This window comes from Salvia hispanica, chromosome 4 (genome assembly GCF_023119035.1).
Source record: "Salvia hispanica cultivar TCC Black 2014 chromosome 4, UniMelb_Shisp_WGS_1.0, whole genome shotgun sequence".
Taxonomy (NCBI): Eukaryota; Viridiplantae; Streptophyta; class Magnoliopsida; order Lamiales; family Lamiaceae; genus Salvia; species Salvia hispanica.
This window is the reverse complement of record NC_062968.1, coordinates 7,101,968-7,171,755: the sequence shown is the minus strand read 5'-3', so window position 1 is coordinate 7,171,755 and position 69,788 is coordinate 7,101,968. Positions and strand designations below refer to the sequence as shown.

Genomic DNA, 69,788 nt, shown 5'->3' with positions numbered 1-69,788 from the left:
GACTGGCGGTGAATAGGGCGTACACCTCCTTCGCTTTCTCTATGCTTCCCACCTTCTGTGTTAATTCGGCCAACAAAGTGGGGTCATACTCAGTTCCCTTGGTCGAATCCATCGGTATAGATCTGAAAGAAAACGAAAAGAACTGGGCGATTTTGTTGTTAGGGTTTCGTCTGTCTTTTAGAGAGAGAGTGAATGAAGAGAGAAGGAAGAGCAAACACAATTTTTTTGTCTAATGAGGAATGATGGAGAGAGAAGGACGACGGTTGCCTTTTCTGGTGAAAAGATGGTGCGGTTGCAGGCGTGATGTAAGCAACCGTACGTCTCCCATAATTATCGGCCAGAATTTGAAATTCAAAATATCCTTCCCCTCCTTGACTCCTTCCTTCAGGCTCTCTCCTGGCGAATCCCCTCGACCATGCCCTACAAAATAAAATTTGAAGATTCCAGACCCCTGGGTCAAGGTTAGGGCATAAAATACGGGTTCCCCTAGGAGTCTGGTGCTTCGAAATTATATACACATAAGGCGCATTATTTTTATTATTATTTTTTTTTTTTTTTTTTTATTAATTTTTTCATTTATTATTTTTTTTTTTTTTTAGAAAAAAATTAAACTATTTACATGTTGTATTTCCGAGATTCCCTGGTTTAGTTGTGAATTTTCAAAATTATCAGCTTACCCCTTGACCCAGGAATTCATCGGAAATTACCCTCGTCCTTTTAGGCAATAATAGGGAGTGTGTGCAGTGGAATCTCGTCCACAACACACAACTCGGAATTATCCCTATAGACTTTCACTCTATGACCGTTTACAAGGAAAGGAACAGAGTTTGGAGCACTTCCCTGGATCTCTACTGCTCCATTTGCTCGGATGCCAACGATGGTGTATGGGCCAATCCATTTAGACTTCAGTTTCCCTGGCATGAGCTTAAGCCGAGACTGAAAAAGGAGCACTTTCTGTCCCACATGAAGTTCCTTGACCCGGAGGTTTTTATCGTGCCATAACTTCGTTCTTTCTTTGTACCACATGGCAGATTCAAACGACTCCAGCCGAAGTTCCTCCAACTCTTGCAATTGCAACTTCCTCTCTTCTTCGCATGCTATCGGCTTCATGTTCATTTCCTTCACTGCCCAGTATGCCTTGTATTCAATTCCTACAGGCAAGTGACACATCTTACCAAACACAAGTCTGTAGGGTGACATTCCAATAGGTGTTTTAAAAGCAGTTCTGTAGGCCCACAATGCGTCCCCGAGTCTTTTGCTCCAGTCTTTCCTTGACGGATTAACTGTTTTCTCCAATATCGCCTTGATCTCGCGATTAGAAATCTCTGCCTGGCCATTAGACTGAGGATGGTAAGGAGTTGACACTCGATGGTGTACATCATATTTCTTCATCAAAGCCTCGATGGTGCGATTACAGAAATGTGTTCCTTGGTCTGAGATGATGGCTCTAGGAACTCCGTATCTGTTGAAAATGTTATCCTTGAGAAATTTCGCCACCTCCTTTGATTCGCAAGTTGTGGTGGCCTTGGCTTCTATCCACTTAGATACATAATCCACTGCAACCAATATGTAGGTATTCCCACAGGATGACGGAAACGGTCCCATAAAGTCCATTCCCCACACATCAAAAATTTCGCACACGATCACTGGGATCAGAGGCATCTCATCTCTCCTTGAAATTCCCCCTGTCTGTTGGCATCTCTCACAACACTGGCAGAATTCGAAAGCATCCTTATTCAATGTTGGCCAATAAAATCCGCTGTCTAGAACCTTCCTCGCTGTTTTCCTTGGCCCAAAGTGGCCTCCACATGCTAACGCGTGGCAATGATTTAACACATCTCTTTGTTCCCATTCGGGAATGCAGCGCCTAATCACTTGATCTGAGCACATTTTCCACAGGTAAGGATCATCCCAAAAATAAAATTTGGATTCGCTTCTAATCTTCATCCTCTGGGCCCGGGAAACTTCTTCTGAAACCGGCATCTCTCCTGTGACCAAGTAGTTGGCTAGATCAGCAAACCATGGTTCTGCATTCAGCGTGCGCTTCCCTTTATCCGATTCCCCTAGACCGGTCAGAGCCAAAACTGCTTCCCAGTCAGGTGGTCTAGGAAATTTCTCCAAAAGGTACAAATGTTCCTCGGGAAAGGCATCGAGTATAGCCTCTTCTGTTTCTCCTTGGAAGATTCTGCTCAAATGATCTGCTACCCTATTCTCCGTTCCTCTTTTATCTCGTACTTCCCAATCAAATTCTTGTAAAAGTAACACCCAACGGATTAACCTTGGCTTCGACTCCTTCTTAGCCAGTAAGTACTTTATTGCTGCGTGATCCGTGAAGACTATAACCCTTGACCCAAGAAGGTAGGGTCGGAATTTTTCAAAGGCATACACGATGGCTAACATTTCCTTCTCCGTGGTGTCATAATTCTTCTGAGCTTGATTTAGTGTTTTGGAAGCATAGAAGATCACATAGCTTTTTCCATCAATTTTTTGTCCTAAGACAGCTCCCACAGCGAAATCGCTCGCATCACACATTATCTCGAAAGGATGGTTCCAGTCTGGTGCCCTGATTATTGGTGCTGATACTAACCTGTCCTTAAGCAGCTGGAACGCCCTCTCACATCCTTCGTCAAAGACGAATTCAACATCATTTTGTAACAACCGAGTGAGTGGTTGCGCGATTTTTGCAAAATCCCTTATGAACCTCCTATAGAACCCTGCATGGCCTAGGAAACCTCTCACCTCTTTTTGATTCGTAGGGTATGGTAATTTTGATATCACATCCACCTTTGCCTTGTCTACCTGGATACCCCTCTCAGAAACCACGTGACCTAGGACAATGCCTTCAGTCACCATGAAGTGGCACTTCTCGAAGTTCAACACTAAATGCTTTTCCTGACATCTCTGCAACACTAGATCCAGGCTGGCTAAACAAGCATCAAATGAGTTCCCATAGACGGTGAAATCGTCCATGAATATCTCAATGCATACTTCCAACAGATCCGAAAAAATGCTCATCATACATCGTTGAAAAGTCCCCGGTGCATTACACAATCCAAACGGCATTCTTCGGTATGCATATGTACCAAAAGGGCACGTGAAAGTGGTCTTCTCTTGATCCTCCGGATTAACGTAGATTTGGAAATATCCGCTGTATCCGTCAAGGAAACAAAAATACTGGTGCATGCAAAGATCTGGACTTATTCCCACCAAATCTGAGAGAGTCCATCCTATTGCCTTCTTGTTCCTTTTGATGACCTCTAACAACTCCTTCTCCTGTTCCTTGGTCAAGTTGCTGTTGACTATTACTGGAAATGTCTCGTCCTTCTCCAAGTAAGCGTACTTAAGGCCTGGTGGGAGTGTTTTCAGCTCTTTTTTCGTTCCATTCGTCTCCTGGGGCAAGGGATTTTTTTCTGAATTTTCTGGTGAAGTCTCTTTCCCTAACCCAGGAGATTTTTCCAAACTGGCCACATAAGCCGATCCCTTGGACCTAGCTGATTCCGGGTTCCTGCAGAATTCCATAATGGCCTCCATGAGCTCTTCATCTGTCAATTCCTCTGTGTTCACTGCTGCACACCATCCCACAACTTCTTTGTCAATCGAATGGCTCAACTCCGAGTTATCAATCTGTTCCTGTATCAATTCTGTCTCAAGATATTCTTGGACTAAAGGGTTAATAACATCAATAGCATAGAGATTCTCAACATCTAAAGGTCTTTTCATCCCCTCATCTATGCTAAAGGTATATTTTTCCCCATTATAGTCCAAGCAAATTGTTCCATCAAACACATCGATAATGGTCTTAGCCGTACGCAAAAATGGCCTCCCCAAAAGTACCCCACTGGACTCAGCAGACTCATTATCATTCATCTTGATCACGTAAAAATCAGCAGGATATAGAAACTCATGCACCTTGACTATAATATTTTCCAACACTCCTTCAGGGCAAATGCAAGTTCTATCTGCTAACTGGATTACTACTTTGGTATCAACCATTCTTACCCCAGTTAACCTTTTATAGATTGAAAGAGGCAAAACATTTATTGACGCCCCTAGATCACACATGGCATGCTCAACCTTGATATCCCCTAAAGAAATGGGTAATGTAAACATACCTGGGTCCGTGCATTTTGAGGGCATCCTTCTTTTTTGTATCACAGCAGACACAGTTTCTCCAATCACAATCTTCCCATCTAGTTTGGTTTTCCCTGCAATAAACTCCTTGATGAACTTACTGAAGGTGGGCATTTTCAAGGCTTGCAAGAATGGCAAGTTGATTTCCAACTTGCTGAAAATCTCCATGAGATCCTCTGTGTCATCCTTTATCTTCTTCGCCTCCCCTCGATATGGAAATGGTTTTGTTCGCTTTACTGCATTTGTGGAAGTACCAGCCTGGGTTTCATCAACTGCTTTGTTTCCTTCCCTGCTTACTTCCTCAGGTTCGGGGTCTAGGAAGAACGGGTCCCTTGGTCGAGGTAGAGATCCCCCTAAATCTTCCTTCTGGGGGTCTCTCTGAACAATGATCTCCCTTGGTTCAGCGCCTCCTTCTTGCTGTTTCTGACTCTGTTTCCCTTCTTTGGCTTGCATAGGCGCTTCCTCATCAGCTCCCAACGTTGGCCCTTCGTAACCCCGCCCAGATCTCAAAGTGATTTGACTAATATTTGCCCGGTCTGGCGGTTTGACGGTAGCAGGAAGTTTACCTTCATTCCCTCGCATCTCGTTCAAAGATACTGCGATCTGGGAAAGTTGTTTTGCCATCATGTCCATGGCGGCTTTTTGCTCTGACTGAGCATCTTGTAACTTGTGCACCATGTCATTGTTGGAATGTAGGTTACCTTGCATGAACTGCTGTGAATTTACCAAATCATGGACCATGTCATCCAAACTCCGTTGTGGTCTGAAGTTGAATTGACCAAAATTTTGTCCTTGACCTTGGTTCTGTCGAAAATTTCCTTGATGATTGTTGTATTGGTTACTCGACCCTTGATTGTTGTACTGGCCACCAGACCCTTGATTCCCTTGATGGTTCTGTTGGGAATTCTGAAAATTGCCTTGGTTATTCCTTTGGTGAGGTGGCACATAAGAGTTTCCTGGGTTGTTTTGATTTTTGTTTCCCCAATTAGCTTGATCCTGATTCCTGTATCCCAGCTGCAATTGTCCTTCTTGTCCCTTCCCTGGCCAATTGGACTGCCTCTCCGGAGGGTGTGCAAAATTCGTGAGCTGCAAGGGAGGTGGCTGGCTTTGATCATGGTCAGTCCATCTGAAGTTTGGGTGAGTCCTCCATGGAGCGTCCCTCTGTCTCCCTTGATTCCAACTTCCATCGGGATTCCAACTTCCCATCGAACTTGCTTGAGCGTGGCACTCTCCTTCGTAGGGTTGACTGTAGTATGGTTGCAGTTGCCTTTCCTCTTGACCAAGGGATTTCTCATTTTCCACTGGAGCATGCGGATTGCATTTCTCGATCGCACTTAGCAAGGCCTTTTCCAGTTTATCGATCCTATCTTCCACCTTCTTGTCTTCTTGATCCATCACTGCATTAGCTGATCCTCTCCTCAATATGCTTCGCGGGTTATCATAGGCCTTCTTTGCCTCAATCAATCTCCCCAGCGTTTCCCTGGCTTCACTTGCTTTGTTCTTAGTAAAATTTCCCCCGCTCGAGGAGTTCATCAAGTCCTTTGATTCAGGGTTTGCACCTTCATAGAACAAATAGTAAGTCTCCGCTTCTATCATCCTGTGGTTTGGACAAGCATCCAGCAGCCCCTTGAAGCGGGACCAATAAGAACTTAGGGACTCATCGTATTCTTGTTTGCACTCCTGAATCTCCTTCTTCAAGGCATTCGTCTTATTAGATGGAAAAAAGTAATCCAAAAATTCCAGTTTAAAATCCTTCCACGTGTTGATCGAGTCCGGTGGAAGCCTCAGCAGCCAAGTGTTCGCCTCCCCTTTGAGAGCAAACGGAATTGCTCGAAGACGGTAGTCCTCTTCTGTTGCCTCGTTGGGTCGCTTCTGAATGCTGCATAGTTTACTGAACTCGTTCAGAAATTCATAAGGGCATTCATTCCTACGCCCAGAGAAAGTAGGTAGAACTCCAAGCACATTTGTCTTGATGTCGATCGACCTCCGTCGTGGATTCGAGACTATAGCATGAGCGGGTTCACCGTCAAGATGTGCGGTGAGCGACCCTATTTCCGGATCGGGGTCTAGTAGATGAGCCATATCTGGGTCCTTCTCCTCCTCGGTCTCGGAATGCTCTGGTTCGGTTGATGTCCCTGGATTCTCCTCTGTCGATGAATTCCACTCCTTTTCACTTTCTGACTCGAACGGGAATGGATCTTCCGTTCTCAATCCTGATCTAGTAGTGATGGTAGATGTAGATTGCTTGATTCGCCACTCGTACTGGCCACTCCCTGATCCAGATGAACTTGCCCAACTTCCAGATTGGAAGCCCGCTTTCATAAACTGTCAGGGAGAAAGAAAATAACAAAAATTAGAATATTTACACCAAATCCTTAATACAGCAAACGCCATCCATCCCCGGCAACGGCGCCACTTGAAGCTACTCGGGATGTGATAGTACAAGTGTAGTGTGTGTGCAGTGTTGCGATATTCAAATAAGGCAGGTTCCCCAGATCCAGCAAGTCCACTAGATCACTTGGTCTAGGAACTCGTAGGTTGTGCGGAATCCCGGTCGTCGGACACACAAGTACTTCCCCGCTTCAAAAACCCTCAACCACTTTACTAAACCTAGTATAGGGAAGTAGGGATCGATCCCACAGAGAAGGATGCGTAAGACTCGTAATCAAGGATTTGGGAGTATTTTTGGTGTTGGCTGCTGCCACGCATTTTCTTGGGTTGAGGAAAATTAAAATTAACTTGACTTGGGAATATTAGAAAGAAACTTAACCTAACAGCTAGACCTAGGAGATAATTCTACGGTGGGACCACATCTAAGAAAAAGCAGAGTACGACTGGAAAGTGGCAGAATAACTAACTCTCGTACTAACTGACAGTGACATCGTCTTCTACAACCAAATTCGCATAAAACTTCTTGAGAAAACACATAAGCAAATCAAAAACAGGGCTACTAACTTGAAATCAAATCTATGCATAAATAACGAAGAACTTAACAGATCTGCATACCTAGACGAAGTGAAATAGAAAACAAAGGAAATTAAACAAGTCTATCAACTACTGTTTCTTTCACACGCCAAAACCAACTTCAGACGCTAAATCCACTCCGGATCCAAGCGTCCGACACGGACTCCAAACAGAAGAAATTCTCCATCACGTCAGATTTACAAATTTAAGCTCCGAACACTCAATCAACCACAGATCTGTCACCAAATTCCACATCAAACACCTCAATAACGAAATAAGCAGAGATCGACATAGCAATTTAAGAATTACGCTAACAGCAGAGAGATCTAAGCAAAATAACTTGAAATTAAACAGCTAAACTCAGATCCATGAGCGATAAGCAGTTAAACATCATCAACATCAAAGTCGACTCCCAAAAGTGAAGTTCGACGGTGGAAACTAGCAAAAACAGCTGAAATTAAAACAATTGTATCTTCGCCCTCACTAGGACGGTGTTACCAAACTCGAGATCTTTAGAAAGTACCCCCCCTATCACGATTATCCCCAGAATTTTTCCCAAGTGTGTGTGTAAATGTATGAGCTAAGAAGAGTAAAAACTATCTCTTCTGCGTTGCATGCTCTTCTCTATATATAGGCGTTTTAGGTGGGCCCAGCGAGGTATTGATAATGACTTTGTTGCCCTCAGCTGTAGACTCCTCTGTCACGCCACTTTTCTTTGTAAATTCTGCTCATTTTCACTCCTTTCTCTCGCTAGACCATCTCCTTCCTTACTTCCTTGATCTAGCGCTTTTCTTCACACACCTGGCTTAGGAAACGTGTTAGACCCAACAAATTATAACATTTTTTTGCGCATACCGATGCATGAAATTAGCCTTATCATTCAGTTCAATGCCGGGTTTTTTGAAATTACCCAGTTCGTGTTTTGTATGAGACATTCTGGTATTCAATAGTTTTGTGTCATGACTCGAATAGTGGATTATTATTACCCAATTGACCCCTTAGTTTCCATGACTCAAATATTCGTTTATTATGACCCAAAAGGGCTGACAATGTTTTGGGTTGTTGTTTGTTTATTCTGTGTTTGTAATACTTTTGTGTTTATTTTGATATGATAAAGACATTACAAGAATTGTGTATTTCGCTTCAATTTGTTTGAAATGAACATTTCGATCAAAATGGTATAATACATTCTGGTACTCATTAATGTTATGACATGACATAACATTATGTGTTCAAAATTATATTCCAAAGTGCCAAATCTTCTCACTAAATTATGTGTTCAAAATTATATTCCAAAGTGTCAAACAAATAAATTCATATTTACGACATTTTTCAGCAATGTTTACGCTTGCTGCCGGTTCCATCGCTTTGGTATTTGCCTCCAAATTCGCTGCAAAAAAACGAGGTTAATTGTGCGGCCTACTCGTCAATAAACAACAATGGTGTAGTTGAGATATTAAGTTATGATTTGTGTTTACTCATCTTTTTCAAAAGCTGCAGAATTCATAACATCTTTTTCATTTCCTATCCATTTTTCAAAAGCTGCAGAGGTTTTTTTTTGTGGTGATGTATATGAAGAATCAATAATTTAGTGTTTAACATTTATACAAACAAAGCATAATAGTATAGCCTTTTTCCATCAAATATATCTCATGTCTGTCCTATTATAATAGTAAATCACATCTGTCTTCATTCATTCTTCAGAAAACAGAGGTGCATAATATACATACATATATGTTTAACCTGGATACCAAATCCAAGTGATTAGTGACGAACTTTTAAAAATCAGATTATGAAAAAACCCATGAACAAAAATCAGAGTGTACAAAATGAATTCAAAAACTTCATTCCATCAAATAATAACCCAAAAAAATGTATTCGACATACCTTTCTAGTCCTTAGGTTTTGGGCGGTGCCTTCGTCTTCACAGTATTTCGTTGATAGACTAGGTTACAGCCGAACAAAGGATTTGAATTTTGGGTCAGATTAGAGTTGAGTTTCGGTCAGACTGTAAAAAAAACTTACAAACCTTTTCCGTCATGAGGCGCGGTCCGAGAAGATCTTGTGTCCACCATGGTTGGAGAAGACGCTCCACAATCGTGCTTGACAAGTTGCGTTTTGAAGTCGATTTTGATGCCCAGACGAGACCCTCTTCGCCGATAATGTGCTTAGAGTTTTGTAGGGTTTTGGTGAATTTGATTCTCAGACGATTTGAGTTCTATTTAGTGGAAATTGTAGGGTTTCTGGAATTTGTGATGAATTTTTGGTGAGAGAGAAGGAAATGAATGGTGCGGGAACCAAAAAATCAACTTAATAGCATTTGGAGTAATTATCCCAATAAATCAGCTCTTAAAAAACGGAAGGATGGTTCATTATATTTGCAATTCCTATTTCACCCTTTCATGACACAGAACGCTCCTATTATGACCCAAAGAAATGGTTGACCAATCCATATCGTAGCCATTCATCTCCAGATCTAACGGACCATATATGGTCTGTATTTCTATACTTAAGGGCTTCTTTTGGTAGATGAAAACCCTATATATATATATATATATATATATATATATATAGGGATGTATTCAGATTAATGTGTAAAAACCTGTTAAAAAGGAAAACTAATCTCATCCATTGATTAGTGCAATCTGATGGTTAATATGTAAGCCACTTGTAATTAAAATAATTAATAAAAAAATCGAAAAGGTTAGTATTGGAAGTCAATATTTCATCAGTTTTTTCATTACCTAAAATCACGCCACTTTATCAAGCCACATTGAATAGTCAATCTTTAATTTACTTAGACTAATCTATAAAGATTACAATATCTTAGTTTGATTTCTCGTAAAAAAATTTACCATAAATTTCGCTCACTTGTTAATTTATTATTATAAAAATATAATATTTTTACTCTTTGATTTTGATGTACGAAAATGACTTTGTAATGTATATGCGTCTGAGTAATGTACGAAAAAACTAGTTTAATGTTTGGGTCTATTTGAATTCATGCCCCTTGGGTTTAGCAATTCATCGGGCTAGGTTGTAGTACCGACTATCAAACGAAAACATCACCAAGGCCAGAGAGATGAATCCTTTTCCCAAGGGTTTAGCAATCCATTTGGCTAGGGCATATTACCAATACTTTCCTATAATTTGTGTTTTAATTGGTGGGGTTTGGTTTCATACAAATGTTATTGTATGAAAATGGTATTTGATTGTCTGACTCACATCCATTAATGTACAGAGCCAGAGAGATGAATCATTTCCCCAAGGGTTTAGTAATCCATTTGGTTATGGCATATTACCATCATTTTCCTAGAATTATGTTTTTACTCTTTATTTTTGGTTTCATATAATCCTTGATGTACGAAGATAGTTTTGTAATGTAAATGTGCTCTCTGAGTAATGTACGAAGACGGTTTTGTAATGTATATGCATTCTCTGAGTAATGTACGAAAGAAGTAGGTTAATGTTTGAGTCTATTTGAATCCATTCCCTTCGGGTTTATCAATCCATCGAGCTAGGTTGTAGTACCGACTGTCAAACGAAAACTTCACCAAGGCCAGATAGATGAATCCTTTCCCCAAGGGTTTATCAATCCATTAGGCTAGGGCATATTACCAACACTTTCATATAATTTGTATTTTTATTGTTGGGTTTTTGTTTCATATGAATGTTAATGTATGAAAATGATATTTAAATGTATGAATCTCACACATTAATGTACATGGAATATGACAGAATAATGTAATACAACATTATGTACAGTAAAGAAAGTTTGAAGTCATGTACAAGTATGCATATATAATGTAACATATTTATGGTTTTAATGTACAATACATCAGTAGCAAATAATGTAACAATTAACATGTATAATGTAACCTAATAAGTTTAAGAATACAACAATGACTACTACACCAAACAATAAATAATTGAACCCTACGAGAACAACTCTAACTCTTTGCCCTTAGTGAACGTTGTGCTAGTGGGTTGGTACTACACCCTAGCCCCATGGACTACTAAACCCTTGGGGATTGGATATAACTTCTGCCCTTCATCAAACAAATTATAATCTACATTACTTAGTAGGTGACATATACATTAAATTACAATTTTTCGTACATTATAATCTACAACAAAATAATAATGTAGCACATCTTTAAACATCTTTAAAGCCAGTCATTGCGCTAAAGCAATGGGCATGTCACCGTCAAAGTCATCCTCGAAATTGATTCTTGCACTCGTTGAACCTATTATAAACACATACAATAAAATATCAGTTAATGTACATCTACAGCTAAACAATGTAATAGAACATGATGTACAGATCTAGGTACATGATGTAACAGAACATTATACATAAAATCAGCATCGATTGATGTACTTATCTATCTCAATGTTGTAACAGTAAATTATGTGTAAGTCATGTACCACTATGCATGTATAATGTAGCATTGTTTCCTATTGAAATAATGTACAAATACAACCACGAAATGAAGCTTTATAATCAAAATACTGCATAGAATAATGTACAGTGAGAGCAGGAATAAATTAACAGTTTGGTTTACAATAATGTACATTTATCAAAGAATAATGTATTAACTAATGATGCATTCGTAAACCACCATGATGTAGCACAAAAAGATACTCCATATAATAGAAGCTATTCATGTACTAAACTGCCTACATGATGTAACATGTTGAATATGATACTGTATCAATGCAATATACGAAAACAAGAGGGGAAAAAACAGAGCATAGAATGAAGGAATTTTCAATGACGAATCCCAACTATAAAATCAAATCCACGCCAAATTAAAAATACTCGTATCCCAAAAAAATGCAAAAAGGAACGAAATCAAAATGGGAATTGTACTACAACATCAATTAAGAAAAGCTTCAAATTGCAGAAAAAACATTAATTAACAGAAGCCCAATCGTGAGTAGTGAAATCTCGATTTAAGGAACAAGTGGAGTAGATTGAAAATCAAAAAATTGATAGAGTGATTAGAGTGAAAATTACCTACTTTCGCCGTCTACAGAAAAGACTGGACGATTGTGCCGCCTACTGTGTATTTCACTTCATCTTGACGGCGACAAATGGAGGAGAAAACTGTTTTTCTTCGTCAATTTAGGGCGGCTAGGGTTTTGGTGGAGAGTAGAATTGAGGGAGACGTGAGAGATGAAATGAGAGAGAGAGAGAATGGTGTCAATCCATATTAAGAATCAGAATCATAATGTCTCGCTGAAATCATGGAGTTGCAGTTTAAAAACTGAATTATATAATTGTTTGTATCCAATTTTGCCCTTTAATGTACGAAAACCCTATTATAATGTACCGACTGATATTTAATCAAAGCCATCAGATTTATAGATCCAAGGGATTACATTAGTCCTATGTTTTATACTAAGGGGTGATAAGGAGTATAATGCAACCCTATATATATATATATATATATATATATATATATATATATATATATATATATAGGGTGCGTTAAAACGACAACACTCTTAAAATGACACCGTGACACCACGCTAGACTGCAATATTATATATGCTAGACTGCAATAGTATAAACGCTACATAGCAATCTACAGCAATCTATAGATTGCAGTCTAGTGTATTGGATATTGCAGGCCGCGTCACCTTGCAGTCTAACGTATTGGATATTGCAGTCCGCGTAAATTCACCCTTGCGAATTTTTTATGATTGCCACATGGCAACTGATTATTCGTCCACGTGTACAAATGATTGGTTAGGAATGGTGATATGGTGTTATTTTAAGAGGGGTTGTCATTTTAACATATCCCTATATAATATAATTGAAAAGAATAAAATTAGGAAATGAGGCAAAGAGAATTAGGCATAAATTATGGTGTAAGAATTAGTCATTATATAAACTTAAAATTATAGCGTAGTCAAATGAAAAGAAATCAGTGAAATAGACTTCAAAATTTTCAACTATGGTATAAATTCAAAAGAAATAATAATAAGTGAAATTGACTTGATATAAGCTTAACTTCAAATAATATAAAAATAAGTGATTAGTACATAGTAAATAAAGTTATAAATTCAAAAAAATAAGAATTAAGTGTAAATTGTACGCAGATTCAAAAAAACCAATGAAATTACTTAATATATGGTGTAAGAAATAGTGAATAAATTTAAATTAAGTGTAAATTCAAAAGAAATAAAAATAAGAGAAATAGACATAATAAATGGTAACATAAATTCAAATAATATAATAATAATTGATACAGAATAAAATAAAGGTACAAATTAAAAAAAAAAAAAAAAAAAAAAAAAAAGAAAAAGAGAGAATAAGTAAAACAGACTTAATGTAGGTGTATGATTTAAGATTAAAAAAAAAAATAGTATGTCAGGTTATAACCTATAAGCTTTCGCTCCTTTTCCATTAATTTGTTGTTCCAAACTCATCATAGAAATTTTTACCACAAAATGCAAGCCTATTCGTAACTCAGTAACTGGTAAGATCATTGACCTATGTTGATTGTCGACCCAGTTACAAATTTTAATGGGACTAAAAAACTAAGACCTAAATTGGTAGGAAATTCCTACCACATCGGAAACAAGGAGAAGTGTAAAGGTTGTTCATAAATGAAGAAGCATAGTTTGAAAGTTGCCGGGCTCAGTTGCGAGAGTCTATAACCTATGCAGGGGCATTAAGGCGGGATAGATAGAAGATTGATGCTACAAATGTGGTGGGTCTGCTCTGGCCCGAACCCGATTCGGTATCCTCATTGCTCGATTAGATTGGGTAGGCCTAAAATGTTGGTAGGCGTGGCGTAGTGTTGCATGGCCCCCGGAATGGGCTATGTGTTTAGTACACAATACATGATTTGTAACTTGCTGGCTTGATAGAGCAGCATGCCTCACTTGAGGATCCAAAGTCAGAGTGTCCCCTTCATTATATAGCCCAACTTCAATCGACCCTCTACCTTTTAAAATTCAATAGTTAATTACTTTTTTATCACTAGGATGCAAATAATTCTATGTTGGATAAATCAAGAATAACGTCTCAATAAGTATTTATTTCTAAATTTATACATATAACTTTGAGATTGCAGTAAATATCGATCATAGCTTTAGCTTATAAGATGAATAAGGATGAAAATAAAAAGTTAAATGTCACAAGGTGAAGACTCTCATCTAATAAATCAAGAAAGACATCTGTATTTATTTCTAAATCTATAAAAATAATATTGAGATTGCAGAATTAGATATACATTACTCTAACTACTAGGGGTTGGATCATGAAGCCTTGTGGCATCAACACCATAGCCCGACCTATGCCAATTTATAGTCCCTCGCGTTAGCATTTTATAGTCCTATCCGTTCACTTGCACAATGAGGCAGACTATGCCCCCACTCTATCTTTTTAACAACTATTTTGTACTCTCTTCATCCCAACTAAGTTGAGTCGTATTTCTTTTTGAAGCGTTCCATCAAAGTTGAGTTGACATTTTTAACAAAAAAAACAAAACATCCAATCACTCTTACTCCCTCCATCCCACCGAAGATGACTCACTTTCCTTTTTCGTCCGTCCTAATCAAGATGACCACTTTCTTATTTAGGAAATATTTAAAATACTCAATTATCTTTTTCCTTTCTTACTTTATTCATCTCTCTACTTTAAACACCCAACAACTTTTTCTCACTCTTACTTTTTGCATCTCCTACTTTTAAACATCAACAACCTTTTATCGCTCTTACTTTATTCATCTCCTCTATTTTTAAACACGCAACAACTTTCTCTCTCCATTATTAAATATTTTAAGATTAGCATGCATAAAATCTTGTGCCGTCCCAAAAAAGGGTCAACTTCCTTGGGACGGAGGGAGTACTTTATTTCATCATCTACTTTATTCTCTCTTTATTCTCCTACTTTTTTCTCTTTCCTATTTTATTATACTTTCATTTAATCTATTCAACACAATTTCTTAATCTCTGTGCCCAAAAGTTTTGTACCAACTTAGTTGGGACAGATGGAGTATCTTTTTTTATATTTTTGAATATAATAAAATAGCAAAATATAATACATCTTTCCCAAGGTAGTTGGGGCATTTCTTATTAGGCACGTGATTTAAGAAATTATTATGCTAAATGTTAAAATGTGAAAGTAAAGTAAGAGAGAGAATAAGGTAAGAGAGATGAAGAGAGAGTAAAGTTGTTAGAAGATTAAGTTTTTGCCAAAAAAGAAAATGATTCAACTACCTTGGGACAACCCAAAAAGGAATACAACTCAACTACCTTGGGACGAAAGGAGTACATTAATTGAGGTTTGAGAAACCACCGGGATTCATCTTCGAATTACTAATGAGAGAGAAAATGAGATGATGGAAGAGATTGGAGTGAAGGTTGTGAGAATGAATGCAAAAAAAAATATAGGCGTATATATAGGTAATAAAAAATCTGAATTCATCATCCGACCAATCGTCTGGACGCCTGCAATGGGGCAGACGATAGATCAGACGATGATCGTCCGCGGACTAAGTGTCGGGCGTGGCGATGGCCCGAGTTACCGTCTGCCCACCTACAGTGGCAAAGTGGGAGGACGATGCATGAGGCGGGCGATCGTCCGGCCCATTGCGAATGCTCTTATACTCTTTTTGTTTCGGTCATATCTTATAAGATGAATAAGGATGAAAATTAAAAGTTGAATGTCAGAAGTTGAAGACTCTCATCTAATAAAGTAAGAAAGTGTAGTACAAAGGATAGAAATATCCTTGAATTAGGATTCTATATTTTGTTCTATCTTTTTATGTGTATGGGACCCCGGTCATTTTTAGCGTAATGTTTGTGTTTAATGTAATTTTATTCTCGTTGTTTTACAAGAACAAGACTTGGGCTAATTTTTTGTGTGATTTACATATTTACATTATCGTTCGTTAATTTGAAAGTCATTACTATAAACTCATAATGACCATATTGCGAAAGGTCATCTTGGCCTTGGGGGTGTTGTCAGCCAAGATCTTAATTAAACAAGAGAAAATTTTTCAAGGTAATGATATTTGAGATTGAACTTTATGGTGTTGTGAGTACTTAGTAAGGAAAAAAATATCTACTCCTGTATAATTATAGATAAGAATTTTAAAATTAATAGTTGAAGTTTCTAACAAAAAATAATTGTTATAGATTGAATCTTTAGTTTAAAATTTGAAATATTGTTTATCTAAGAGGCGGAGACTTTTAAGAAATTTCGCATAAGTATTTGTGAAAAGTGTTCCTGATCTCTATAAGATAATATAATAAAGTTTTAAATATTTAAGTGTTTTTTATCATTAGAAGGTAATGATAATCCCCCGTCTAAGTTTAAGAGACATATTTCATTTTTGTATGCGTTTTGAAAAAATGATACTTCCTCCGAAGCGAATAAGATGACATCTTTTTTAATTGACACGAGATTTTAGATGGTGTTAGTTAATGTGTTTAATTGGAGAGAAAAAATGTGAGTATAAATACTAAATGGAGAGAAAAAGAGAGTTGAATATTTAATTGAGAAAGAAAAAGTGGTTAGGTGTATTAATTGAAGAGAGAAACTTTCCAAAAATAAAAATGTGTCAACTTAATTGAGACAAACTAGAAACAAAATAAATAGTTAAAGTAAGAGATAATAATGTAGAGAAGACTCTTTCTATATTATTCTCACTTTTACTTTATTTTATCTCCACTTCAACAATTTATTAGTATCATTTTTCTAAAATACGTGCGAAAATGAAACGTTAGCGTACGGAATTCTTAAAGCCTTGAAAAAATTAATATAATCATTTTAGCATGAGATCTTCTATATAGCAAAAACATAGGAGAAATATTCCATAAATTCCTATGATAGGAAGAAGCAGTCGTCATTTTATTCATGAAAGAACTTGAGCTGTTTTCATATACTAAGAAATGTATTCCTATATGATGTTTTTCATGATAGGAAGAAGCTGTTGTCATTTTAGTATGATGAAACATCATACTAAACATCAAACAAAAAATTTGGTAGAATCAACATATTCACTGGCGGATACGCACATTCCATTGGAGTATTATATATTCCATGAGGGGGTGCATTAGGGTGACATCACTTTTAAAGTGACAATGTGACATTAACATATTGCAATGTGAACGTATTGCAGTATAGACTGTTTAATTTTGTAGTGTAGACATTTTGCATTGTAGCATTCATAATATTGCAATATAGCTTGTTTAGTTTTGCAGTGTAGACATTTTGCACTGTAGCGTTCACAATATTGCAGTATAGCGTAATACTACCTCTGTCCTACAATAGGAGTCCACATTTGACTCGGCACGAGTTTTAAGAAATGTAAAAAAAAAGTGAGTTGAAGTTAGTGAAGTAAGAGTCCTACTTTTATATACTACTCCCTTTGTCTCATTAGAAATGAAACGTTTTCCTTTTTGGTCTGTCCCATTAAAAATGAAACGTTTCTAAAAATGGAAACAATACTCTCTCTACTTTTTCTTCTCTCTTACTTTACTCTCTCTTCATTAACTCACAAAACAACACTACATAAAATCCCGTACCGAAAAGCAAATGTTGCATATTTAATGGGACGGAGGGAGTATTAGTTTTAAAATAAAATGTGAGTTGAATGAATTAGGGGAATGTAAGGCCTGCTTACTATTTATAGTAAAAGTGAAAGTGGACTCTTATTGTGGGACGAACTAAAATGACAAAGGTGAACTCTTTTTGTGGGACAGAGATAGTAATATGTATTGCAATGTAACGTTTATAATTTTGCAGTGTAGTGTTTATACTATTGTCATTTTAAGAAGAGTTGTCATATTAATATAGTTTATAATACAAAATTGAAGGTTATTGTATTTATATTATAAAAATAATCCAGAAGTGTCAATTATGAGTCAAACAAACAGAACAGTAGAAATTTTATCGGATTTCAGGCCAGCCCATCGATTTTTTGATTAGCCTTATTCCGGTTGCGGGCTAATTGAATTATAATTTTATCAAACTAGAAGTTTCAATCCTAACTATTAAATTTAATGTGTTATTCGGGGTAGCCCACGGGTTGAAAACGTTGAATATAAATCCGAGATGGTAAGACATGAATGACAGTCTATCAAGTGAGTCATGGACAATCGACAAAGCAGACAAATTAATTCCCGAGTTAAAATCACAATATTACCAAATACTTCCAAATTCAGAAACACACAGTAAAAAATGCAAAATTAAGTGATCTGCCAAATTAATTCCGTTGGCAGATCTCGATTGGTTTTCGCGGTTGTCATTTAAATTTTCCCGCCAAACAAGAAACTGATGGCGCTTGTGAATAAATAAAAGATTTCTATAAATAGCCTATTCTTGTTTGTGATTGCAGCTTTGCTTTCTTTTACAATCAACTTCTAGGGTTCCGTATCAGTGTTTCTTCCCCAAACTCGCAAGGATTGAAGCTCAACTTGCCGTCGATAAACCATGAGCGCCGTCAACTTGAAAGACGTCACCGTATTGAGCAATCCCGCTCCATTCGTCGATCCTTTCCAATTCGAGATTTCATACGAATGCTCCACTCCCCTCGAAGACGGTACACCAATTTTTCCAATTTCACCACTTTTATCTCTTTATTTTTTTGCTGGTGAAAGTTTTTCCTCTGAAAATACTTCATTCACAAAATTAGGTCGTCGATGAATTCTTAAATATGTTGCGACATTGCATTTGGAATCTGAATAAAGTGAAGAAAAGCCAAACATTTTAGTTGAATCTAAAAGCATTTACATATCCTTTGATGATTCTGTAAAATCTAATCAATGCTATTTACATCAATAATCCCTGTTTATGACTGAGAATTGCTCCAATTGTTTCATTAGATGATTAATGTCATTGATAAAGACTAGAAGATTTGCTATGGATCAATTTGTTTGTTTTATAATTAAGTCAAATTTCTTCTCAGATCTAGAGTGGAAGCTCATCTATGTTGGATCAGCTGAGGATGAAACATACGACCAAGTCCTGGAAAGCGTGCTTGTCGGGCCTGTTAACGTTGGTAATTACCGTTTCGTGTTCCAAGCTGACCCACCGGACCCATCCAAAATTCAAGAGGAAGATATTATTGGAGTCACTGTGCTGCTCTTGACTTGCTCCTATCAGGGCCAAGAATTTATCCGAGTAGGATACTATGTGAACAATGACTATGAGGCCGAGCAGCTAAAAGCAGAGCCGCCTCAAAAGGTTCTACTCGATAAGGTCCAACGAAACATCTTGGCTGATAAACCTAGAGTTACGAAATTCCCACTCAATTTCTGTCCAGAAAAGAATGAAGATGAAGAACAGCAGCCGGAGTTTGTTGCAGAAGCTAGCAAGAAGGGAGATGAGCTTCTTCCCAACCAGTCTTCCGTCGAGTGTTCCTAAAGCATGACGCTGTTTGCAAGGAACGCGTATATGTATGAGCATTCGTGTTTTTCCATAGGAGCGCCTTGTTTATTAGCCTGTTGCAAGAACATGCTTTACTTTTTACAAGTGAATTGATTTAATTTGTTTCAACTTTCAACAACTTATCCATAGTGATAGATCTTGCAGTTTTTAGTACTCTTTCTTCCTCCATAAATTTTATAGTACTAGAAATTTTACAATTTGCAGCTGTAATTAACCAGAATAAAACGTTATAAAAATAGTACTCAATACTTTTAAAAAGTGGCTCCAAAGGGGGCAAATTATTTAGAATACAAACCAACTTCTTGAACAACAACTGTAATTCTAAACTCATAATAACACGAAAACAAACTATGATTCCACAAGAAAAGTAGAGGTATAGATAACTCTGGGATATCTTGCTAAGGTGAAGTTATGTGAGCTGAAAAATCATCGGCCAAGAAGCTTAACAGTCCACGCATCACCTAAATAAAGACCCATGAGGGGCCCAGCCAAGAGCATTTGAGTAAGAGGATCTGTCGATGGTGTGAGTACAGCTGCTCCAATCACTGAACCCACAACCACGTATCTCCATATCGAAGACATTTGTTCGGACGAAACCAACCCAACTGTCCAAGAAGCAGCTGTATAACCGGAAACTGAATATGGGAAATCAGGTTTTCAGCTTTTTATGAATCAAACTGTGAAATATGCTCGATTCAAGGACTTAGACGAGGACATAATAGAATGGGGTAGATGTCAGAATGTGGCAAGCACATAGATGATAAAGAAACACCGTCAAGCTTATAATCTCTTCTTTGTCTCTACTGCCAAGGAAAAGGGATGCACAAAAAAAGGTATTACCAGGAAAGACAATCCAGTACTAAACATGAGCACGTGGACAAATTCGAAGTATTGGTCAATGGACCTTCCTCGTAACTAACAAAGAACGTCAGGGCTGGGGTGAGTACGTAGTAAGAGAAAGTGATGCCTATATAAAGCGGTGCGCTCACTGGCTTTCAAGAAACATAATAAGTTCTTTAGAAAATGCAAAACAACCAACCATAGCACCTCCAACAGCCAAAACTGACACGAAGAGTCTCGTTCTCGACTCCTCTGGATGGTCATATATACTCATTTCTTTATCATCTGGTAGAAGATCTTTACTAGGCTAAAGAAAATTGTAAATTAAATTTCCTCCATCATCAAACTCACTGTTCACCATGTCTATGCCAATAAAAGGTATAGACTTATAAATATTGGTACTAGAAAATTGTCTAATTAATAATAACCCCTAATAACATTGATGGAAAAAAGCAACAGAATAAGTTTGTTAACCAAACATTCTATTCTTTACATCAGAACGTAAATCCTTTAAAGACATTCTGCAGACACAAGAACTCAATGCAAAAAAGTAAATGCCATAAACTCTAGATGATGCTTAAAATAGAGTGTGATTGCAACACCAAATTATTATTTTGGAATATCAATGTGCATTGATGCGTCATTTCTAACAATTTGATTCTATTGAAGTTCTTGATTTAATGAGCCATATTTTATGTAAAATTGTTGAACTTTTAGTCACAAATCAAAGCCTCGTAAGTCGTAACTAAGTTGGTAAAAGTTAGGGATTCATTAAATTTACAGATTTAGGCGATCCAAATAGGTTATATACATGTCGATGTATATTTTAATTAATATTGTATTACGAACGCACCACCATCGACGACGGAGGACACGGCTGAGGAGACGGTAGAGTGGACGGCTGCTAAGGGTGGAGAACACGTCAGTCGAGGAGGACTCGACGAGTGAGATGGAGAGAGAGGAACCAGAAGTGTCGATGAAAGAACCAAGGAAAGTACCATCGACGGATCGCGTAAGGCCGAGAGACCAGCTCAAGCCGCCTAACCAGCTGCAGAGTTAGCGTCGCCCAGGGGTGACGGATTTAGTATTTTAGTACTCCCTTCGTCCCCGATTAGGAGTCACACTTTGACCGGGCACGGGTTTTAAGAAATGTAAAGAAAAGATGGTTGAAAAAGTTAGTGGAATATGAGACCCATTTTTTATATTGGTTTTATAATAAAATGTGAGTGAATTGAGTTAGTGGAATGTGAGACCTACTTACTATTTATGATAAAAATGAAGTGTGACTCTTAATTGAGGACAGACCAAAATGGAAAAGTGTGACTCTTAATCGGGGACGGAGGGAGTATTTTGTTTTATTATTTTTGAATAGAATATTGTTTTTTATTTTAATTTAAACTTATGTTGAGTGGAACGGTTATAAGCTCCCTCGGGTTTTCTTTGTTGGTTTCTTCCCGATGCTTCCGTAGATTATAAAAAGGACTATTCATTACTCCCTCCGTCCCAGATAATTCGTCTCAGTTTTCCATTTCGGTCCGTCCCACATAATTTGTCCAATTTCACTTTTACCATTTTTCGTAGTGTCCTACTCACATTTTATTATAAAACTAATATATAAAGGTAGGACCCACATTCCACTAACTTTTTCAACCCACTTTTCATTACAATTCTTAAAACCCGTGCCCAGTCAAAGTGACCCGAATTATTTGGGACGGAGGGAGTATTTTTATCTTTCAATCAATGAAGAATTATTTGCCCAAATTACTTGCCCCTAACCACTGCCGACGGAGGAGACCTCCGCGCCAGTTTTATCTTTTCAACCGCCGACCCTAACATTGAGGGCACCGGATTTGTGGTATTTTGCGTATGTTTTGCAGATTGATCTTCGTTAAGAGACGGAGACTCTTAACATATTGTCATTTCTAAATATTTTACCAAAACCAACAACTACGAAACACTTAATTACATCTCAACTTGTACAAAATGAAACTACTCACCTATATTTATAGGAATTCCTTAGTTATTATGTAATTAGTGGTGCCTTCGGGGTTGGGGTTTCTACCTATAACAAGATTACTTGACATCACAAAGTATCACTATCAAGCCTACATTCGCTCAAATTAATTGACATCACCAATTATCACAGTTAATAAAAAGAACATATTCTCCCTAAATAAGTTGACAACAACAAGTATCATCCTTCACAACAAAGTTTTTGAAAGTGGCAAGTACGCACAAATTAATCAAAATGCATAAAATGACCAAAACAGGACCTATGGTTGGCCGCTGCTGCCATCTTCTTCAACATCTCGGGGGTCATTGTCCTGCTCTGTTCCCCCCCCCCCCCCCCCCCGGTTATTGTTTGTGGGTCGGCCTCTTGGTTTGCTGCGGTGCTTGTTCCAGCTCCCTCCAGGAATTTATTCATGAAGCTTTCCATCAAGTTTGCCAACCTCGTCACTTGGTTTCTTGTCTCTTTGTTTTCCTCCACCATTACAGCTACAGCCCTCTCCAGCTCGGACTGTTTGTTCTCCTGTGTCGGATCTCCCTGGCCTGAATTCACCCTCCGATCGAGCTAGAAATGGGGTAGAATTGGGGAACTCCTTCTCTTATATAGAGATGATATTCGTGCGGGTGAATAGGCTTATGTCAAATAAGCCTGGAGGATCAGCCATGAACATCGGGGAGAGATGATCCGTTTCAATCATTGCAATATTGTGGCGCACAAATTCTCCCGGAATGTTACACAGGGATAGGTTCCTGTCTGGGTGAGTGGCGATGAGATGGCATTGATATGCCGTCCAAAATCCTAGGTGTATATTTCAGTAATAGATGTTCCGACAGCAGAGTTTGTCTGACCTAGGAGGTTGTGATTCAGGTAAAGTTGAACGAGGCAGAGAATGGGGTCATTGAAATGGCTGGATCGAGATAGCATAGAAGCAAACTGGCCAGCATCAGGGTGACCTTGAACCTGAATGTGGTGAAGAATTCCTTTGCTAATTGGACAGGAATGTTAGGGTTCCCATTCCCCAGTAACCACTCAAACCCAATAGCATGCATATTTGATAAAAAAGGGTTCACGAACTGCTAGTTCATCGAGGGAAGGGAAGTGAAGAACTTTACCGCACTTTACTTGTTTGCTTCTGTCGTCCTTGTCCATTTTTGGTTGTTGAAATACTTCATCCTTTCCAGCAGGTCATAGTCTAGCTCCACCTGCCATGAATACTCGACCCTCTCGACTGGTGGTGACTAGCCTCCAGCTCTCCTCCTCCACCAGAGACATGTCCTCCTCCGAGGTCAGATCTTCTTCGGAGATATAGTCCTCGTCACTAGTCTCCTCCTTTTGCTGCTGGTCGGGCCCCTCAGGCTCTCTGCTCACAATTCCTATTCGCTTTAAAATAAAGTACTATACACAATTCATTTACACGATATGATAATACACTGAAACTAAATTTGCTAAAGATATTATTAACTATCAACTCTTCGTTTTACTGTCTTTTTTGTTTATTGACAATGACATTATGACAGGTAAGGTAGTGGTAGACATGACATGACTTTAGAAGAAAAGAGTGAGTAAAGGAGGTTTGAGTATTTATTTAGCATGTAAAGACCACTATAAATTACGGTGCATTGATTTAGTGTACAAACCAAGTTTTGAACATCTATAAATACCACAATTAAAAAATCGTGTGAACAAATTTACTATACTGTAATACTTTTCTCTCAAAAAGTAATATACTCCATAGTTATTATGTTCTTTAGCATGTTATATTGCTTCAATTTTTATCAAAGTTGTTTTTCGTTTGGATATTGTATTCATGATCCAGATTATTAACATTATATTGACATTGCAATATATTTTACAACATCTTCTTGACTTTTTGCAGTGATCTAGGTGAGAAGCAATGAAGTGAAGCAGATGCCAATAGATCATCCTAAGAAAATGGTATGACTAATTAATCTTCTATCAATAAAATCTAAATATAAGAATCATATAATTCTTGGAGGTCCATGCAGGTCTGATTTTCAAGTTGGCAAAAAGAGAATGAGAGGAGTAAAAGAATGGAAGAGTAGAAGAATAGAGAAAGGAGAGAAGAACAGTAAGCAATACCTTGACATACAAAAAGTGTTATCTTTTTTTACTTTCTGAAATATTTTTGTGGATAAAAAAATTTGAAATTTAATTTTTTGCACAAAATAATTTCGAGTGAATCCGCACTCATAAAAATGGCAATAAAGCAAAGGATGAGGAAGTCGATAAAAGAGAATGAAAAATTCAAAGAAAAAATGAATTCAATTATGTCATCATACCTTCTCCGTAAAATACTTACAAACTTATTAGATTTGACGGATAATAAGGAAGCAGAAATAAGTTTTACATGAAGATAATAGCCTAATATTACGAAGAAGGAAAATTGGATAACCTTGAATCAATTAAAGTTGCATGAGTTGGTGAGGGGTTGGAATGGTTGGTGATCACGTGTGAATGTGCGTGAGTCTACATTATTTAGTGGGTAGAACTAGGCCTGCTTATTCGGCCGGTTCTGGTTCTAACCGGACCGGTTGATCGGTTAATCGGTTTTAAATTTTCATAAATTCAAGAACTGGAATCGGAACCGGAACCGATCGGTTCCGGTTTGGAACCGGCCGGTTAAGAACCGGTCGATTCCGGTTCCGAATCGGAACCGGTCGATTCCGGTTTCGAACCGGAACCGATCTATAATTTTAATCCGAATTTATTTATAATTTTAAATAGTTCAATACTAAAAAAATAATAATCCAACATCTAGAATTATAACAAATAATACCTAAAAATTAAAATAAATACACAAAATACAAACCAACAATACAATAATATTCATATATGGATAAGAACGATGTCAAGTGTAGTAGGTCGGGTCGGACTAGTTTATGTTAGCAATTTTTTACTAATACAAAAATAGGAGTTCTAAACTTTAGCAATTTTTTTATAAAAAAATGAGTTTTAAAATTGAATTTCATTTTTCCTTTTTTGGCTAAACATAGTATATTCATTCGAATTTCCAATACAAATTGATATTGTTGTGACTATTTGGTTTATACCGGAACACTTAATAAATTATTCACAAATATGTTAAAATCGTATGTTAAATGAATTGTTACATAAATTTGTAATAAATATATCATATGAAATGATATTGTATTTGTATAAGTTCTTTTGAAAACTAAAAACAAACTTATGATGTTCTACTCATTGTAGTTAGTTCATAAAAAATGGATTAGGAAAATAATTGCAGATTCAAAGTATCACAGATTAAACATTTAAATCTAAAAATCACTCAATGTTTCAAACTATTTTACTTTAATTCAAAATTAATTCAATAAATTAGATTTTTTAGTATATTAAATTATAATAAAATTGAATTATAATCCGGTTCCCGGTTAAGAACCGGTCGGTTCCGGTTCCGAACCGGAACCGGTGTTATTTAAAAAGTTGGAACCGGTACCGGAACCAGAACCGGATTTTTCGGTTCCGGTTCCTCAATTAACCGATCGGTTCTGGTTCCGATTCCGGTTAACCGAGAACCGGAGAACCGTTTAAGCACCCTAAGGTAGAACAAAGAAGAGGCACTGCTATGAAGAATTAGTAGAACCCTGTATGAGTTATTATAATGTTGGGCCTAACATTGGGTGTAACATGTTTAATAAGTAAAAGAATGATTAGATTATACATTTATCTTTTACATAAGGCCCGCAGTGTTAGAGTTTGATACTAGAAATCACCTTTCGAGTGATTGAATACTGTTAAAACTCTCATTTTATTTTCCAAATGAATAAACAGATTATTTTTGTCATAATGTTATGTTTTACATTTAATGGATGTTTATTGCATATTTAAATGTATAAGTAACTTAACAAAGTCTAAGATCTTTGTTATAGTAGACCGGTTGTGGGCGTCGTTCACTTTAAGGTAACACGGTCAGTTCTAAACAAAGAAAAAGAATATTTTCACAACCTAGATAGGCTTAGACTACCTATCGTGAAAGGTTGCAATGTCAGTCCGATTATTTCTAAGCCTTACCTGAAATAAGATGACGTTGGTGTGGTATAGCACTGAATGGATCTAACAATGGCGAGACAGTCTTTATGCTATCTACTGAAAGACGAGGTCTCGTAAATTATTTCTCAATCAATGTACGTTAGCATTGAGCATACGGTATTAACTATGCACTACTTTGACTTACCAAATGGTGCGGGTTTTTCGCAACCCAATAAGCCTGGTATATTGGGTAGTGGTGATTAATATCTAGCGGTGCTAGGATTGCTATTATGTTGAATCGTGCGCGAGGTGAGTCTCGTTTGATAACATCCTCAAGAGAAGCTTGAAATAAAATTTTATTATTCGGAACCTAGCTAGTTGGAGTTTAACTACTCTATGAATAATAAATAAGATTTTCTTGTTGGGTCCTCTCTTGGAATAAATAAGATATTAATTAATTAAGTCCATAGCAGACAATAATTAATTAATGGATGTTTTTATCTTAAGCGCGGGAAATAAATATAAAGTATTGGAAACCCGAAGTACTTGTAATTTCGGATTTGGATGGGGAGTGCAATATTACTTCTGTAGTGGCTGCTCGTAATATTCCAATTTTAAGCTTATATTAAATTGGGTTTAATTTAATTAGTAAAAAGCTAATTGGAGGAGCCCATATCCAAAGCCTTCCATAGATCCATGTCTGGGCCCAATATGTGACTAATTATAAATAGGAGAATAAAGGAGACAGAAAATACACTAATATTTTTCTCAAAATTTTCGGCCCCTACTCCTAGTAGTAGTCGAAATTTTCTCTCCTCCGAGGGAAAGGATTTCTGTCTTCTCTATTTAAGTCCTAGTGCGCTGGTGAGATCAGTTCACCACGATATCGAGTTCACATCCAGGAACCAGTCCGAAGATCCATGGTTTTGTACTCAAGATCTTCACGAGGAGAAGACGCTAGCTATCTTCGATTCTTTGGAGAATCATCAAGGTATGATGGCTAAACCTTAGAACAACATGTTTTAGGTTTCTATTAATTTAAAGCATGTTATTATTTGAGTTATCAACATGATACGTGAGATAATTACGCGAATAGAATTTGTCTAAATAATCCGCTAAATAGATCTAATAAAGGTGCATCGTTATATATCTTTCATGTATAAAAAAAGTATATTTATAGTTTAGTGTTTGAATTTAAATGTAAAATTTAAAATTTTGATATTTTTATAAATATGAGAGTAAAGTTATTAAGAATTACATTCTCAAGATTTATTCAGTGTGATAGTGCAATATTTTCAAAAAATGGATTACGTATATAAGATGTGTAAACCAATTTATAAAAAAATATGTGCAAAGTGTGTATCGGAAGATTTTAAAATAGTAAATCTATAAACCAAGGCTTAATGCAACCATACAATCTATTGAAGAGCGGTAAAAAGATAACAACCTATTCAAAAGGTACAACGTATGTAGGCGGTAGGCATGTAGATCGGCAAGATCTACAATGTATGGCCTCCATTAAATTCATTGAACACAAGAGAGATGAGAAGTATCTACAATAAGATTGTGACAAAATAATTCTTTATGTAGAATAACAAAAGTATAATATTTAAAAATATTACTACTACATAGTACTATTATATTACACGTTAAGTAGTATGGGAGGTAATACTAGTTCTCTTAATGTTATGTATAAGCAAATTTTAAAAACAAATTAAACCTTCATATGACTCGTGCATAGTAATGGAGGTAATACTAGTTCTCTTAAAAGTTAAAGATATAATCCTTTTATATAACATACTCCCTCTTTACTAAGTTACTTAAGTCGTATTCTATTTTGGGATGTCCTAAGTTACTTGAGTCATTTCTCTTTTTTGGCTAAAATCAAAACATCTACTTTATTTTTATTTATTTAACTTACAAAACACAATTTTCTTAAATTTCGTGCCAAAAATACGCATCAAGTAATATGGGACGGAGGGCGTATGACATTTGTCATTCAATCATACGTGATTCCTATCAATATGTGCGGTATTTCGTACTCCCTCTGTCCACAAAAAATAGTCCTTGTGGATGACACGAGATTTAATGAAAACTTGGTCTAGTAAAAGAGAAGAAAGAAAAAGTAGATAAAATAAAAGAGAAGAGAGAAAAAGTTCGTAAAGTAAGAAAAAAAAATTCCATTTTGAAATAGGACTATTTTTAACGGACAAAGAGAGTAATATTTTGGGTTGCAATAATTGATGACTAGTGTATGCCAGTATGTTATTGCATTGAATCATGTGCTTGTGTGGTATATTAATATTCCAAAAAAATGTTTAAAAAAAGAATTTATTATTCAATAAAACTGATCAATTAAAATTTTTATTCTATAAATAATAAATGAAGTTCTAAACTAAACAACTCTTTGAAAAATATATTATATTTAATTTATGGTTATATAGCATATAAAAAGATTAATTTAATGAATATTGACAACTTAAACATAAGAATTTCAGAAAAAAACTGGCCTATATGATAATCAAATTACATTTCTCAAGCATTAACAAATAACATTAATGTCAAAATAATCATTTAATAACTAACCATTTAAATAAATTCAATAATCTAAATAGTGCGGTATCAAAAATTAATCCAAAAACATCAATAATAAGTTCAACACATCAAAAGAACAAATAAAGAAACTCCCACTGCAATAATAACTAACGTGGTATAGCTTAAGATTTTGGGATACTTTTAAATCTGCCACTAAAGTGACTCGACTCATATTCCTCTTCTTCTATAGTTTGATGCAGAGTTTTGGTATGGACAACGGTTCCGTTGAAAGCAACAGTCTTTTGATCCTATAGTGTTTGAGGATCTGAAGACGGAGAGAGTTTCAAATTTTTCTATATTGTGTGGGATGAATTTATGCGTAATAGTTACCCCTATAATTATCATCGATTTCAATTTTTAATTAATCATTATTGATTACTTTCATAATTATACATAAATTTTAGGGTATTAAGGTAAAAAAAAACATGAAGTTTGGATAAATTTTGGTTGATTCGGTGCAACTTTACAAATTGTCAATTACTATATCATAATTTCGAAATTTTTCTCGGTTGTCTCATAGTCCATGATTTGGAAGAAATTATGTATTCTTTTGGCAAACGAATGGTTTCTTATGACAAAACATTCAGCTATTTAAATGACGTTATTTAATACATTTAGTCAATCATGTCTTTAATTTTTACATAAATACGTATTACATCAATAAATTAGAAACGTAACATGATGAAATTATTGTTATGGGGCAATTGTAAAAAATGTCAAAGTTATGATATAATTGGTCAGTTTTTAAAGTTGCGGGAAAATTTGACCAAATTTTATAGTAATTTTTTTGCCATTTGTTCTAAAATTTAATATTATAAAGTTGTTACAAAATAATATTCCCTCCATCCCATAATAAGAGTTACATTTTGCCATTTTGGTCCGCCACACTTCATTTTTACTATGGTAAGTAGGTCACACATTCCACTAACTCTCTTCGCTCATATTTTATTACTCCCTATAAAACTAATATACATATTCCACTAACTTTTTCAACATGCTATTCTTTACATTTCTTAAAATATGTGCCCACAATAAAAATGACTCTTATTGTGGGATGAAGGGAGTAATTTAGATCAATAAATTTGAATTATTTTTAGTTCTAACCCAAATTTGGTTCCATGAAAAAATTGGGAATGTTTTAATTTTGTAATTTGTCATTCAAATTTGTAAGGAAAAATTTAACTAAACTTCATGATTTTTTTTACTTTTATTATAAATAATAAATAGGTATTAGTTTATTTCGTTTACACACTTTTTTTATCAGAACGAACTATGTACGGAAAAGTAATAGAAGTATGTAACATATGGAATGGGCCAACAAATTTATGGGCCCAAAAACAACAGTTGAAGTACGCTTATATATTACGCGACACCAATTATTTGTGCATAAATAGCTGATCATCGCTGCATTCTTCCCCAATTCTCTTCCGACAAGCGTCTTCTCTCTCAGCTCTTCTTCTCCACACGCACATACACACAGGCGTGCGCAGTTAAATTGAATAGGTATTAGTTTATTTCGTTTACACACTTTTTTTATCAGAACGAACTATGTACGGAAAAGTAATAGAAGTATGTAACATATGGAATGGGCCAACAAATTTATGGGCCCAAAAACAACAGTTGAAGTACGCTTATATATTACGCGACACCAATTATTTGTGCATAAATAGCTGATCATCGCTGCATTCTTCCCCAATTCTCTTCCGACAAGCGTCTTCTCTCTCAGCTCTTCTTCTCCACACGCACATACACACAGGCGTGCGCAGTTAAATTGTTGGTGCGAATCGTTTCCAGCTCCAGAGTTTTCAATCGAATTTACAGATCTATACTGTTTCCAGAAGACCGAAGGCCTCATCTAGATATAAAATCGATTACGGGGGTTTCGCTCGTTTTCAATTTCAGCTACAGCATATTTGTATTGTAGAAACAGAAAAATAGAGGGAGAAGTTTATCTATTACTCCAATTCTGCTTGTATTTTTCTTACCCCTTGTAGCAAATCTGGAATTCAATAAAAAAAATTGAGGAATACTGCTTTTATTTTTATTTACTTTTTCCAGTTGATTGATCGTTCGATGACCTAATTGCTGTTTATGTGTTTTTATTAGAGTTGATTGTTAACTGTTATTGAAAATAAGAAAAGAAACAAAAGAAACAAATATAAAAGGAACAGGTTAACGGGTAGCCCAGGATCAAGTGCTATGGCTACTGCAACTCGTGTTGGATTATCGGAGCCCATCTCGACTGGTGGCCCTTCAGAGTCTGATGTTTCTAAGACTCGTGACTTAGAAAAGGTTGGTTATTTACACTGCTCAGAGTATTTTGTAGAGAGAATTTGTAGTTTCAAACCTTACATTAGTAATCAAATTCCTAAAAACTGTAATAGATGGTTTTAGTTAGCAATTAGAGAAGGTAGGAAGGACACTATGAACGTTTGCTATTTGGTTGAAAATGAAAAATTGCATTTCTGACCTTTTTCCTACAATGATATGAATTGTGTTAAAGAGATAAAACTCTCTATAGTTGAGCCTAGTTTGTTGGTGCAAGTGCAACTATATAACTCTACAACTGTAGTATTATACTACTTACCAGCCCAACTCTGCACAAGCGCTTCTTGTGCTGAGGCCAATGTTCTTTTGAGGGTAGAAAGAAAGAAGCTATAGCTGGTTTTGTTCATGGCTGCTTTTTTTTTTTCTGTAGTCTAGATTCTAGAACTTGTAATCATTCTTTGAACATTCATGTACTTGTTTTTTCCTTTTCTGTTTTACCTTTTTCTTTTATTGGTTTAGCCTAATGGCTCTCTCTTGTGTATGAATTGCCAGTTTCTTGTAGATGCGGGATTGTATGAAAGTCGCGACGAAGCTATCAAAAGAGAGGAAGTTCTTGGCAGATTAGACCAGGTCACCTTTTATAAACTTCAAATGGTTTACTTGTTTGACCTCCGGTTATCAAGTACGAATTTTGATGTTGGATTAATTCACAGATTGTGAAGACATGGGTGAAGAATGTTAGCCTAGTTAGAGGTTATAATGGATCAGTAATCCAAGAGGCGAATGCAAAGATTTTCACATTTGGTTCTTACCGGCTTGGCGTATGAATTCCATCCCTTTACGTGCTTTTTTAATTCTCTTTCAAATTCAACAATTGCCTTAGCGTTATGCACTATTCTAAATGGAAAACAGTTTGACCTGATTAATCTGAGATGACTTTTTTCGGGTAAAAGAATCCAAATTTAAAGTGCCTGTTAAATCCTTGGGCAAGATGAAAACTTTATAATTAAATGAAAGTTAGTAAGCGTAATCTTCACCCAGATGTTGTTCTACTTACCAAGAATCTTAAGAACATGATCATCTTGAACTGTAAAAGTTCTATGTAGAAGCATTAACAAACTTTATATTTAATCTTTTTGTGGCTAAATGATGATTTCAATGGATTTTTTATAATTTGGTAAGCTTTTAAACATAACTGTGGAGAAGCCAATAACATTACACTCTCTGAAGGATATATGATTGTATGAATTTTTATCTGATTTTATCGTTGAGATTGTTGTTACAATTTTTAAGAGATTACCAGACAGGCCTTTGAGGATTAAATTTGGCATCTTTCTTCTACTTATAGGTACATGGCCCTGGTGCTGATATTGATACGTTGTGTGTCGGACCAAAATATGCCACTCGAAATGTAAGATTCTTGGTTGACATCTTGTTAATGTATGCTTTCTGAAAGGAACATGATACCTTTGTTATATGCAGGAAGACTTCTTTGGTGAACTTCACAGAATGCTATCAGAGATGCCTGAAGTACAAGAGCTGCATTCTGTACCAGATGCCCATGTACCGGTGATGAGGTTCAAGTTCAATGGTGTCTCTATAGATCTACTTTATGCAAATGTGTCCCTGTGGATTATCCCTGAAGTATGAATCTTCTCTTCTCATGAAAGATGTATCAATGGGTTTACTGCTTATTATTTTATGTTTCTTTGCTTAACATTTTATTGTTAGCGCCCATTGAAGTCCTATATGACTACGTAGTTAGAAATGGATTCTGGAATGTGCTATTGGCAGTTGATATTTCCATGGTAGCAGCTAATAGTTTGGGTCCTGTATGGGGATCCTTGAACCCAAACCGTTGTTAATTGGCCAATGTTGATTTGAGGCCTTCTAGCATGTCATATGGTTCCTTTTATTGGTATATTTGCTGACCTGATGCACAAAAACAAACTAAAACAACTCTGGTTTAATCAGTATGCACTAAGTTTTTGCTTTCTCATAGACAGTTTCTATTTTATTTTAATTCTCTCCCCATAGCATCTGTTCTTGCAATCAAGTTTTTCTATGTCTTGTGTTTGTTCTGGTGATATGATGTCTCTGAACAGTCTTAATACCTAAAATATTTGATATTGATATCTTTTGTGAAAGGCTATTGAAGTGCCTTTCTGAATTAATCTGATCCTTTTCTATCTCATGCTAATGCTTTCAGGATTTGGATATTTCTCAAGAATCTATTCTCCAAAATGTGGATGACCAGACTGTTCGAAGTCTCAATGGTTGTAGAGTAACAGATCAAATCTTGCGTCTGGTCCCAAATATTCAGGTGGTTATTTGTACAGTTTTGGATTATTTGTTGAAATGATTTCCTTGAGAATAATTTATAAATTGTCGTGTCATCCTTAGAATTTCCGTACTACACTACGATGTATGAGGCTGTGGGCGAAGCAGCGTGGAGTTTATTCAAATGTGAGGAAATTAATTATGCTTGCTTTTTTCCCCTTCTTATCTCTTGTGTTTATATAGTGTATGCAAGCATTTGGGTTACTGTGTACTCTTTCTCTTAAACTGCTTTTCTGCTAGCCAGGTTACTGGTTTCCTTGGTGGTATCAATTGGGCATTGCTTGTTGCCCGTATCTGCCAGCTATACCCAAATGCTCTGCCGAGCATGTTGGTATCCCGCTTTTTTAGGGTATACAATTTGTGGCGGTGGCCAAATCCTGTAATGTTGTGTCCAATTCAAGAAGGATCTTTAGGACTTTCATTCTGGGATCCTAGAAGAAATTACAAGGACAGATCACATGTGATGCCCATAATAACTCCTGCATATCCCTGCATGAACTCCAGCTACAATGTCTCAACAAGTACATTGCAAGTCATGATGGAAGAATTTCATAGGGGAAATGAGATATGTGAGGTACTATAATTCATTTTTTCCCTAGTTATGTTTCGATGTTTGCTATTCAAGCTTAGCTTGGTTTCCTATTGCTTTTCATCATTCCTCTCATCTTTGTGCCTCTGCTTTGTGATTTCAGGATGCATTCTTCTGTTTAATATGTCACTAAGTTTTTTCAAACTGTGTATGGCAGGAAATAGAATCAAACAAGCTTAGCTGGGAGACTCTCTTTGATTCTTTCTTGTTCTTTGAAGCGTACACAAATTATCTGCAGATAGACATATCAGCAGAGACTGATGAAGACTTGATGAGTTGGAAAGGTTGGGTTGAGTCCAGGAAACGTTTGCTTACATTGAAGGTGCTGTTGTAATTTGTATACCTTTTTTGTTCTCATAGTTGTTTGATGTTAAATCAGTACTTTTGAGTAACCAGTGCTTTCCATCTGTTGACTAATTTTGCTGAGAATCATTCACAGATTGAAAGGGACACTAATGGGGTCCTTCAGTGCCATCCACACCCTGGTGAAATTTCTGATAAATCAAAGCCATTTCACCATAGTTATTTCATGGGGTTGCGGAGGAAGCAAGGTGCTAATCCTCAAGAAGCTCAGCCATTTGATATAAGGATGACAGTCGAGGAGTTTAAGTGCGATGTATATGCATACTCATTCTGGAAGCCGGCAATGTTAATCCATGTGTGCCATGTTAAACGGAAGGACCTACCTATCTTTGTCTTCCCCAGTGGAGTCCGGCCTTCTCCCCTTAAAAAAAGATCCGAGAGTCGGACAATTCTGAAATTACTTGCATCTTGCCCTGTCCAAACTGATGCTGCTGTCAGCAGGAAGAGGAGGAAACTAGATGAACCCCCCAAGAGAGGAACTAGCTTAACAGAGTCTTCAAGCAACGGTGCATGTACCAGTGATGCAACTTCATTTGATCAAATGATTTTAAAGAAACAAATCGAAACCGATTTTAGTACCCCAAAAAGTGAACAGGGAGTTGCTGGGAACATCTCTCCACTTGCCCAGGGAATTCCTGGACTTGATCAAAGCGAGCGCACTGCTGAACCTTCAGCTTCTGCTGGTGCTTTCCCTACTCCAATGGCAATGGAGAAACATGTTGTTATTGAGCAGTCTTCTGCACAGATTCCTCCCATTCACCAGAATTCTTCTGAAGCATTTGATGGGCTCGAAGGTTTGTTGAAGAGTGAAACCGAGAACAATGCGGAGGCAGAACGAGTTACACAACCAGAGTTGTTCCCAGACAAGCAATGTGTAAAAGTAGCAATGGCAGGGAATGGCACCACCTCCATTATTCAATTTCAAGCCAAGGCCGACTTAGAGGAGCTAGAGGTCTTGCTGACTGACCTTTTTTATACTCTTATGCATTTCATGTTTCTTCCTTTTTTATGTTCGGACTGACATTTTCGTGTTGTATGTAGCCGCTGGAACTGGATGTATCAACTGCAATTGCGTCTGCAGCAGCAAAAGTGCCAGCTCAGAAGCCGCTTATCAGGTATCCATCTATGGAAATTTAATAATTCTATCTCAAATCACGAGGATCTATTGTGCAGCTTGTACTATGTCACTGTTTGTGTTGCAGGTTCTGTTTCACCTCGTTGCCTAAGGCAACTGGTAACAGTGCATGAGTCTGTGCAATCATGAAACGACCTCTTGAGGGCGAGGAAGGGAATGGTACGACGGAGGTCTTGTAAAATATTGAAAACTCGTCCTTTTTTTTCGAGCTCACGAATAGCGGAATGTTGTAAATTATACAGTTTCAGCAGTGTTGCGGATTATGTCACCTTTATAAATAAAGAGATGTACAATTTGAAAATCGACTACTCTTTAATTGATTGCTCTTTTAATTCCTTGTACTCATCTCTCGACAGAATTCAGGTTCAGTTTCAAAATTTATGTTTTTCTCTTTTTGAGTAGATTTATAGCAAGTTAAAGTGAAGAATAAGCTTGACAAATAGTTCCTGAACATATATGGAAAATGATGAATTAACTTAACTTTGAGAATTTTGGAAACCAAACGAAGAGAAACAACAAAAGCTTGATCAAGCATTATATGTAAACGAAACATCAATCTATTGAATGCTAAACATATACATGAAACAATCTTACACAATGATCAGCTAGCTCCACGCTGCACGCTTGTGGAATCTTCACCCTTTGTCGGGTTCCGCCACCTCAGCCGGGGAACTGCAGAAACATGACATACGGACAGGTCAAAACGAAGTGCAAGAGCAGCATTTGGTTTTGCAACACCGCCATCTTGGTTTCTGGTGTTGGAGAGAGTCCATAGTTCCACGAGACCGTTCTCCATTCCCACTGCTCTTCTGGCTGTCGAAACCCAGCCAAGATAGTGCGGTAATGCTGCTCTGGAACGTTGGCAGAGTCATGAGCACCTTAACTGACGAACCATTTACCAGTTGCAATATCTTCACTGTCTTATCTCTCGAACCAGTGGCAAATTCAGGGCCAAACGGGACAAGAAGCTCGTGACTTACTTCGTCTTCACCTGTTGTGAAATGTAACTGAAAGACATTAGGATCCAACTAGACAAATTTTAGATGGAATGGAAAGAAAATGGAGAAAAGAAAGCTGTTGTCGTGAGACAACTTCAACTGTGTGACGGTTAGACTGTGAGAATGCAAGCTCCAAGAGCCTACTTGCCATAACCATATCCCCCCAGAACAGAAGCCAACTGTGCCTGTGAGGTTTGAAACTTGATAATGCCAATAAATAACAGAATGGTAGAGCTAACTGTCAAAACGGTATATAACTATTCAAGAAATAAGATCCCATGCCTCCACTATGAATATACTGAGAGATCTTCCATACCTCAAGTGAACAAGATCCTATGCAGTTATGAGATTTCTAAAAAGGGTAGTAGTGTCAACATCTTAATCTTGTCTGGAACTGGAGAAATAAGCACAATGGGACAACAAGCTAAGAGAAAATTAGAATTTACGAAAAAACTCAACACTTATATCATGAATATGAAACAAATAAATACCTTGCATGAAAATGACAATAAGCACAATGTTCCTCAATGGGTGGTTCTGTCAACACAGTTGGAACTGCTTCGGGAACAGTTTCCATGGTATCAACCACTTCATCACGAGTTAGACTTCTCATGCACAATATTAAAAGCAAGAGCATTTTAAGACTTTTGAAGTGGAGAAGCCAAAGTCTCACCATAAAGATATATCCTAAGGCAGAAATATTTGCACCAAGAATTTGCACATTTGATGGAAGATCGTCAGCAAAGCTAGACTAAAAGTGGTGTGATTCTATGTCTTCAGAAAGGAGAGAGGAGCTTCAAATACTCTAGCTACTTTCTCGTTTTCCTCTGATCATTATCACACAATTCATGAACTTGAGGTCGTGAATCTTAAAATTTGCAAATATGTGGAATTGAGATAGCTTTTGGCTTTTACTGGTAATATAAGTACTGAAATAGAAGAGATTATCAGTCTTAGAAAGTTAGAATGGAATTTAAGTTCAAGTTAATTTTATTTGGAAGCAGGCTCATCATCCACTTCTGCTGTTATCTGGTGTTGGAACGAATGCCATTGGATATGATCTTTCTCCTGGGGTTAGTTTACTCCTCTTTTGCTCATCGACGTGACATATCATTGTGGTTATAGGTATTGCCGACTGTTGGTAAGATATGGATGTATGCAGATTTTGGAAAATATGTCCTTGAAGGTTTAACGTTTGAATTATGACACAATGACATGTACGGTTTCAGTTGAATGGAGAAAGGTTGCATCAGTAACCTTCTTTCAAATTTTGTATATGAATGGAGCAATCTTCAAGGGGGGATGCTTATAAGATTGAAATATAGACAATTCTGATTCCTCATTGAAACTATAAGATCTTAATGTAATAATTTTTACATATAAGTAGGCAGGAATCAAGATTCATTACCGTCTCCTCTAGTTATTATCTAACATACTTTACCGTAGCCATTTATTGTTAAGAAGGGGATATGATATATGTATTTTGGAAATGAGAGAAGAAGAGTAAGACAAATGAAAACTAATGCCTATACTTAACATATGCAGTCTTCATTTGCCCGTTATATGTGTGACCAAGGATTTGAAGTTCGAGGGGCAGGAAGGGTCGGATTTTGAGGATGTTGAGAAGTCAGCTCATGCATTATCTGAACAAATGGAAGCTGCTGACAGTGCAGAGTAAGACTTCTCATGCAATATCTGAACAAATGGAAACTGCTGCAGAGAATACTAATGGTGCTCTCCCTGCCAGCCAGAAATCAACCTCAGTGCAGAGTTGCTCAGAAAAATCTGAAAATTCTGTGGTCAATGAAGAACTAAATGGGCTCGCAACAGCATGGGATGAATGTAGACTGGTGACGGAATTGACACAAACTTTTACACGCTTGTCACAAACACTTTCTGGCTTTCTTAGTGAGAGTCAATCAAAGATCATGTCAGCAAAATTCTTTGACCGAATATCAGATGATCTCTTGGAGGGTTCCTTTATATATGACCGTTTTAGTGAAGTAAGGAAAAACATTATGAGTTTACTGGAAAGGAGGCAATCCTCTGGTGTTGCTAGCCAGATTAGGGATCTAAGTCAAAAATTAGTTGATATCATTGATGAAGCTCAGCGTTCTGTTTCGCCTCAACTTTTTGATCTTTCAGAGCGTCTAACAAAAACTTTACAAGATCTCGAGAAGCAGTTGGACTTAATTGTCAAATATGACTGGGACTTTGATCATCACCTGGAAGAGGATGTTCCTGCTGCGCTGAGGTGCCATATTTTATATTGTTTATTTAGTTCCTATATCTTGCTTATTTTTAAAAAATGTTTCTATGTTCTCTCTTGTTACGTATTTCCGCAGATGGAATACATAAGGGCACAAAGCAAACGAAAGGATGGCCGGATACTTGCTATTGGCCATTCCATGGGCGGAATTTTACTATATGCCATGCTAGCACGATACAGTAAGTTAGATTGATGCATTGAATAAAGATGATGTATGGTGTATATTCCGATATTTAATAACAGACGCAAGCTCAATTCCTAGCAATATAATCCGGTTTGTCAATCAATTTCAATTGTAAAAGTATCATGGCTCTATCCATCTTCAGGTGTACATGATACATGCCCCTTTTAGCCTGTCGTTCAGTCGCTTTCATACTAATATAACTTCGGGTTTCATTTTATTCATGAATTACTTGGGTGATAATCCCCTCATTGGACTGGCTATAGTCATGGGTAGTTTTTGTGATGCTATATTTGTTAGTCTTTTAACTTTTTGTTGATTTTTGAAATGTTTGACAGTTTGACGTTTCATCACCTATATGTAATCTATAACAATATTATGACATTTTTGTTGTTGATGATGAGATGAACAAATTTATTAGTTACTGATTTTCAAAGGCTCAGAAGGAAGAGATCCCGGATTAGCTGCCGTTGTTACATTGGCCTCGTCACTTGACTACACATCTTCTAAATCATCTCTCAAACTGCTTATTCCTCTGTAAGTAGCATTTTTGTTGATTGGACGTGAGTCTCTACCCCATCCTCTATTTGTATATGTGACACTGTGCTGCAGGCTGATCCTGCTCAGGTTCTCAATGTGCCTGTTGTTCCTCTAGGAGCATTGCTATCTGCGGCTTATCCTCTTACTTCTAGTCCGCCTTATGCGTTATCATGGATGAATGACCTGATATCAGCCCGGGACATGATGCACCCTGAGCTGTTAAAGAAGCTCATTCTCACAACTTTTGTGAGTCACCGTAACTCTTTCGAAGTTCTTGTTTTCATTATAAGTAATTAAAATGGCCTTCTGAACTAGTCTTTGTGCCCATAGTTAGATGCTTCTAGTGTAGCTAGCTAGGCTCATATTGAATTAATATGTTAGATGCTTCTAGTTTAGCTAGACTTTTATTGAATATCTTGTTATTCCTTACACTACAAGAGAGCTTACTTGTAAAACAAAAAGCCCAAACGCATCACCTATGCCTTGGTAGTTGGTATCACAGCTAATTTTCTATTGAACATGTGGAAGCTCTCTGTGTAATCACTTCAATAAAAATTGTAATACCAAGCAGTAATTTCAACATTCTCAATAGAATTTCATCGCTGCTGGCATGTCCACAGAAGCTGTATATGGTTAGTTTCTTATCTTGTCAGACATAGCATACTTGCCATATGCATTAACTTATACCTGTCAATATAATGCAGAGACCGTAAAGACCATTCCTGAGCACATAGTCACCTATAAAGTATTTGGAGAACCTAATGGTCCACATTATGCTCATTATGATCTAGTGGGAGGACGACTGGTTTGTACACTAATCTGTCTTCTTCACTTAATCGTTAGGTGTCTTATCTCATAAGTCCATGACTCGGGTTTAATTGCTTAAACTTTTACCTAATACCTGCAGGCCGTTGAACAAATATACCCCTGTATAATCCAATTTCTAAGCCGTTACGACGTAGTGGCTTGTGGTATGCTGTTTCTTCCTAGAGGATTCTGAACGTTTGAGACCCGACATGAAACAAATTACCTGCAGCTTTTGTTGTGGTTTACTTTCTAGTGTGCAGCCATGCTTTCAACTCTGTCCTTCAAAATCACTACTTGATTTCTGTTTCCCCTTTTAGCCGGCCAGTGTAAACTAGAATGGCCTGTAAATGATGTAGTACTACATCTCTTATATTTATGATGGATGTTTTTATCTAATGAAATTTAACATGTGCCGTTGAGATTATTTGCTGCAAAATATTGAATTATGATATAGGGAGCAAAATCTGCTTAATTATGCATTACAATAGGCAATCTCTGCCAGAAGCACACAAGTAAAAAGTCATGGAAAAAAGGTGAGAAATCTTTCGGGCACACAAAGGTCGAAAAACAGCCTTTGCTCAATTAGACTTGTCACGCAGGGCAGCAGATTTGCAGACAGGGCATGCATTCTTGTGTAGAAGCCACTGCTTTATGCATTCAACATGATGATGATGACCACATTCAAGCATTCCTATTTCATCATCCACCTTGCATTTCTCCTGCACAATTCGAACATCAATACAGGAGGGAGAGAAGGATGAGAGAGAAAGCAAGAGTTAGTGCGTTCACCTGGCAAATGCTGCATTCCCAGTCTTTGTTGATATGTTTGAATTTCTTCAGACAGTTGGATATCTCTGCTTCCTGCAACCCAGTGCCTACGTACCCGATCTTGTCGCCTAAATTAAGCAGCTCCTCATACGACATATCATCCACGTCGAGCCTCCACTCCTGATACCGGTCACGTTGCCGGAGTATTCTTCCGGGCAGCAGAGCTTGTCGGGCCATCAGCATCTGCAGTGCTCATTACAGTGTCAATGGATAAACTATGTCAATCAGAATCATAATACTATACCTCAATGATTTCTTCAGCAGAACGGTGAGAAGTTCTTGACCCGATCCCGACTGATAAAACCCCCGGAAATTCAGCAGCTGCATCATCATCGTTTCTTCGTGCTTCTCGCAAATGCTAAAACAACAATCACACATACTTTTTAGCTTGATGATCACAATAACAAAATCACTATCCACCATACCTTTCTCTGTGGTGCATGGTTCCTAGCTCGAGGTGCAACGTCCGAAGCAATGCCGATTCCGGGAGGCGTACAACACACATCAGGAACATCAACGACAACATTATCCAGGTTCCGTCGATTATGCAAAGGTTTCCTCTTCTTCTGATTTCTTGCACCCTTAGCTTCCCACTCAGCCGCCGACCTTATGATCGCCGGTGCTGTCATCGGCGCCCCTTTACAACCCAGCCCTTTAAGCTTCACAAACATGAACCTCTTCTTCTTGGAAGGGGTTCTTGATTCAGCTCCATTGGCTACTTGCTGTTGCCTTTCTTGTTTTCTGCCTCTCTTGTGCTCTCTATTCACTTGAGGCATCATTCACATTAATTAGCCTCTTCAGTGTTTTCAATTCTGAGGCTCCACTAGAGTGTAAATGAGGAGAGATGAAATGTTTTATGAAAATTTTGAATTAAAAGTGGTTTTTGAAAGGAAGCAAACACTGTTGATTCTTGGAGGTGTTAGGGAGAAAAAGTGTTTTCTTTTAAATACAGTTGTCTATCTCCTGTAATGTTTTTGTTGTTATGTTCAATATTCAAGCTTTTGTAATGACATCCCAACACACTTTTGTCCTTCACTTTTTAAACATATTATCTGTTCTGTCCTTCTCTGTCCTACACATTGTCCCACACACATTATTTATTCTTTCAAGATTATATGATTTTCAGAGCATGAGGAAATTATTTTCAGAAAAAATGAAAAAGGGGGCCCCAAGAATAACAAGCTAGCTTACATGTTGTCAATTCTTGGTATTTGTGATGAGAATCAATTAGAGAAGAACATTGCACACCATGTGCTAGAGAATGTGTTAAGATGGCTGTTGTATTCAAACGATATAGGAAAAACTAATTATTGCATATTAAAATTTTAATGAATGACTTCTTACCTTTTTTTTATTTTTCATATTTGCGATTAATCTTTCCATGCGACATACTCATTCAGATATTCCATTTGTGGCTACCCCACATCTTCTTTCCTAAAAGTTGATCTAAGAAAACAGCTCCAAAACAATTTTAATTTGTTTTACACTTATATACATCTTTTTTTAGGGAGATTTCAGTGTACTAGCAGATAATAGAAAGGGTCTCTCTCATCGTTTTTGGGTGTATGTGGTTGAAGAGTGACAATGCAATGACATACAGATATTAATAAATTTGAATATAATTAAAATTGAAAAAATATTATGGGTGGTTGATGGGGTGATGATGGATTATTGGGCCGGACACTGTTATTGGGCTTTAACACAACAAAAGGTTGTGAATGGCCCACATATTGTTGCTACTAGGCCCATTAAGCGCCAAATTAAAACCATTTAACAAAAGGTTGTGGAAGGCCCACATAACGTCGCTACTAGGCCCATAAGAGCCATATTAAGACCATTTAATTATCATTTCATTATTGTTTATATTCAGATTTACTAGTACAGTATGGTTTGTTGATTTGTCTTCACCATACTACATCCCTTTAGTTAGTTATAACATTATTTACTTATAGCAAATATGGTAAAAAGTAAAAACATACACAAACTTTTAGTGTAGAGTCAATTTCCCGTAAAATTCAATTTCGTATAAATTGTACTCTATCTTACATGGCCAAACAAAAAGTCCATGTGGAACTAGTGGCAGAGCCAAAATTTTAACAGTGATGGGCTCAAACTATCAGTGAATTTTTTTGAGTGCTAACGGCATCTTTAAGGTTCGGTGCTTACGACACAGAAAAAACTCAGACATGAGCAATATAAAAAGCCATAGCTGAAAAAAATAAATGATAAAAAAATTAACTAGTGAATAGATTTGTTAAAGCATAACTCGATTTTACAAAAATATTATATGATATATTTACATATTTATCAGATCAATAGACTATTTTTTATAATAAAGAACATCACATTAAAATTGATTTTATTCGATACTTCAACTATAAAATCATTCTTTATGATTACAAATTAAAATGATTTTTATAAAATTACTAGTTTAAAAAAATTAATAAAAGTTAAGAATGTGAGAGTCCATAAAACATATATGAATATGAGAAAATCAACAAAACTTACAAATTAGAGAAAATAAAGCCACAAATGAACTACCAGCATAGCTTTTAAATCGATTTTACTAAAATATAAAGGTCTCAAATTCTGCACCTCATGAACAAAAGACTGGAACTCAGGCCACCTGAGCTAACGTTAGATACGTTTAATGCTGCATATATATAATATATATAGGAAAAATGAATGTGATCAAATAAAAACTCTAAATATTGTACAAACTCAAAACTATGATCTAGACCATTGAAAAATGTCAACAGATCACAAAAAAACATCAACAGGAAAATGTCAACAGAATTTCAACGGTAGTCAATGATTGATGTTGTGCTGATGTTGTGTTGATATTGTGTTGACATTAAAATCTTGAAATTTTAAATTGTGTTGATATTGTATTGAAACGGTGTTGAAGCTGTGTTGAAGAGTTTTGAGTTTGTACAATATATAAGTTTGCATTTTATCACTACCCTATAGGAAAAACACAAATGGCCCTGCGTGGAACCATATAGGATTACTCTGACTGAAATAGTGAAATTCTTAATCGAGGGAGAGATAAGGCAAACGTCCTTATCAAAGTTCCGATGATTATATTCCAGCTTGAATGGACTAGGGAGCGTCGCAGATTCAATGTATGTTGATCACTCTTGAGTTTGAGTAATTTTTGAATAAGAGAGAAAGCAAAGATAAACTAAAATAGAGCTTGTTATTTCATGAAGAAGAAACGAAAACAAGTCAAGCTTCTATTTATACTAGGACCCTAGGGTGGTTTGACTCTCTTTTGCGATCCGGGAAAAAACCACATAGAAAACCCGAAAAGGAGCTTATAAGTATGCTCGACGCTCTATCCTATTACAACTTACATAGTTTAAAAGTAAAGAAGATAAAATACTAGAAACATGACAAATATCTTAGCTAACGTCGGACATAGTCCTGATAGCGTTGAGGAGGCCTTGCTGCTCTTCGTGGTCTCTGATTCTTCATCTGAAACGGTTGGACTTGGATGGGTACTTCAGTTATTGGCTTTGAGTGTCCTCATGGTTGATCATCAATGGCCGATAGAGTAATACCTGTATCAGGGAGATTAACTAATTAAACACTAAAAAAGTTATCGTATTTTATTCATCATATTCGTATATCGTGATCAGTATCTAGATTGACCTATATGATAAATGTATTATAAATTATTTTCCATGTGAAAAACAACGAAGTTATTGAAAAACTAAAACAATTATTTTTTTCAGAACTACTCCCTCCGTCCGCCATTAGGAGTCCCGGTCACTTTTGCCCACTTATTTTATAAAAATGATAGTAATAATTAGTTAAAGTGGAGAAAAGATAAATTAAGAGAGAGAATAATGTTGAGGAGACTCTTATCAACATTATTCTCTCTCTAACTTTAAAAAATTTTCTCTTTAACTATTTATTATCAATTTTACAAAACGAATGCACAAAAGTGATCAAGTCTCCTAATGGCGGATGGAGGGAGTAATAAATGAATAATAATTTGAATGTCTTTAGAGAAGCAAACAAATACAATCCAACTAAAAAAAATCCGTTTGAAACATAAAAAACCCTAAGTAGAAAGAAATTTCAAGGGTGAGCTGTGAGATGGAAAGAGAGTTGGCCACTCTCCCTTCTGACAGCCCAAACCTCCAACTTCATCCCTTCTTTGAAACCATTCGCCTTCTTGATATCATTCCACGGCCTCCCGATGGTGTAGCTGCAGCTGTTAGTCCCCCCGGCCTTGATCCGCTTCAGGCTAACCCCGTACCTCCGCCCTTGCGGATCCACCACCTCCACCTCAATCATCCCTTTTTTATCCTTCCCTTTATCTTTATCCTCCCTTAATAGTTCTGCCATCTCCTGCGCCGTCAGAATCCCCTCGTCAACCTGGCTGCACGGCATCGAGAGCCGGTTCTGGTGATGGCAGATATCCGACTTCTGCAGCTTCCTCCTTATGAACAAGCGGCGAGGGGAGGAGGAAGAAGAAGAAGAGGCAGAAGAAGAAGAATCAGATGATGACGATGATGCGTTGTGTGTGTTGATGAGGGATTGGTACTTGGCCTTGATCTCTGCGTCTGTGATGCGGAGCTTGCGAGTGATGCGGGGGATGTCGATTGGGATGTTGAGGCCGAGCTTCTCGTTTCCCTCTTTCTGGAGGAAATTGGCGATTCGTTGAGGGTCGGAGTCCCATGATCCGTACCCGGCTTTGCACAACCGTATCAGCCATGACTCGGCTGATTGCTCCAGTTTTTTATCTTTCTCGTCCGCCATCTTCACACTAATTTCCAAAACATGGTCGATCGGATCGCCATATATATAGCCACACTAATAATTCGAGTTGGAATCGGAAAAGGAAAATTCCTAGTTTAATACTAATAATACCTTATTTTCCTACTAGGAAAAGGCTTGATTAATATTTTATTACCAATTTCAGGGAGTATAACTTTAGTTGACCTCATTAATTTTTTAAACTGAAATATGAAATCATAATATTTTAATTTTTTTTAATATGACAAAATCAAATACAATGTGATAATAAAATGATGTTATTTTTTACAAAACGGCACTATATTTTCAGTTTTGTTCAAAGATATTGAAATATCATAAACGGCGGGATTTTGTTGTCACATCGTATTTAATTTTGTAATATTAGCTTTATTTTGACTAATTCAAATATTATAGTTCCAAAAGTTGATGGAATTGACTCAAAATTTAAATAATAATCATCCCTATTTTTTAGGTGCTGCAATAATCATAATTATAGTTAATATGCTATATTGCTAACTAGGGGAGTGATCAATTGCTAACTTTCTTAAGTTGCTAACTTCCAAACTCATCAATGCAGTGTATTAAAAATGTCAACACGATGACATTAAAATGTCAACACATAATTTTGTTGAACTTCAATATAATATGTTGATATTATGTGTTGACATTTTGATGTCACTGTGTTGACATTTTTAATACACTGTATTGATGAGTTAGCAGAGTTAGCAATTTAAATAGTTAGGAATATAACACACCCCTTGCTAACTAATTCTTAAATTGCGAACTACAATATGCATTGATCATTAAATCAAGGCACAGGATAAATTAGTCACACATATTACTAAAGTGTACAAAAAATATTAATTATGGGTATTAATGTCTATTAACAAAAAGCTAGTTATAATTAACTTTAAAAATATCTCAAAACTTTAAATTAGTATAACTATCTCAATATAAATTATTTTTTACACAATATACATCAAATTAAAGATAATACTATAAGGATTCTAACGAAATCTCACTTGCATAAGTTCTGGTGTCAAATTTTCTTTTTTTTCTTTTTAATTTTCGTATTTTTCAAGTAACAGTTTTATGTCAATATAACTATCATAATATGTAAATATAATACATATAAAATGTCAAAGCTAAATTATATTGATATATTCAGTGAATCTTATTGATATATTTAATACACTATATTGACATTTTGATCTAAAACCCTAATTTTGGCAGTTTTCTAATCTTTTTAAATTTAAATAATAAAAAAACAAAATTTCACATGACAATTTATCAACCACTAGATCTTATGGTTTTAAGCTATTTGTAGTTAGCAATAAAATGAAGAGTTAGCAATTGATCACTTCCCCATAATTGATGAATAGGTATTTGGTAACATAATTCTGGATCAAATTTATTAACAACTCAATAATCTAGCACTATTTCGTAGTTAATGTGTGTTTAAGATCGGTTTCGGAGACTACTACTGTAACACCCCACTTTTTCGAACCCTAATTTTAGAGCCGTAAAATTCTTATTGATGACGTGGGAGACGTGAATTAATTGATGAATGAATTTATTGCATGAGTTCTTATGACAAGTTGTGTCTAGGGTTGAGGTTTGGGTTGAAAAGTCAAACTCGATGAGTATATGACGTGGCTTGTGAATATTTGAATTTAAGGTGAAATTATGTGGTGAATTATTTGTTTAAGGATGAGTAAGATTTTTAAGATAATTCCATAAATACTATAACCACATTTTTATTCTTGAAATTTTCGACCCCTTCACTTTATTGGAGAAAATCCTATTTTTCCGGATTTAATTTAATTCTTGGGATATTTATCCAAATTAAATCCAAAACCCAATTATCCTCTATTTCTTAATGAGAAAAATCGACACCCTATTGATTCTAGGTGATTTTCGAAAATCACATATTTTTGGGAAGGAGGAATTATTTTATTTGTTTAATTGATCTCTTATTGATTTCCTTCCATACCTAAAATTTAAATATTCTAGCAAATCTTACCATACCTCAAGGAGATCTTGCCATATCTTATTCTAGTTAATATTAAAAATCCATTCCTTATTAAAAGGCTATATTACACGCCTATTTCCTTTCTCCAATGGGAGATTTTTATTTTTATTTTGCTCCGTGATATTTTATTCTACTCCGAAAAATATACCAAACAAAATCTTGGCTAAATAAAAGTCATATATTTCGAAAACCTCCATGCCTTGAACCCTAGCTCTTTTTTTTATTTCTTCTTCTCTACTCCACAATATTTGTTTTTAATTAATTGTGGAGAATCAAATCTTCCCAAATATTCTATTTTAACTACCTAAAGATTTTATTGAACTCTAAATAAGAAGCCAAAAACCCTAAACCCTAGCTCAAAAAAAAATCGCCCCCCACCCCATTGTACACGCCTCCCTCCCATCTCTCTCTCTCTCTCAATTTTCTTCTACTATTCTCCAATATTTCGTCATCTTTTGGAGAAGAATTGAAGTTTAATTCAATCTTGAAGAACCAAGGCTAATACTTTGATTTCTACCGTTCGTTTTCTCAAAAAGGTATTCTCATATTAATCTTCTTCATCTAACCGATTAATTGGTGCTCTTAAACCCTCATGCATATAGAACGAGTGAAAAGGGGAAAATAAATTGATGATTGGATGCATGTGTGTGTGCGTCGTGTGTGTGTGTGTAGGTGTGTGTTGGCAAAACACTCATCTGTGACATAAGTTGATCTTAGATCTAAGATTGTTGAGTGTGAAGACTTATATGATGATTATGGCTTGGTTTGAATGATAAACGTAATTTGGATCGGTGGGAAAAAGGGGAAGCGTTGAGACATGCATGATTTAGGAGTTGATGTTGAAACTGATTTGTGATATGTGCCTATGTGATTAAAAAGGTGAAACCTCGGTTGCGATGCCAGATAACGAAAGAGAGAAACGTGCTTGAAACCTAAGCAGTCGAGGTGGGCTTTATTCTTAAACTCTTTTATGTTGCAAATTTATGAAAGTGGAGAGATAAGGGTGGTTTAAACTGTTATGTCATGCCTGTGATTATTTGTAATGATGTTGTGCGCCTGATGCCCAGTTTGAGAGTTCGCTCCATTGGGCTATAGGACTATGAATATGTATAAACGAATTCGGGTCTGAGTAGGGCCGCAAACCCTACCAGGCTAGTGTACACGGTGGGATCGGGAGTCGTCCTTGCTAGTCGGCCGGTCTCGTGGGCGAAAAGTGTGGCCACACTTTCATCGCACCATGGAAATGTTGTGATTGTGCAAAATTGATGAGAAAAGTGGGGAGTTGAGTTTAACTGGCCAGTCTATGTAAATATTTTTGTGATACTCGATGATCTTTATTTTTATAATTGTAAAACTCGAGTTCACTATGTTTAGGGTGGCATAACTTATAAAATGTTTTGGCAATGAGTTCACTGAGTATTTCAAAATACTCAGCCTTGCATGTGTTTTCCTTATGTGCAGGTTGAACGGCGACGAGCGGTGGCGGGTGTTGAGCACATTAATAAAATAAGATGGATATTTTGAACTTCGAGTGTAGCTGTGTCTTCATACATAGCTTCACTTTCTCTTGGTCGTTTCCGCTGAATATTTGAAACACTTTAGTATTATTTGGCTATTTTGAACTTGTTCCCTTTGGTTTAGAAGATTGAGACATGTTGTGGTTTTTTGTTGAACTTATGTCGAACCCTTGACTTTCGATCATAGTTATGGTATCTATTCTTCAATGATCCATTTCTAGGTTAAATTGTTGACTTATTGCTTTGATAGTTTCTTTAATACTTTGGTCAAATCTCTTTAAATGAAAACCTAGCCTACGTTTTTATTGCTTTTAAGTCCGTTTTGGTAGCAGTCGCCGTATTTATTATACCCTAGAAATCCGGGCTGTCACAACTACCATTACAGTCATTAGCATGTTTATTGCGACTAATTAGCTGGCTCTTAAGGCCATTAGCAATAGCGCCATAAAATTCCGACCACCGCATACCCCTGAATTTCCAGCCTAATTACATGGGGGTTCTGCGGCCGGGCAATTTCAGCCCCAGCCGCAGCGAAGGCTGTGTGTTCTAGCAGGTTTTTGAGCCCTATTGTGGTGGAAAATAACAAACAAAATGTAAAGTTTGTGATATTGTAGATCAATTTTAAAGTTCGTGGAAAATACCAAAAATTTGGCAAAGTTCATTGTTTTAGGGACCAATATCCCTTAAATTAATGTGAGAGGAACTTTTTTCAAAAATAGAAATGTAACATCTTTAGTGGGACAAACTAAAAATGAAAGTGAGATTAAAGTAGGTTCATATTCCACTAAAGAACTTGGAGAGCATCTCTCCCAAACCCTAGTAGAGGGGACACAACCGAGTACCCTTCTCCTGCCAGTGTGAACAACAGGCGGTCATTCGCTATAATACACTGGGGAAGTTGAGTCTTTACTCATCCCAAGATTTTTCTTCATAAAGTCACACAATTGCTTAAAACTCACACCGATCGAATATGAGATATTTAATTGGGAGCGGAGGGTGTATTTACCAAGCGGTCTGGGGGTAAGCCAAACCCAATCAAACCAAAAAATTATTCTGAGGATCTACAAGAAGATAAAAAAAAAAAAATAAAATAAAAAATAAAAAATAAAAAATAAAATAGTAGTAAAAACTATATCCAAAGAAATATGAAAATATCTTTTGGCTGATGAATTTCGCGTATAGAGATTCAAAATAGAATCGATTTGATCCAGGTCATAATCTTTTATGGGACGGATTTCCAAAGTAATTAATAGAAAATTATACTCCCTTCGTCCCGCTTAAGATAACATGTTTTCCTTTTTAATTTGTCTCAACTAAGATAACACATTTTATTTTTTTGGAAATTTTCTCTCTTCAATTAATACACTCTACCATTTTTTCTAACTCCTATTAAAATATCCATCTTTCTTTATCTCTCTACTTTAATACTTACACCCACATTTTTTCTTTTCAATTAAACACTTTTTACCAATAACTCATAAAATCCCATGCCGGCTAAGCAATGTGTCATCTTAGCCGGGACGGAGGGAGTATAAAAGAGTGAATTTACTTCAATAGAATCTGAACTTTTAAAGTTGCATACTTGCATAAAAGAATAGCATCAGAAGTTCATAAACTCCCCACTTTGAGCATTAGAGGAGTTTTAGTTTAGGCTATTACTAGGCGGTGGCTAGGGCATTCTTTTTTTGGATGCTCTAAGCTACAATTACAACAACGCTTTTCAAATTTTATTTTTTAAAATTTAAAAAGATAGCAAAATATAATGCTAAGACGGTAAAATTAACCAAACACTACTTTCTATATCTGTCAAAACTAGTATACATAACATGACATTATCTACCAAAATCCTCATGCGAATAGGCTCTCCAACCTACATCAGATTCATCAGCTCACCAAATATATCCTGCTCTGTTTTTTCACAACACCACCAACTGCAACCCCTCTCTACTTTTCTTTATCTTTTTCACTTTCATTAAATATTCATCACACACATTATTAACAGAGCAAAACAGACCAAGTTGAAATGGGCAACATAGTTTTTATCTGCGGCAGAAGAAGGAGAAATCAGGGTGATGGACTCGGAGCAAGTTTAGCCAGTTATCCGCAGCTTGCAACAGAGAATTTTCCAGCTGCCGCTGATGTCCTGTGAACGGAGTCCACAGCGACGCTTTGTATTTATACGAAGCCAGCCCAAATACTGGAAGTGAAATTTGAGGAGCGTCATCACCTTCACTAGGGTATGTCACAACAGGGGGATGCACGACTTCAATTCCTATGACGAGCAAAGAAGTGAGTCGGACTCAAAAAACCGAAATCATAAGAGAGAGCTGTGACTAGTTCAATTACCTGTCACGGGTGTATGAAGAGAATGGAAGGTCAAGAAGCAAGCGTCTAGATCTCTGAGAGTTGGACCCGTGGGTATTCTGTAAATCGGGTACCTACAGTATCGATACTCTCCATCAGATAAGCACGAAATGGGGAGAATCAAGAAATAATGATGCATTTTCTAGTGAAGATACCAGGCGACAGAAATCCAGCTTGATGGAAGCAGATCACAACTCCTCAGCGTTTTTAGCTCCGGGCAATGGAGAGCAAGATCAGATATCTGTAAATATGAATTGTTGAGTCCTCTCTCAGCAAAGATGAATTGTGCATCAAAACAAAACTGAAGACAGATATGGTAAATATATTAAGGATGAAATAGACAATGCACCTTGGTTGCCAAAGGCTCCCTAGAATAAGGGGGAGCATGTTCGAGATACTCAAACAACAAGCATCCCTGAGAAATTTCAGGTTCCCCTTCATCGCTAGAGAAACCTTCTTGAAATTCCCTTTGGTGCTCTCTCACTGCCATTTGATCTACTGTGAGAGGACTATTACTGCTTTTGAAGTAACTTGGTTGCTCTCTAAAATAGCTCAAGCCACACCTCTCCTGTTCACTATCACTGCTTCCATCACTACTTGAATCCCTAAAATATTCACCATCACTTTCTTCACCACGTCTCCTAAAACGAGATGAATAAAATCCGACATGGAAAAAGATTGTTATAGATAGAATAAAACAGTGCATTAAGAATAAATTTACCAAATACAATATGTGACAGTTCCTTTTCCATTCCAAAGAGCAACAAGTGAATGTTTAAAATTAGGCCTTAAAAATCGTACATACAGTTAAGTAAAATGACAAGGAAACTCTCTACACCTAAACGACAGACAGGAAGAGGGTGGTGACATTACAAATCAACTTAGGTATAAGATATCATTTGCTAGACTAACATTCATAAGTAGATAATATCTAGTAACCATTCTTCAGATATCTTAAGCAGATAAAAAAATGCATGGTAGTTTTAAGTTCCAAGTAAACACCTTACAGATATTTTCGTGTGTGCATTAACTCTTTCCATCATTTACACAGCTATCCTTTTAGAGTAAAACAGGTATATAGGTGCATCCATTTCTAAAGAAACAGGTTTGACAGAGAGGTTCACTTATCAAGTATTGGAGCATTTAGTTGTTGACATCCACTTAAACAAAATATCTACATTAAGGAATTACAAAAACCAAGACACTTATTGAGAATGAGCATGCATCAGACCATATTGTTACAAAAATTAGGCATGAGTCCAATGTAATATGATCTTTTAGAAACTGATTCAAATATATTAGTAACAACATGGTGAGGTGAGACCAAATTGCAATTTTAAATCATGAAGAAAGTGCAGAAACCTCACTGGAAAAGTCCCAAAGTTGAAATTTGCCCTTGATGAAACCAATTAAGATACATCCATACATGAAGTAAAAACCACAAATTCCAAGTTACCTTAAACAAAATACTACAACATAAGCCAAGACAGATACCATAATTGTGCTGTGCATTCCAGGTTGCCTTAAATAAGATACACATCATAAGCCAAAAGACAGATACCTTAATTTGGTTGTACTCTTTGAAATGTCAGCGTACAACTGAATGCCCGACAGATACGGAACATAATACTGAACAACACCATCACGATCGTTAAGTACCAAAGGCACCCCAGCTCCATATGCACTCCATTCTTTAAATGACTCCCACAAATCACTTAGTACAAAGAAGGGCTTGGATTCTACTACATTACAAGTTCTCCAACTCCTCGCTTTCATCTGTGACAATTGACAATATATTCAATCAGGGATGAAAAAGAAAAGAGAACTTCATGTAAAAGTTTTCATGAAAGCACAAAGACAAACACAAGCACCACAACTACTATGTGTGCAAACATTAACAACTACTATCATTCTAATAACAATATATCTCACGCATAGTCTGTATCCTAAATTTCTATACCAAATGTAGGTTATGAAAGAGAAGAAAATGTATTTGCAATAATTTCTCATATCAAGCATAGGTTGAGCATAAAAACATTAAAAGTTCAGATTTCAGACGTATACATTTTCTCTAGCTCATCAGGATCCAGATGAGGAGTGCAATATCCAATTTACAACTTAAATACTGCCAATCAGAACCCTCATATAACTAATTCAAAGTAAAATCAAATCCCCAAATTACAAGCAATATAACTAACGATTTAGAGTTATTAAAAATTGAATCAAATCGATAATCCAGAAGGGGCAAACCTTGGATACATATTGCGCTGGTAGAGATGGCGTGACTGATTCCAAAAATCTCTCCAGATTACACAGAGGAGAGGGCTCCGACGCCGGAATTTGTGCGTTGGACTTGTCCGGCAGCGGTTCACTCTGAGCCCTCCGAAAATAATCCTGAGCCAGTGGAGCCCTAGCCCCGTTGGAAAACCGATCCTCGCCGTTTCTACTACTCCTATTGAAGTGCAAGCCTGGCCCCAACATATTCCCGAACCGAAACTAAAATGAGACCAAAAACCCTGATTCACCGAAGCTCTAAACACGGAAAAACCTTTTTCCTTTTCCGCGATATATAATCTGTCAAATTGTATGAGAATTTTCGAGTTTTATCGTCAATACCGGGGCTTGATCAAATCAATGTGGATGAATTGTTGGAATGTGAAGTGAGATCAAAATTGGTATGCAGAATGTATGGGTAGAGAATGGCAGGGAAATGGATGGGTATAAGAAGAACAACAATGGAAATGGAAGAGAAGAAAAGCAAAATTATTTTCAAGCATTTCTGAGATAATTAATTAATTGGAAGGGAAAAGGTGGAGTTGATGGGGAAATTGTTTTTTATTAAAAACACGCGGTTATTGGTGTGAGCGAAATGACGAATTTGCCACCTGTAAGAGAAATCTATGTTTTCACTCTTAATTGTTACTACTTCCATTTGCAAAAACTCTTGATTAATGGTAGTATTGCTGCTACTTCCGTTCCTCAATATTGGAGACGTTTTTTGACACATAATTTTTAAAAAAAATGAATTAAATAAGAAAGAATAAAATAAAAAATAGAAAAAATTGAGATGGAGAGAGAATAAAGTATATAAAAAAATATGTTGATTTTTAAAAGAAAAAAAATAACTCTATTCATGGACATACAAAAATGATAAAATGATTCTTGTAGCAAAAGATGATGCGGTCACCCTGGCCGCCCCCACACCCCGGCCCGACAGTTTGTGAAGGGGTTCAATCAGGGTACACAGCGGCCCGTTAGAGAGGAGACCTTCAACCCACTGTCCTAACAGGAGCCCATCTCCCAAGGCCTCACACTTGTGCCTGAGAGATGGAAGCTCTCACACGCCAGTAATGGGAGAATATAATATGATTCTACTATTATGGAAAGGAGAGTATAATATTACGATTGTGCTTTATTAAAATGTCATATCACCTTGAATAACAAAACGCAAGACAATTCTCATCGTATATTATTGTACTAAGCTTAATTGTCAATGTCAATTCAAAATATCTGGACCACTACAAAAATGTTACTCCCTCCATCCCAGATAATTCGGGTCATTTTGACCGGGCACGGGTTTTAAGAATTGTAATGAAAAGTAGGTTGAAAAAGTTAGTGGAATGTGGGTCATATTTTTATATATTAGTTTTATAATAAAATGTGAGTATGAATGAGTTAGTAGAATATGGAGTCCACTACCAAAAATGGTAAAAGTGAAATGGGACAAATTATGTGGGACGGACCAAAATGGAAAACTGAGACGAATTATTCGGGATGGAGGGAGTAATTGATAATACAATTGAATGTGTTATACTCCATTCGTCTTACTTTAAGAGTGTTATTTCAGATCCACATGAGTAGAAATACAAAAGAAAGTTGATGAAAAAAGATAGTGCAATGTGGGTCCTACTTTTATATATTAGTTTTATAATAAAATGTGAGAGGAATAACCTATTACTCCCTCCGTTTCTTCATAGTTGAGGTGGAACTTTTCGGTACGGAGTTTTAGAAATGAATGTTGGGTGTGTTAAATAAATAGATAAAAAAGTAAGAGAGAGAAAAAGATAGAGAGAATAAAGTATAAAGTGAATAAAGTAGATAGAGTAAAGTAAGAGAGAGGAAAAAGTTACCATATAAGGAAACGACTCAACTATGAAGAAACTTTCCGAAATGGTAAAATGACTCAAATATGAAGAAACAGAGGGAGTACTATTTGTGGAACTAGTATTAACCTCCGTGCTATGCACGGAACTTAAGAGTTTCAAATAATGGATACAAAATATAATGAATATATTAAAAATAAGAATTCAAAACACCGTGAAGATTTAAAATAACAGGATGTAAATATCTTGTCTCACTCTAAAGGAAGAATTTACTATCCCTAATGAATGAAATCTTTCAAATTCAGCAAAACGATTTTATACAATTTTAATTTATGATCTAAGTGGAGTAAAAACAATAAAACTGATGACAAAGAAAAGATGTGTGATTAATGATCAAAGAGTATGAGTTAATAGGAATAAGATATACATATAATGAAAATACGTGTGAGTAAAGATCAAGGAATAGAAATTAGATAATTGGAATAAGAAATGTACAATAACAATATATTAGATAAATAAATAAATAATTTATTTATTATTGCGTATTGTAATAATATCCGGTATTGACATTAACTCAGTAACCATGATAAATCTTAAACAATTAATTATGTTATGATTCGTGTGAGCGAGTAAAGTTATAATAAACTTCATTTACCCCTAAATTTCTATGCCAATTCGATAACGAAATATTTTATTTCTATTTTGTGTTCTTTTTTCTTTCCGTTGATCATGTTTTTTTTTTTTAAACATTGCTATAATTAGCAAAGTGTGATCATGGCTAGAGGTGAGCCGTGAACTCGAGGTTCTTCATCTGAATGTCTAGCTGCTGCTCCTCTGCTCGATTCCGAGATTGTGGCTTACTTTAAAGGCTTACGTTTCTGGCAGTTGGATCTTCACCTCTATAGCTTAAGCTTATATAGCAATGGTGCTTTTTTTTTATGGATAATGCTACTTCTCTTCTAAGCCAAATTGTATGGGGAGACCACTTTTTTTTTGGAAACACCACTTTAACTCTGCACAAATGTCGTCCGCCCCCGCTCCGGCGATGATTGAGGGTCTGCCTCGATGCACTCTTTCTCCTTCCCCTTTCTTCTTCTCACTCTTATTTCTCTATGTTTCATTTTGCAGATTCAATGTTGCTTTATAATTGTTCCAAATCTTGATTGGGAAGCTATCATTGGACCAATTTTCTATCCAATGGTTGTCATTTCTCAAAATGACCAAAAGGGTAAATAAAATAACTTCACATTTTCCCTCCAAAAAGGGTAATATTGACTTTCCATCCACCTCTCCCTTTTAGTAGTATAGATATTTCGACCGGAAATCCTAAAATGGGACATCTAAAAGTGGTCAATCGAGACTCCTAAAGTGGAACGGAGGAAGTACTATACACTTGATTTATTCTATAAACTAAAAAATTATAAATTGACATAGATATTTTTTTATCACCATGTAGACATCCTACCTTCTAAAGAATGTGTACATTGTCACAAGTTCACAATAAAGTACTCCATATGTCCCGGTCTAAATGAGATATTTCATTTTTTCCCTTGCCTTAAAAAAATGATAATAACTAATTAAAATAAAGATAAAATTAAGTAAGGGAGAGAATAATACAGAAGAGGGAGCACGTATTTTATTTGTGCTTTGTTCTAGTACTCACACGGTCTATCCTCGTATTAGTAGCATGTTTCTTCTTTTATTATAGTAGTACTCACACGGTCTATCCTCGTATTTGTAGCATGTTTCTTCTACCCATAGATATTTTTTTGGAATGGAAATACAAATATCGGGTATTTCGTATCCCTCTACTGATCAAATATAGGATGTCTGATATCTAATTTTATGAGACTGAGCAATAAAATTTTGGATAAGTCAGATGAGGAGTAATCCGATTAGATGTTGGGGTGTATCCGATTAATACCTAATTTATTGTTCAAAGTATTTTTAATTAAGTTTAGTTGTTTAGGGCTTCTGTGGCTGCACTAAGTTATTTACTGCTCCTTCATTGACACGAGCATTAAGACAAAATTGTTAAGTAAAAGAAAAGATGGAATGATAGTTAAAGTAGTTTTAGTAGATGGTAGGATCCCATTATTATTGATATTTTAATGGTGGTGTAAGTTGTAAATAATTTGATGTATAAAGATAATAAATTGGGATAACATACCATAAAATGCTCATATTTTTACAAAATGAACAAAAATAAAAAGTGCACATATTTTTATGAGACAAAGGAAGTACCTATTTAGATTTAAGTACTAGCTTAACTCTATTTGACATCTCAAAAATAGGTCGAAACCTCTCTCCATCAAAGTGTCTACACTCTCCAATCAGTTTATAATTTTCTCCCTTACATTCTTTGAGACTCTATGTCCATTATGTTGCTGCCTACACAAGCTCTCTCATGTCGCCTCTCGATAAGTCATTGACCTCCCTCGACCTTGCAGTTAGCAGCATCTCAACACGGACCTCTGATAGAACCCTGGCTCAGTAACTCAATTTCATAACCTTCTTTGAAATTGTATTTTTTTTTTCTCTATCATTTTTATGTTCGTTTACTTATTTTAAAATGCATTATTTAATAATATAAATTGGATCCAATTGAATTAGTTATATACTCTATCTATCCAATAAAACTGTGTACACTTTTTGTTTTCGTCCATCCCACGGCACATTTCCATTTATGAAAATTTACTAGTATTATTAAGCGGATATGATATGAATATATATTACGCTGCCGACCGATCATTAATGTGAAGGATAAGAATTGAGTATTGACATTAATTAATTGATTAAAGTTTAATGGTAATAGAAATAAAGAGGGGTAATTACGTAACTTCAAATATATGAACATTTATTAATTGGAAGCCGACCACACGAGCAAGAATTGAATTCTGAGAACGTGATTGGTTGACAGAAATGTCACGTGACTAGTGGATTGGGATGACACGTGCATGGCTGGTGCAGTAGAGGTGGCGCATCGGATCCGAAACAAGTGCGATTTTTGAGATACCTGTTCTTCCGCGTGTCCTTTATTTTGTACTCCCTCTCTTAGCTGCATTTTTTTTTTGCACTAATTTCAAAAAGTTGATGAATTATACTGGCGGTCTTTTATATTGTCATCATTTAATTTGGTACGAATATTAATAAATATTTTCCATTTTTCTATTTCGATCCGCCCAAACCACTTGCGTTATTACTGTTTTAAGTAAAATTTTAAATTAATTAAGTAGTCCTTTATTAAATGATCTCTTATCACACTGAAAATACTAATTTAATTACATTAATCACTCAATAAGATTTTACGGCCTAAAATGAAAAGTACGAGTAGCATGGGACGGAGGGAGTATAATGAAAAATTGATTGAAAAGTTAGTAGAATGTAGGTCTTACCTATTAGTTTTATAATCAAATGTGAGTGTGAATAGTCCGTGGAACATGAGGTCCATTATCAAAAATAGTATAAGTGCAAGGTGACAAATTTTTGGAGGCGGACAAAAATAGAAATAAGTGACAAATTTCAAGGACGGAGGGAGTATTAAAAATTAAAGTGGAGAAAAATAAAGTTGAAGAGAAAATAAAATGTGAAAGAAGGAAAGAAAGAATAAAGTACGAGAGATAAAATTTTTGCTCAAAATGTCAACTACCTTGAGATAATCTAATAAAGAAGACGACTCAATTACCTTAGGACAAAGTGAGTAACTCTTATCCATTAAATTTTTATTCTTTCATCCATGAAAAGTAATTTTAATATTTCATCCTTCTCATAAAAATAATCTTCATTTTCTTTTATTTTGGTATGTACTACAAAAATTATTTACTTTTATTTTTAGTAAAAAAAAATTTATGATGTGAGCCTCACTCACTATTAATAGTACTTCAATCATTTTTTCTATCTTTTTCATACTTTATCCATTTAGCATTAAAACATGTTAATCCAGATATTTTTATGGTACAAAGAGAATAGTAGATATGAATTTAAGTGGATATACAAATACAGAAAAAATAATTAAATAGACAGAAACTTATTTTATGGAAGTAATAAAAGCAGATTTTTTGTGAATAGATGAAATATTTTTCATCAAATATGTTAAAAAAAAAAAATCTCTCTCTACTCTGGTCAAACGAAGCAAATTCATTTCATCAAAGTGGTGGAGTGCTTAATTTTTTATTCAAATTTTGAAATGATGTTGTTTTAATGGAAAAATAAGAAGGATTAAAGATATTTTGTGTCCTCAAACATATTTCATAAAGTTTTAGCATTTCTCTTTGATCTTATTGTGATTTGCTATGCTAATCCCTTCAGATTAATCTAAAGAAAAAACAGTTAATTGGCATTTTATACAACTTTTTCAATCTCTACATATTTAGTAGAAACGCATATCAATTCAAGGTATGTAAATAATAGTAGTACTTAGTAGTTAGTACTATACTATTATCCAAACATTAACTCGTTGGTAATTCTCCTTTGTGTCAACACGTAAATATGTCTGCATCTCATCCCTCGTTCTCTTCTCTAACTTAAAAGAAAAAAACATTATGCATCTAGATATGTTTCAATTACAAAAGTAGACATAATTAATCAATAAGCTCCCATAATTAGTCTCACCATCATAACAATGCGTATTTGGCTGCAAGTATAGAGAGATCCAATTAAAGGACATGATGAATTAGTCGGTTAATAACTGGTGCAGAAATGCATCACAAAATATCTTAAAATCAGGTCTTAATCAAATACATTTTCTAATTGACATGTGACATCGAAGCATTAATTTCCAGTAATATCAAATACCTAACTAATAGGCAACCAAATCAAGCGAGTTCATGTATTTTGATGCAATTCAATAGTTTGGCACAAATTCGGTAAAAATTAATTATACTTGTTTTAATATCAACGTATTAATTAGGCAACCTTAAATATATGTAGAGTTCTTTGGTCAAATATGTTTATACATTTTCATTTCTCCATTCCATAGGCAGGGAAAAAAAAGTTGATGAATTAAAATGTGTCTGATTCTTTCCAATATTGTGAAAATGTTGTAAGGGAGCCCGGTAAAGCCCATATTAGGTATTGTGAAAATGTTGTAATGGATGTTCGTGTAGGATGAAATTTATAATTAGTCCCAAAAAATATGAGGTTCGCACCTTTTAGATCATTGAAGTATGAAATATCACGTTTTAGAAATTTGGACAAGAAAAAATCACATTTGAAATGCTTCGACTAACTATTTTGCTCATGAGATAAGACCATGAAGAGTGTACAAGTCATTTTGTTTCCACTAATACACTTGGTTTGAGAAATGTAAAGGAAAGTGTATTTATCTTAGTACTACTAGTATCATTTTTCATTTATTGCACATTGTATTACTTTCTTTTTTTGATTTATTATTTAATTATATGTAAATTGATTTTTATTTTAATCCATAATTAAAATATGCATCATGATTAGAGATGTCAATCGGGCTAACTCGTTCGGGTTCGGGCCAGCTCACTCGGGTCGCCGGGCTATTTGGGTGCGGGCCATTCGGGTTATGGATTTTTCGGGTCATAAATTTTCAACCCTAATCCTAACCCGTCGGGTTTTGGGCTAGCCCATCGGGCTATTCGGGCCTAAAAGCTTTCGAAAATAATCTCTTGTATCAAAATTTCCTTCTATAAAATGATTTTAAATTTTAGATACTTTTTTCTTTTTAGTTTAGAATCATATAAAATCTTCAAATTTATATAGTTTTCTTCAATAATACTTGAAAAGAAGCATTTCATCTCGATCAACTAAATATAAATTAAAGCTTGTGTTCGTGTCATTATTATGGCATTGTTTGTGACTAATTCTTTATGAAAATTAAAAATCATATCTTACTTGAATCATTATTAAAATGATAAATATATTAAGATTTTGATGGTTAGTTCTTAATTTTGTCTTGATTGGCTTTGGTGGTGGTAAGACACTAGAGGCAGATGATGGGACAGTGCAATAATGAGTTGAGATGGAACTTGAAAGCTAATATTGTAAGTGTAGAATGAAGATTGAATAAGACTAATGATTGTGTAGAATGAAGATTGAGGATTCAAAAATATAAATATCCCTAAAACTTAATATTTTATAATAAAAACTCACAACCTATCGGGCCGACGCGCAACTCGTTCAGGCCAACCCGTTTAACCCACCAACCCATTCGGGCCAACCCGTTTAGCTTACAGCCCTAACCCACTCATATTACCGGGTTGTTCGGGCCAGCCCACGGGTTTTGGGTTGAATTGACATCCCTAATCATGATATAGGAATTAGGAAATAGATCAAAACGAAAATGCTATCTTAAAATAGAAATGCAATCCAAATAGTAGCTCTAAGATTAGGCTATCTAATGGTTAATAGTTAACCAAAAAGCAAGGAATGTGATTATTAATCAGTTTTAGGCTATATTATAAAATTCGATTTTGATGTCATTTTAAGATCATTTTAAGTCATCTTTTATTAAAATGGCCTAAATATAAACCAACGTTAACCTAAAAATGTCTTTCGTATAATTTTATTCAGTGTTTTTATATTACCATAAAAATCAATTAATAAAATGAATAAACTAAGATATGAGAATATAATATGATTCCGGTGCAAAGTTTTTGGAGTTTGTTGTTTAGAGAATCATGGGCTCTATTCTTCTGCGTTGGGCAATACAAATTAAACTACATTTTTTTTAGATTCTTGAACTTAGACCTCGATTAAAACCGTCTTTTACGAAGGACCTTTGATTTAAATAAAATAAAAATTTAGGAAACTTCCAACAAAATTGGCGGAAAAATGAGGGTCAATAACAAAGTAAAATAAGTGACGAAAGTCGAATATAAACTAAACAAATCTGGTAACGATATGGTAGTATTACGAAGTTCAATTGTGATACATCAATCAATTAACCCAAAACTCATAATCGTTCCTTTCCTTCATTCACTCGAGAAATCTTTACGACACCGTTGCTTTCTTTTCAAATTCTGCTAAAGAAAAGCACAGGGAAATAACCAAGTAGCAATTAATTAAAGGTGAGAGACAACTCTACACTTATCAAAAGTACACTTTTCAGATCATATTCGATTGCATACCTTGAGCGAGAGGTCCATCCTGAGTAGTTTTCTTGTTGCTGGCAAAGGACAAACCATAAATTCAAATGTTAATTTTACATATTTGTGAAACCTTATTGAGATAATTTCATTATAATTAGCTACAGTTTTTTTTGTTTGTACCTTTCTTTGTTCGGGTCCTCCTGGGGTTTCATTGCGGGGAAAAGCAAAACTTCCTGCATGCACATACACTACTGAGTTCGAAAATTCCAAAACTGTGTGCTATGAAGAGCATTCTTGGCAGTTGAAACAACACAGAAAGTAGATGAAAAATATAAAATGTTGACTACCTTTATATTCTGTGAATCAGTTAATAGCATTGCAAATCGATCAATCCCCAAACCCCAACCACCAGTTGGAGGTAATCCATATTCAAGTGCAGTACAGAAAGTCTCATCCAAAGCCATTGCTTCATCATCACCAGATTGTCGGTCCTGGTTTCAATACAAGGCATCGTTAGCACATACCTCTTACTTTTGATCCAAGTTCTAAATACAATGTAAGGCGGCAAAGCATATTTTAAAATCTTATAGATATAATTCTTCACTATCAAGCCAATACCTTGAGTTGGTCAGCAAAACGTTGGCGTTGCACGACAGGATCATTTAACTCCGTGTATGCATTACAGACCTGTAAGGTAGGCGTTGCACGATAGGATCATTACAAAACATAGGTTTCAATAGATGAGACAGAAAGAAAGAAATAATGGAAACACACAAAAATAGAGTGGAAAAATATGAGGGTATTCAGAGTCGTGTACTTCATGCTTGTTGACGAACAACTCAAATCTCTCAGTTAAGCCTGGTTTCGACCTATGCCACTTTGCCAGTGGACTCATAATCTCAGGATGGTTGATGATGAAAGCAGGGTTTACACAAGTCTCCTCAAGAAAATGGCCAACAAGCTGCATTTATAATATAAAAAGGTGTGTGTGTGAGAGAGAGAGAGAGAGATAAAATCATGGAGATGAAAATACAACCAAAAAAAGTGACGGGAGTAATCAAAATAAATAAGTACCCACTGTAAAATTGTATACGTTCAGGATTTGATTACATGTAACTCAATTTTGCAGATAATAGTAAACTGAAGATAGCTATTCTTACTTTGTCTAATAATCTAGTAGTTGTTTGAGGAGGTGGGCATTTAATTTCAAATTTTGCACATGCATCCACCAGGTATTTATTGGTTTCCTCACTGGAAAGGTCTTTAGGTATGTTTAATTCTGCTATCTTCTCCAATTCATCTATCATATCAATCCTCCTGTAGAATAAAAGGACATAGAATCATTTATTGACATTAACATACAAGTTAAGCATAACTATTAATTCATAAGTTCAGGACCTGAAAGGAGGAGTGAAATCGATCTCAATAGGATCTTGATCCAGTCCATTGGCATGATATTTAATTATGTAGCCGCCGGTAAGTTCCTTCACCATACCTACCAGCACAGATTTTTCTTAAAAAATGAGCACAAATTTTTCTTGTAGATAGTATAGAACAAAGATTCAACTTACCACTGAGCATATCTTCAGTTAGTTTCATCAGGTCATTGTAGTCAGCAAAAGCCATGTAAAACTCACAAGTAGTAAACTCAGGATTGTGAGTAAGGTCAATCCCCTCATTTCTAAACTGCTTCCCAATTTCATATACGCGGTCTAAGCCACCAACAACAAGTTCCTTCAGATATAGTTCTGGGGCAATCCGCATAAAAAGTTTCAAATTTAGGTCATTGTGATGGGTTACAAAAGGCCGTGCAGCAGCTCCCCCAGCTATCATATTCATCATGGGTGTTTCAACCTTTAAAAAAGAAAATTAAGCAACCAGAAAAAAAAATCTAAAAAGCAATATATTGATAGGCTAGTGGAAAGTATTAGAAGGATTTACATAATAATGTTCACCAGACAAATACCTCCAGAAAATCTCGTTCATCTAGAAAATGCCTTATGTATGAGATAATTTTTGATCTCGTTCTGAATATTTCTCGAACCTCCATGTTCAGCATCAAATCCAAATAGCGCTGCCTATACCGGGTTTCCTACAATGAAATGTTGTCTTTAGCATCATTGAAAAGGTTTAAGGCATATAGAAATTATATAACTTCAAGCGCAATTCCAAAATAACATGGAAAAATATATGGCTTCAAGCAATTATTGACAAATATATGGTTTGACAGTTTACAAATCACATATACAGCAAATAAGCAGCTTCAGAATCCATGGTAGGACATGCAGATCAATAGGCTGGTATGCAGGAAAACATTTTGGTATTGTATGTGGTAGCAATTAAGACCATCACAAGTGTTTTGCATACTTGACGTATCTACTGACAGTTGTATGTTACCTGATCCTTCAAGATATAAGCCTCGGGATTTCTCCCAGTTCCTGGAATCCAAACATCAGTTGCCTGTCCAAAGAAATTGAACATCATTAATAATCACAACAAGTGTCAGTATAAATCACCAAAGAAGAACCAAAATCACCCTGGCGTTATCTGCGCCTCCTCCAGGAGTAACTTTTTGGCGTGGCATCATGTGGAGGCAGTGGGAAAGCACTATAAATGTTTTCGGAAAGATACTAAGCTCACCCCTTTTGCTTTTACCTAAAAAAGAACAAGTAACCATAAGAGAAGTTTTTGATGATGCAATATTATATATATGAACAAAGCAATATAATAATCATAATCATGTTTGCATATCAAGAAAATCCCAATCATGATTGACGGGAATGGCAGAGTACGATGTCAACTTTTTATTGACATTACCATATAGTATTTCATGGTTCTCAAAGATAAACGATACAAACCTGGGAACCCAACGATCCCTACAATATCTCCACGTTTCACAGAAGAATGAAACCTAGTAAACTCTTCCCCCACCAACTCTGATGTCCTACAATTAACATCCATAAAAAATCCATGGTGAAGACGACAACCATTGCACATAAATGGTTAGTTAGTTCAAGTAAAATTTCCCATGGTGAGTCGGTGACAGCTGGAATCAAGTAAAGACTTATCATAACAATGAACTACCAATAAGTTTCTAAGCTCTGAGATTCGGGTACGATGATAAAACAATTTGGCAAAAGAACTAACTTTTTTCTGAACCAAAGTTCTATTATATCTGGAATACTCAAATTTAAAGTAAATACACTACTTTTAGAAACTGGTATACATACAAAGTAACTCTCAACTGTACAATATATCAACGCATAACTTGAAGTTGAACTACAAAAATACCTTTCATCTGTCATAACTTGAACTTTAGCACCTCCACCGTGCAAATCATAAAAGAAAAGTTTTGATGATGATGACCGTTTGTTCATAATCCTACCTATTGAAAGGAGTATCACAAATGTTAGAAAGGAAGTAGGTTTATGCTGACCCAAAAATGCAATTCATATATTTGAATCCATTACCAGCTATTCCCACTTGAACATCTTCCAGATGTTCCCCACTGCTTAAACTTTCATATTTCTTTACATATTCAGGAATAGACAATTGAGCTTCAAACTTGTGAGGATATGGGTTGCTGCCAGCTTCCTTTTGAGCTGCAAGAGCTTTTAGCCTATTTTCATAGTATTGCTGCAAATAAAACATATCATCTGAGAACAGCTAAAGTCCCTTCATAACTTTAATATCCTCCTTTTAAACATAAGAAACAAAAGAAAATCTCAAGATTACTAATGCAAGATAGATTCATACTGTTGGATCCATGCCCTCATCTTCTGCTGGCGCAGCAGATTTCTTTCCTTGACCTTTTGCCTTCGCAGATGCCTGAAATGAATACCACCACAATCATATAAGATCATGAAAAACTTTAAACATCACACCTTGTTCTCCATAAAATATGCAATAAGCATATAGATAACAGCAGCCACAAACAAACAATCAAACCACTATAATCCAAATAAAATATTAATAAAACAAGAATTACCTGATCATGATAACATGCCCTTTTCTGGGACTAAAACAGTTTAAGCAGGTAATAGCATGTAATTCTCTTTCAAAGGCTGATGGGAAAATAGCGATCAAAATACTAAATCATACTCCCTCCGTCCCATAAAAATAGACCAGTTTTTCCATTGTGGTACGTCCCATAAAATTAGACATTTCTATTTGTGGTAAGTTTTTTCTCTTTAATGAGGTGGGCCCATTCTCAACTAAAAATTCTTCAATAACTTTTTCTTTCTATTTCTCTCATACTTTACTAATTGTGCATTAAAACCAGCATCATTCCAAAGTGTGCTATTTTTATTGGACGGAGGGAGTGTTTAATTAGATAAAATAACGGAACATCTAATATATTGCATTTTAGCCATTTGCATTCTATAGGAACTCAGAAAGTCAATCGTATGGGATTTAACTAACTTCTTGCAAACAAGTATCAAAATTAAATGAATGAAGCAAATGTTTAAGAGCAGTTACTTGAACCGATATTCTTCTTCAAACCCATTTCGGCTGCAAATACAGAAAGCCTGTTTGCAGCTTCCATAGTCATTGCATAAATGCTAATACTCTTTTTTTTAAAATCCCCTTATGGTAACCAATCAGTCTAGTCAAGCTCCCCAAACTCCCTCTACCAAGTAAGCAACTCTGTCCCTTACTCTATCTATCTGCCTCAAAAACGACTTCCCTCTTGGCGCCAAAGATACTTATTTACAGTCGCTGATTAGAGGCCAGGGTGGGTTCAGCTGTCAGCCTATATTCGAATTATGTTAGGGTTTCTTTCACTTTTGCCAGATCTAGAGAGAAACTATCGCCGCAGCCATCTGGTTCTCCAGTACTACCAAAACGTCTCATGCCTAAGTTGCAATGTTACTACCAAAACGTCTCATCACAGAATCTCTAGTGTTTCCAAACAAAAAAAAGTCCATAAAGCTTGCAAAATTCATCAGAGTCATAAGCAGAGCAAATTAGCCATACAAGAAGAGTCCGAACTTTAACCGATAATTCAACTGATAATAACAAAGCTATTTGTTCTATACATGATGGCATAATTTTGTTTAACCATGCTATAGCAGAGTGAGATTGACAGTTCATTCACAAATCATTTTAAAGGTAAACTTTAAAGTTGAAAATTCAATAAGAGAAAAGCAAACAAAAATTCACAAACAATCAAAGGAAAGAGAGGGATTACCATGTTGATTGTTGGGGTGAAATGGAAGACTGCTGATGAAAAGGTTGACGCACTCTTCGCACCCCTAATTTATCTGCCAATGACTCAGAATGAACTTTGCTAAAACCCTAGCACTTGAAATTCAAGCTTTACTTTATATATGAGGAAGTGAATTAAGTTATGGGCTTTTGTTCGTTTTCAAGATTGGGTCGAGTTTGGGCCTTGCCCAACTACCAAATTGTTTAAGATTGGACCAGACTGACCTGACCGAACTGGGCCGGGCCTGTTGTCATAATGCTAAAGATTAAGTTGTTCAATCCAAAAAAAGTTGGGCCGCAACCTCAACGCATTTACTCCACCGTCCGTAAAATATTGTCCAGTTTTACTATTTTATTCTGTCCATAAAAAGTTGTCCACTTTATTTTTATTTTTTGGTAAATGGACCTCATTTCTCACTAACTCTTTACACTCGCATTTTATTATAAAATTAACATATAAATATAGACTCACATTTCTTTATAGTATTTCTTAAAATCTACGCCGAGTCAAACTTGGACAATATTGCATGGACGAAGGGAGTAGTAATTTAGAATAAACTTCATAAATCCATGAAAAAAATGGAGTATGCAACTTTTAGATCTTTACAGTATCTCTAATAATACTCCCTCCATTACATGGTAGTTGAGTCATTTTGTCATTTTAATGCGTTTCATGGTAGTTGAGTCATTTCTCCTTTTAGTAAAAGTCAACACACTTCTTCTCACTTACTTTACTCCCTCTTACTTTTTACTCTCTACCTTTTTCATTTCCTTCTTTATTCATCCTTTTAGGTCGGTCAAAATAGATATCAGGTAATTGAATACCCAATACCCGATTTTTTGAGTTTCGGGATTGGGATCGGGTTCGGGTATTGAATTTTTGGATTATTGGGTATCGGGTATACCCAAATTACCCGATTTTTAAAATTTCTTTTAAATTTAATAAATGGTGTATCTATTTTATAATTAAAAAAATCATATGTACTCCCGAAATCCTTCACTCTTAAGTCACATTTAGGGTTAAGGTATGACTTGTGAAGTTTATTATGGATGAATGATATGAATTTTTTATTTCTAATAATTTGTAGTAGTTTTTTTTTTTCCTTAAATTCGAACTACTTCAAGTTTGTCTCAAATTCGAACTACAAGTTTGTATTTCTAAAATTTGTAGTTAATTTTCTTACAAAAATAACTAAAAAAATATTTAAACAAATCCACAATTGGGACTGGATACCCGAGTCGGGTATCTGAGTACCCGAAATCATTTTCGAATCGGGTATCGGGTATTAAATTTTGGGAAATTCGGGATCGGGTACCCGAAATTTTTGGATCGGGTATCCGCGAGTACCCGATTTGACAGGCCTACTTCCTTTACTTAACTCACTTAACACAATTTTTCTTAAACCGTGCCGAAAAGAAACACCTCCTCTACTATAGAACAGAGGGAGTATATATTAAAGTC

The 69,788-nt window shown here is 35.9% G+C and overlaps 5 protein-coding genes and 2 pseudogenes across 9 annotated transcripts; 3 read left to right on the top strand and 4 right to left on the bottom strand.

Moving 5' to 3' along the window:
• Positions 1-18,473: 18,473 nt before the first annotated feature.
• Positions 18,474-19,658, top strand: LOC125224399 (probable histone chaperone ASF1A). Its single transcript, XM_048127796.1, has 2 exons — positions 18,474-18,660; positions 19,027-19,658. The coding sequence occupies exons 1-2, from the start codon at positions 18,552-18,554 to the stop codon at positions 19,482-19,484; spliced, it is 567 nt and encodes a 188-aa protein (XP_047983753.1). The 5' UTR covers positions 18,474-18,551; the 3' UTR covers positions 19,485-19,658.
• Positions 19,659-19,922: 264 nt separating this feature from the next.
• Positions 19,923-20,709, bottom strand: LOC125217921 (annotated as a pseudogene).
• A 9,928-nt stretch (positions 20,710-30,637) lies between these two features.
• Positions 30,638-35,955, top strand: LOC125222461 (nuclear poly(A) polymerase 1-like). Its single transcript, XM_048125094.1, has 12 exons — positions 30,638-31,251; positions 31,780-31,857; positions 31,941-32,048; positions 32,576-32,638; positions 32,710-32,871; positions 33,437-33,550; positions 33,631-33,693; positions 33,812-34,141; positions 34,314-34,478; positions 34,596-35,471; positions 35,561-35,634; positions 35,722-35,955. Exons 1-12 carry the CDS (start codon positions 31,159-31,161, stop codon positions 35,765-35,767), a joined length of 2,172 nt encoding a protein of 723 aa, XP_047981051.1. The 5' UTR covers positions 30,638-31,158; the 3' UTR covers positions 35,768-35,955.
• Positions 35,956-37,179: 1,224 nt separating this feature from the next.
• On the top strand, positions 37,180-40,642 carry LOC125220277 (annotated as a pseudogene).
• Positions 40,643-40,864: 222 nt separating this feature from the next.
• On the bottom strand, positions 40,865-42,215 carry LOC125222462 (E3 ubiquitin-protein ligase RNF6-like). Its single transcript, XM_048125095.1, has 4 exons — positions 41,703-42,215; positions 41,522-41,635; positions 41,239-41,460; positions 40,865-41,168 (listed from the first exon to the last, which is right to left on the bottom strand). The coding sequence occupies exons 1-4, from the start codon at positions 42,054-42,056 to the stop codon at positions 41,028-41,030; spliced, it is 831 nt and encodes a 276-aa protein (XP_047981052.1). The 5' UTR covers positions 42,057-42,215; the 3' UTR covers positions 40,865-41,027.
• Positions 42,216-51,367: 9,152 nt separating this feature from the next.
• On the bottom strand, positions 51,368-54,733 carry LOC125185518. Of its 4 annotated transcripts, none has more exons than XM_048082065.1 (6): positions 54,208-54,733; positions 53,519-53,733; positions 52,307-52,619; positions 52,113-52,198; positions 51,940-52,031; positions 51,368-51,865 (listed from the first exon to the last, which is right to left on the bottom strand). In XM_048082065.1, the coding sequence occupies exons 1-6, from the start codon at positions 54,436-54,438 to the stop codon at positions 51,633-51,635; spliced, it is 1,170 nt and encodes a 389-aa protein (XP_047938022.1). In that variant the 5' UTR covers positions 54,439-54,733; the 3' UTR covers positions 51,368-51,632. The 4 variants fall into 4 exon arrangements, with proteins under 4 accessions (XP_047938022.1, XP_047938023.1, XP_047938024.1 ...); XM_048082066.1 differs by having other exon boundaries at positions 52,307-52,598; XM_048082067.1 differs by having other exon boundaries at positions 52,307-52,595.
• An 8,117-nt stretch (positions 54,734-62,850) lies between these two features.
• Positions 62,851-68,432, bottom strand: LOC125222857 (lysine--tRNA ligase). Of its 2 annotated transcripts, none has more exons than XM_048125702.1 (17): positions 68,310-68,432; positions 66,875-66,946; positions 66,589-66,754; positions 66,410-66,503; positions 65,977-66,062; positions 65,655-65,773; positions 65,516-65,578; positions 65,085-65,210; positions 64,690-64,972; positions 64,517-64,613; positions 64,279-64,435; positions 63,936-64,079; positions 63,737-63,805; positions 63,466-63,609; positions 63,299-63,351; positions 63,158-63,195; positions 62,851-63,052 (listed from the first exon to the last, which is right to left on the bottom strand). In XM_048125702.1, the coding sequence occupies exons 1-17, from the start codon at positions 68,310-68,312 to the stop codon at positions 63,021-63,023; spliced, it is 1,746 nt and encodes a 581-aa protein (XP_047981659.1). In that variant the 5' UTR covers positions 68,313-68,432; the 3' UTR covers positions 62,851-63,020. The 2 variants fall into 2 exon arrangements, with proteins under 2 accessions (XP_047981659.1, XP_047981660.1); XM_048125703.1 differs by having other exon boundaries at positions 62,851-63,049.
• Between the last annotated feature and the right edge of the window lie 1,356 nt (positions 68,433-69,788).

Bases quoted from the DNA above. Each gene is read 5' to 3' on its own strand.
- LOC125222461 (XM_048125094.1), top strand. From the start codon at position 31,159: ATGGCTACTGCAACTCGTGTTGGATTATCGGAGCCCATCTCGACTGGT. The intron at 31,858-31,940 runs GTCACCTTTTAT...ATTAATTCACAG, and splicing joins TTCTTGGCAGATTAGACCAG to ATTGTGAAGACATGGGTGAA. The intron at 34,479-34,595 runs GTGCTGTTGTAA...AATCATTCACAG, and splicing joins AACGTTTGCTTACATTGAAG to ATTGAAAGGGACACTAATGG.
- LOC125185518 (XM_048082065.1), bottom strand. From the start codon at position 54,438: ATGTTGGGGCCAGGCTTGCACTTCAATAGGAGTAGTAGAAACGGCGAG. The intron at 53,734-54,207 runs GTTTGCCCCTTC...CAATTGTCACAG, and splicing joins CAGCGCAATATGTATCCAAG to ATGAAAGCGAGGAGTTGGAG. The intron at 52,620-53,518 runs GTATCTGTCTTT...TTTCCATGTCGG, and splicing joins AAGAGTACAACCAAATTAAG to ATTTTATTCATCTCGTTTTA.
- LOC125224399 (XM_048127796.1), top strand. From the start codon at position 18,552: ATGAGCGCCGTCAACTTGAAAGACGTCACCGTATTGAGCAATCCCGCT. The intron at 18,661-19,026 runs GTACACCAATTT...ATTTCTTCTCAG, and splicing joins CTCCACTCCCCTCGAAGACG to ATCTAGAGTGGAAGCTCATC.
- LOC125222857 (XM_048125702.1), bottom strand. The intron at 64,436-64,516 runs GTCCTGAACTTA...TTTATTCTACAG, and splicing joins GATTTCACTCCTCCTTTCAG to GAGGATTGATATGATAGATG. The intron at 63,610-63,736 runs GTATTGGCTTGA...TATTGAAACCAG, and splicing joins GTTTTGCTGACCAACTCAAG to GACCGACAATCTGGTGATGA.
- LOC125222462 (XM_048125095.1), bottom strand. From the start codon at position 42,056: ATGATGCCTCAAGTGAATAGAGAGCACAAGAGAGGCAGAAAACAAGAA. The intron at 41,461-41,521 runs GTATAGTATTAT...TGAGCACTGCAG, and splicing joins CTGCTGAAGAAATCATTGAG to ATGCTGATGGCCCGACAAGC. The intron at 41,169-41,238 runs GTGAACGCACTA...CGAATTGTGCAG, and splicing joins GGGAATGCAGCATTTGCCAG to GAGAAATGCAAGGTGGATGA.